Below are 60382 nucleotides of genomic sequence, written 5' to 3'. Positions count from 1 at the left end.
TTTGAATGCTTTTTTCTTCTCCTTCAGCACCTTTATGATGCCCCCTTTAATGTAGGGGTACATCTTAACTGTTTTTGTGGGTATTACTCACAAAAATGAATGTAGTCAGTGGTAAAGAGAAAGCTTGAATGAATGAATGAGTGAATGATTTAGATAGTCTTCCTGATTGAAATTGTGTAATACTTCACGACTATTAACGTTGAACCAGTAGGTTTGACTGATAAAACCAGATGTGAAGGAAATGTGTGAAAATAATTTACTGGCTTGTATTTGATTTGTTTCCTTTTGACACTAGTAACAAAAGAAAGTGGTACCATTCACACAGTAAGCAAACAATCCAATCACCAAATGCAATGATATATGCAATGAATATAAAGTCAAAATCATTCTAGGGTGCACTCTAGAATTCATTATCAACATTACAATTTGAATCATCATAATACATCAGTGGCAACTTTCAAACTCACAGAAAACACAATGCACTTGTAATTTCCTTACAATAAATATATCACCCAGTATAAACCAGTACAGATGTTGCAGGAACAGTCCAGTAGCACCAGAGTGCTGAGGTGTGTGTGTGTTTGTGTGTGTGTGTGTGTGTCAGGTTGGCCTACCACAGTCCGTCCAAAGAGAAAGCTGAAATCCATTAAGATCCAGGTGGGTGGCTCGCCAGCTCCATCTGCACTTGGATCCAGCAAAAAAGACTCTGACCTGCCAAATGACAAAGCCAGTGAAATAGGCTTTAAGCAGTTTGTACAGGCCTAATACAAGACAAGCATTATCCACTTATTCACTTAACAGTCTGTCATGAAGATAGTAATTCAAAGTAAGTGTTACAATTCAATAACCATTCTATATTAAATGTAACCCAACACTTTGGCAATGAAATAAAAACACAGTTCAATTAGAAAATGAAGTGTATTTTCTTACTGATTCCCCTTTTCAGTGATGGGCATGCACCGCCACAAAATGGCTGTGCCCAGTGTCAACACGAAGCTCTAAAAACAAAATGTGGCATAAGTAAGTTATCTGGGGCACCAGACAACAGACAGCATCAACAGGTCTCATCTGAAGGACTGAATTCTCGGCATGTTTGAATTTAAACCTACACAATGAGCACAGGAGGTGACTTTATGTAAAATAATACAGGCTATTTATTACTAAACTAAAGCACACTCAATAATCAGGTACAAGTGAATATGGTACAGTATATACAAGAGGTATACCTATGGATTGTGATGAATTTGGCAATAGGAATAGATGTTGTGAATGTACAATATTGATAATTAACCAATATTTCAGCAGACACACTCATGGAAGATGAGCAATGGAAGACATGAATTAGCAATAAAGGGGCGATAGTATCTATCTGGAAAACTCTTTAAATAATGGAATAGTTACTATATAACTACAAGGAGCCGTAATAAAGTGTGTGATATGTGTGTGAAGTGTGAGTGTAAGTGGAATAACTATGTGTGATGTATGATGTGATGCCCAGCGGACAATGACCATACATACGACACCAGGTCCGGAGGGAGATGAAGCACGCTGAGGCCGGGAGTCTGTGAGGAGTCTCGGCTCGACGAGGTGCTGGAGGTTGAAGATCCGACGTCTGTTCAGTTGATCTCAGCGGGCCGCAACAGGGTGAAGCGCACAGGCCGCTGGACAGAGGGCTGTGGGTCTCTCAAGGCTAACGCCGACCCACTCTGGAGGTTTCGATGATTCTTCACAGTTGAACTCAGCAGGATAGCAGGATAGTGAGGTTGTAGCAGGCAGGACACACAGACACACGTGCTGCTGTGTGTCTGTGTGTGTGTGTGTATTTGTCAGGCAGATAGGCAAGGCAGCAAGGCTCTCTTCAGTGTTTCGGATGAAACAGGCTTTCTACTTGGCTTGTAGTGATGATGATGCAGTTGAGTCCGTCTTCGGAGACAAACTTTGGAACAAAGTTGTTGTCAGACTCCTTAGCACACGTGTCGCGACCACGTATAGTGCATGAAATCCGCATTGGAAAGTGTTGCATGTGGTTTTGTTGTGATGAGGTGAGGGGTGTGTGTGTGGGCTGGTGTGTCTAGTGTTACAGCGGGACAGAGCTCATTACATATGCATAAAACATTGATTTTGACTCCCAGATCTATCCAATATGATTGACCGTTGCAACATTGACATTATTAAACTCAGCACAAATTCCTGAACACTTTGATATCAAACATGGCTATCTAAGCCCCATGTAAAGATAAAGAAATTGAATAATGCAAATAACTATTATATAGATTTCATGAGTCTGTATCAAAGATTTCTCCTGATTTTGGACACTCCGATGCCAAAGACTTTGGCATTAACACAGTACATTTTGAATCTGTGGATTATCTTCTTGTAGAAGTCTTGTAGAAGTCAGCCTGATCCTCAGGACTCAAAGTCCTGCTGGTTTTTATTCTAGCCATTTAATCAGGGACTGATTTGCACCTGGGACACTAAGTGAATGTAATCACCTGCAATTAACTCCCTGGTAGGACAGAAAACCAGCAGTAATCTAGCTCCTGACAGCCAAGATTGAGAACCACTGTTATATGTAAAGTAGGTGGGAAAAAAAACAGTTAGCAGGTCCTGGTCTCCACTACAAAGGACATTGACAATGTGTTATTCAGTAGATAAGAAATATTGCACATTTCTGAAAGGTGTATCTTCATAAAATAAAATGAATGATAACTTTAAAAACATTATATACAGTTAATTTTGATTGATTACGTCTCCTTCTCCCATCAAAAGAAAAAATCATGGTTGCCATGATTACACCACCAAAATAATAACACATCACTGGAAAGCCCAGGATATCACATGAGGTTTCAACACAGTGGCATGCATGGACGTTGAGATGCAGATGTTGACTACAGAGGACAAAAATGAACTGCCTGGTCTCAAGAGGATAGGATGCTAGTTTTTTTTTTAGCTATGCTAGCAATTCCAATGCTGTGGCTAAGAAAACGGGTTGTAATAACTTGCAAAGTTCTCAGTCAACCGTTTCTGCAGCTTTCGGCTGGTAAGACAGCAGCAATCAAAGTTTTGAGTATATACTTTGTCTTCCACAAAGCAGGATGTCATCTCAAACTGCGGCAACAGTGTGAATTTTCAAAACCACTCTGCGACAGGAAGGGGCGAGGGCCCATATTCTTGGCTTCGCTATTGGCTGGGCCCAACAAATCACTCTAGATTTTCTGTACATGCTTACTGAATGAAATGTATTTATTATTTTTATTACATATTTATTCTTTATGGTTGTTTCGGCTTGCGGAAGTGCCGCATGTTGGCTCCTGGTTTGGAGGGTTTGAAGGGGGCCATGGCTCCGTAGGGCTTGGGCAGTGGCAGCAGGGAGTCGGTCTGGGGGATGTACGCACTGGGACGGGCCTCAGCTGTGGTGTACACTCCACTGGGCAACAGCTTCTTCTGCTTTTCCTCAGCCAGCTACACACACACACACACACACACACACACACAGTTTCAGTATTTGATGTAAGATTGCATGACCTTGGATGAAAAAGGTTGATTTAAAAGTTCACTTTCCTGAATTCTGATCATGTAAATGGAATAATTAAGTCTGCAATTTCTTTTTTATCACAAGATGAAGCCGAGGCCACCAACGAACAGCTGAGAATCTATGAGCTTGGAATTAAAAGGCTGGTTGAAGTTTGATTTATGGACATATGGATATATTATTAATTTTAATGATTAAAAATACAAATTAAAGAGGTTATACTAGCGATGCTCTATGGGATATATTGTATGGGAAACTTTCACACTCAATATCTCAAAAGTACCGTGAAAGCTGATGGAACGTTGTAATTCCAAGCTCAGGACGCTGTTGCATGGTATAAAACAGTAAATGAGTGAGAAAATGACATTTCATTGTGAAGGGACTCAAACTGACTTCTATTCACAAATTGATAACCAGTATTATTGATTTTGGATCAGATTTTGTCTTTTGCAGTAAATAATATCAAGAAAACACAGGTCATTGGTTCTAAATCAGCACTCAGACTCTGGAATGCTTTGTCAACGCTGGTCGGTGGCTGATGTAACATGAAATCTAATAGTGTGCTAATGGGAAGTTTACAGGACTTATTCCAAATGTACAGACCCCATACAAACACCTAAGCCAGCCTACAGTAACCTAGAGAGTTTGCTTACATGCAGCCTAATAATCTGTTAGTAGGATTTCTCATTCCAAAAAAACTAACCCTATTTGAATACCTCAGTGAGACTATTAGTAATGTTACTAACAATTCTTACATGTAACTAAGTGTTAGGAAGACTAATATCCAGGACATAATATTATATTAATGCCTCAACTAGACTAGAGTAGCCTTACTGTCTATATTTACAGTGAGTCTAATAATCTGTTAACTGATTCATTCACATCAACTGATCTCATGTAAACACCTCAACCAGACTAACTTAACAATGTTAACACACAGCCTGACAATATAATAACAGGACCAATTTACTCTAATGCTGGTGTATTTGGACTGTGGCTGGTAAAGTCCATCTCTTCTGGCAGGTAAACAACCAGCATTTAGAGGTTCTTTTCTCTACTAATTTGGCTCATTAAATAGTTAAAGTGGCTGGCAAATTTGATTTGAACCCAGTGTGGTTGATGGACAAAAACCTCCAGCGCTGCCAAAGCATTGGTGAAATACAGAATAAACCTGGGCTTCCAGCGTGCTCAACTGCTCTCAGCACTGCACTCTCTTTCACCACACAACGGCGATGTGAATGAACTGTCCCCATATCTCACTGAAACTTCAAAGTGATGCCGCTTTTCTCATGCATATAAACAGTTTATCCCCTGGCATATGATCAGAGCAACAGACACAAACCAAGGAATAATAGGGTTGAAGGCAAAAAAGTAAAGAAACAAAACAGGAACTGCCAATATAACTGAATGGGAGCATTTACATTTACATGTTACATTTTAAGCTATTAGCTGATGGTCATATCCAGAGTGATTTACAATGAGCACAAAAGTAGAAAAAGCTTCAATTCTTAGATCGGCAACATTTAAAGCAACTGTTAGCAAGGAGTGCAATGGTCAAAGCCTCATCGCCCTGACAACAGCCCAGTCAAGATCTTTATAACTTGCTTTCATTTTCAGTCTCTGCAAGTTTCTTCCTATTTTTCAGTCAGGTTGGGTAAGTTATCCAGTTGTGATCTGCATGTAGAAGCAGCATGGTGTCTTTTTGGCCAGGGGTTATAAGCAGGCATAAACTGGGAGGGAGAATACAGATCAGCAAAAACAACAGGCTGCAGACAACTGGATTGGTTTCAGACAGAACTGATCCCAGTGTAAGAATGAATGAATGTGTGTGTATGTGTGCCTTTATACACCCTCTACTTGTCTGCCACTCTCCACCTCTTGTCCCTAAGAGCCTTAATCAATTCCAGTCCAGTCTTTGTGTATGTGTGTGGTAAGAACTCCCTTTCCTGTTTGTCTCACTTGTCTAGTCTGTCTGTGTGTGTGTGTGTGTGTGTGTGTGGGCAGTGTTTACACACCTCTCATTCTCCTGTTTGTCAGCCTGTGTATAGTCCCATTGTCCCTCAGGACCTTAATCAATTCCTGCCCAGTGGCCTTCTGAGTGTGTGTGTGTGTGTGTGCTGTGTATACCACTTCTACTTCTTTTCTTTGTCACTCCATCTTCTCCTCTTGCCCCTCAGTGCCTTAATCAATTCCTGACTTTGTGTGTGTGTGTGCGCACGCGCACGTTTACCCTCTCTCTCTCCTGTTTGTCCCTCTGCCTCCTCCTCTTGTCCCGGAGCTGTTTCCTCCGCACCTCTTCCATCTCGGGGCAGGGTGGCAGGCCCTGCTCCAGCCGCTGCTTACACGTCTCCAGCTGGAACACAGGGGCGGGTTGAGAGACGTTCACTTTGTATTCCTATCACTCAGTTCAGTCTGCATTCTCCAGCTCAATTCCAGTCATTCCGTTCTGGAGAACAGATGGTCGTATTAGTGTCAGAATTTGAGCTAAGTTATGCCTCTGCATTTTCCACATCTAATTGCGTCTGCGTCGGGCTGCAGGCGTTCATCAGGTGCAGGGGCTCTTCATGTCATTAACATGCACCTCGTGAAATCTTTAGAAGGCGAGTGGGAAGTCCACTCGTTTTTTTAGTTTTATTCTTTATTGAGACTGTGGGAAAGTAGTGAGGGAGACAGAGCAAGAGAGGCACAGGAGACAAAGCTCTGGCGGGATTCAATTTAAGGCCAGAGGTGCACATGGTTCCAGTGGTGGGGAACTTAACACAAAGTCAAAATGTCCCTTCATGTGTTTTCCTAGACCCACTCTCCATATAATTCAGTGTTAGATTTTCAAAATCAGGCAAGGAAATAGTAGTTGTGATTATATTTACCCCCTTCAATTGACAGCTTCTGGCCTTCTGTTACACCCCCAAAATCCATTGCTCTTTCTTGTGTTAATGATTTGATTATCACGGGACACGCCTCGTAAATTTGTGTCAGTCTTGCAGGCAATGTATAGCCATTAGTGGTTGCCAGCAGATCACACTCACATACACTCTCGCTTATTATCAAACTCAATTCTCCGATGCTTTCATTCCCTATGTTAAGGTTAATTTATTATTCTTATTTATTTTTATTTCCCTTGTCATTTTGTGTATCTTATGTATTTTAGCTACCTTTTTTTCCATCATGTTGTGTCCTGTTACTTTTTTAGATGCTCTTATCTGATCCAGTGATATCTTTGCTTGATTCTTTTTTGTTGTTGTTGTTGTTGTTCTTGTTTAGTTGCTTTGCTTATTTGTTTATTTCTTTCTTTGACGTGCAGTGTTTTTATGAGCCCCTTGGGGTTTTTATCTCATCTATTAGTATTATTAATTGGCATCGCTTCTCTCTGTGTTTGTTAACATTGTATTTTATCATTGTATTTTGTTTAAAAAACAAACAACACTTTGCTTCTGTGTGTTATGACCGTGCAAATAAGCTAAATCAATGGTATTGCAGTGGGACACACGGCAATGCAAGACAGTGAGAAATAATTTTTAGGGCATTTCTGCTCTCTTCCACTGTGTTCAGTGGACAGTGACAGGAATAATGGGAAAGACAGCGGGAGAGGGGGATGATGTGCGACCAAGATCACAAGTTGGTACATGGTGTGCGCCTTGGCCCACTGAGACGCCTCTGACCTTTAGCTTTTTCTCCTTGACCTTTTGTTCCTCAACCAAGAAAGTAGATTTCGCCACCGAAACCTCTGCGGTGAGCGCCTTCACCCGTGTGTCGAGGTGTCGTAGATAAGACCGCTTCTCATTCAGCTGGAAGCAGACGACACACACAAACACACACACACACACACAGCATGGACACCCATGAAGACACGCACACACAGATAGATAAGGTGAAGATAAAAGGTCACAAAAGTTGGACTCCTTGCTAAAGGAATGGAGCTCATTCACCGAGAGGGATGGGATACAACACAACACACACACAAATTGTTACTGGCACATTACATGTACAGTTACACATAGTTTGCATCTATATTGTTTGTTATTTGAATATAGCTTTGAATTGCATTATAAATCATTATTCATAAACCATTCATCATCATTAATGTCATTATTACACGCTTCCACAAATGTTTCCATGTATTAAGCCCCGTTGTACTGGCGCCTGGTGAGGTTATCTAAGCGTACTGAAAGGATTTGCTGCCAGTGAGTGTGAGAGACTGAGAGAGAAGGAGAAAGAGACAGAGAGGTAGAAAGAGAGAGAGAGACAGATAGAGACAGCCAAGGAGAGAGAGACAGACAGAGAGAGGTGTAGCAGGTAATGCTTGGTGAACTCAATGCCTGCTCTGCATGCGCCTCACATGGAGCCCACATGCTCCTCAATGCGAGTGCATGTGTGTGTGTGTGTGTGAACGAACGTAACTGTGAACGAACAAGTGAATGATATAACAAGTGTTTGTGCATATGTGTGAATGTGTCTTCCTTTGTCTGTGAGTGTGTGTATGTGTCTGTACCATAACATCTGTGTGTATGTGTGTTTACATGTGTGTGTGTGCGTGTGTGTCTATATCCCTAGATGTTTATGTGGACATATTCTTCTTTGAGTGAGAGAATGTGTATGTGTGCCTGTGTGTGTGTGTGTGTGTGTGTGTGCATGTATGGGTGTATCCCTCCCTCTGTCTCTTGTTGTTAAATATATATATATATATATACAGTATATATATATATGTGTGTGTGTGTGTGTGGGTCTCCCTCCCTACCTTCTTAGCCAGTTGCAGCCTGTCCAGTTTGCTATTTTCTACCTGCTCACTGAGTGGCTGGCAGAGCCGGGTCACCTGATCCTGGCGGAGCTTTAATTCTGATACCTTCTCCTCACGCTCTGCTAGACGTGCCTCCAGCTGCACACACACACACACACACACACACGTTTATGGTCTTGCTACAGAGTTTTGAAATTATAAAAGAAAAAAGGACACAAAGACAAACTGTTACAACTTCATTAAACGGGTGTGATTTAGGGGCGCTGATGGCAAACGCATACATGTGCATATTTGCACACACACACACACACACACACACACACACACGCACACGCACACGCACACACACACACTCCATAATGCTGTATTGCACCTGCTCAATTTTCTTGACCAGTTCCTCAGTTGTGGGGTCTGTGTCTATTTGTTCCCTGGTTGCGCTCTCCTGATTCCTGGCATCTAGTGCTTTCTCTAGCTCCAACCTCTGGTCGTTAGCTTTTAATAACTGAGGAGCGAGAGAGACAGAGAGAGAGAGAGAGAGAGAGAGAGAGAGACTGTATTGATCAAATGTAAGGAAACACACACAAACACATACACTGTAGTTTCCTACAGCGTTCTCCAGCATATTCATTTCAAGAATCAGAATACAGTGTACACGCCAATCCACATGCATGTAAATGCACAAACACACACACATATGTGCATATACAAGCAGGCCAATCTGTAGCCAGTTTTAATATCAAATATAGTCCAAGTTCAGGTGTCTATTGAAATTCTGTTTTGGTGCCGTGATTTTCCAAACCAAGAGAAAAATATAGCCGCAAGCGGCAATTGAGGGGTCCAAGCACAATTTGATAAGACAGACAGACAGACAAAACATTACAGAAGGTAGAAAAAGACACACAAAAACTGACATGTTGTGAAGTTCGGACATGCAGTCTAACACCGGCTTTTGTGTTGGCCCGTGACTTCTGTCAAGTTAATCTTTTCATATGGTCATTTGTCCAAAAATTAGAAACTTAAGACATTACGCTTAGTTATCACAAGCTTAGTGGTGTGAGGAGACAGCGTTACCCACAATCTTTGGCATTGCAGACATATGCATTAACCATTAGGCTACTGAGGCCACAGGATGGGCATCGAGGGAACACCAAAAAATAGGGCCAAGTTATGAGACTGTCCAATCTATAGGCTATTTAGAGCCTTAGAGTATTTTAACTATGGTCAACTATGGTTACAATACCACCAAATGTTGCATGCTACCTCAGAGTTGACCTGTGCACATATGTACCAAATTTGTTTAAGGTAGGCCAACAACTTCCTGACTTATGGCAATTTTTGTATATTAGGCCTTGCCTACAAATTTTGAAAGCCAGTTGTAGCAAAACAGTATGGACTATCAAAAAAACGCTCGATAACTTTTGTGCAGGACAGTCCAGACATGCTGTGAGCGAAAATTGGTGAAGATTGGACAAAATATGTAGGAGAAGAAGCGAAAAAACAGTTTTGGACAAAATTCAACATGGCGGAAAACCTCGTGGGCTGAAATGGGAGTGGCCTATATGGATAGATGCGACTTGGCCCAAGGAATCCAGCAATCAAGGAATTTTGTTCCTATGATCTACAGTCACCGAGTTATGGCCTTTTAAAATTTGAAATGTTGCTATAGGCAAAATGACACCATTTTTTTTATATTAGCTCAGAGTACTTACCTGCACACGTGTACCAAGTTTGGTTACCATAGGACAATGCGTTCCTGAGTTATGGCGGTTTTTGTGAAATAGGCCCCACCCTCCGCAGTTGACCAAACTTTGGAAGACAATTATATGAAAACGGTGTGGACTATCAAAAAACTGCTTGATAACTTTTGTGCAGGACAGTCCAGACATGCTGTGTCGCAAATTTGGTCAAGATTGTACAAACTTTGTAGGAAGAGTAGTGAAAAAACAGTTTTGGACAAAATTCAAAATGGCGGAAAATCTAGTGTGGCGGAAATGGGCGGGGCCCAAATGGATGGATGCAGAATGAACCAAGGAATCCAGGGAAAGTGGAATTTTGATTGTGGCCCATATGGTTCAGAAGTTATAGGCCAAGACGTAAAGTTGCTTGTTATAGCGCCACCATGAGGCCAGTTGACTTGGGTTTCGTTGCCTGAGTAGCGGCTGAGACTTTGGACCTATCTGCCAAGTTTGGTCGCTGTAGCTCTTACGGTTTCTGAGATCCAGATACTTTTAGGGCAGAAGAAGAAGAAGAAGAAGCGGAATAATAATCCCAACAAAAACAATAGGGTTCCCAGCACTACGTGCTTGGACCCCTAATAACACAATTCACATAAATGAATAAGTAAACAACATGAAAGTATAATAGGAAGAAGTCTAGAATTAGTCCGCCAGTGCCTGTGTTTTGAGTGCCTTGTCCTCTAGGCATTTAAGATACTTATTGCACTGGGGATTTTAAAAACGCTTATTAAGACATTCCTCAGCTAAATGTAGTGCCCATATAAAAACTGTTTCCCGCTTGGTGACAAGTCTCTGGCAAAGTGTGATAAGAGAACCCAAAATTTAAAACGCCACAGGATCCCTCTAAGGAACTGGGTTTTATTTTCTGACATCCCTGAAGAAGGCAGAAAGAGAAGGGGAAGTGAGGATACACAAGAAAGAAGATGAGTTAAAAGACTGTATACAGACAAAAAGCAGGCAGCAGGACAAGAGAGAAAGACATTCTCATTGAGTGACTGGACAAGCTGACACGTTATAATGACAAGACAGTTATAATGAGTATGTTGGGCTTTGATAGGACACTTTGCTGCTGATGGACATTGGCTGTTGTGGGGATTGAACCTGTGAACTTTTGGTGACACAGTGGTTTCTCCCACCACTACTCCACAGAAAGAACAGGAGAAACCAAGAAGCCAAGTAAGAAAGCACTAAAACCATCTACATCTTCCCTCTATTACTGAAGTGGATTCAATACATGAAAACAATATGGGATCATAGCTTTCACCTGGATTCAGCTGCTCAGTCTATTTCACAGGAAAAGCAGGTGGTCCTAATATTTTGTATAGTCAGTGTAGATTATGGAGAGAGAATAGAAAGATAGAAAAAAGACAAGTGAGAAGATAGTTGGCCTCTTAACCTGTGCAGGAACTACAGATGGAAATGAGCAATTACCGCAGCTAACGCGGCAGGAAAGTTAATGCAATTGCCCGCTGGCCATATTAAAATAAAGATATATATAAAATTATATGAACATAAAATGATTAAGGAGGCATGACAGAGACAGAAAAAAAAGCGGAGTAGAAAATAGAAAGGCAGAAAACAGAGAAGTGAGATGACAGAGGAGAGAAAAAAGCATAGTAAGAATAGGAAGAAAGAGAGAATACATGAGAATAAAAATAGGTGCCTGGGGAGAAGGGAGAGAGGCAAATACAAGTGAACAGAAATTATTAGAAAGACAGCAAAAAATAGAGACAAGTGAGAGGAGAGGAGAAAAACAGCGAGTGGAAAAATGATGGAGACAGGAGGTCTGACCTGAGATGACCAGGCTTATGAAACAGCTGCTTCTCTTCATCCAACCATGCAGCAGTATATCTGTGTGTGTACGTGCGTCTGTGTATGTCTACGTGTCTACATCTAATGTGAGTGTGTGTCTGTTTGTGTGTGCGTGTCAGACATGAAAGACAGCGTGGAACAAAGTGATGATTCTCGTTTTCTCTCCCTTCATGGAAGAGATTAATCAAATCTTTGTGATGCAAACAGACAGGGAGTCTGATTAAGAGAGAGTTATGTGCACAGCCCCTTACAAGAGATGCTTCTCCCTCAACATCATATGACTGAGTTTAAACTTAGTGATATGGCTGTCATGTGATTAACCAAAGTGCTTTGTAGTGTTTGGAAGGCTAGTCACAGACGCTCAAGAAAGAGAAAGAGAGTGAGAGAGAGAGAGGCAGAAAAAACGTCAGAAAGTAGCCGATAGGCCGAAAAACAGAGAGATGCAGATGAGAGGCAGGCAGATGAATTCACAGAGAGGGTGATAAAAGACTGACAGGAGGAGGAAGATAAAGTGAAAAAGAGCAAATGAAAGCAAAAAAGACAGCATGAAGGAGTGAGTGAGGAAGGGAGAGATAGGAAGTGAAAGCAGACAAGAAAGAGACAGAATGACAAAGAGAGAGAGATGGTCAGAAAGAGAAAGAGAAAGCAGGGCTGGAGACAGAAGTGAACTGTCGCTGACCAGACGAAGACATGGTATCTGCAGTTTTCAGAAAGTAAGACCTTGTTAATGCTTAAGATCAATTTAAAAACCAAAATAAAGCAACATAGCTGACAAAAGCAGTGTATTTCCAATTGAACTTGCTAATGAAGGTTCTAAGGAAGCTAAGGCTCCGAAACTATAAACACTCAAAATGACAATAGGAAATTAATTGTTAAGGGACATGAGATATGATGAAAAAACAAACATCTTTTACATATTGTCCTAACCCTATTCTGCATTAAGAGCGGACATGAAGAAACCTATCACTACATACATTTTACAGCCTTTAATTGAGCTACTTTATTTGCTTTTGAAGAACCCGGAGATATCCTGCTAAGGGAAGTGTGTGCCCAGTCCTGGCTTTAGTTTTTGAGTCTGATTGATCTGACTGCTCTTCACCCTCACAAGTAACCACCCTAAGCCATTTAAACACTGCATGATGGATGGGGTACAGCGCATCTCTGTCACCCTCCCTCTCCTCTCTCCACTATTCCATCAATCTTTTTTCTCTCATGTGCCTTCGCTCTTCAAATTTTTACTCTTTCTCTCCCTGTTCTTATGCATTGATGTTTGTCTTTGCCTTTGTATTCATCTGTCTCTGTGTCAGTGTTTCGCTCTGTCTGCCTGCCTCTTTTTTACTTTGCCTGTCTCTCTCTCTCTGACAGTCACAGAGAATGGTTTACTTCTTTGCTCATGAATGGTTTAACTATTGTACACATGACAGCATCCAAGCAGAATACAATTTACATATAATTTACATAATTTAAATCAAGCTCTAAAGGAAAACATAGTGGCTTAAAAGGCCACATATGTAGTAGATGGCACAACAGCATGCTTATGCTGCTTATGCATGCTTAACATAAATAAACAGCAGTCAGTTTTGTGTTTTCAGAAATCTAGTCATGCGCTCTATACCACTGTCGTGACTGTGGTTGGGCAGGTCCAATTTCTTTGAAGACCGAGTTGGATGGCACAATATTGATGGGCGTTTAGGTAGAAGCCAGTCTGAAAAAAGGCTAGATTTTAGAGGCGAGGTACCAAATGACTTTCAAGGCTTGTGGCGAGCGTTGGAAGATTGATGAGTTTTACACGCCTCGCAATGCGAGTTACACTCAGGTCCCGTAACAGGACCAGCCTGCTTGCGTCTCTCTATCTTTCCCCTGACCTTTCTGTCTGCCTGTTTTTCTCGCTTTCTCTCTGCCTCTCTCACAAGAGTGGTGCACTACCACAAATACTGTAGTACCAAGTTAGTCTCTCTCTCTCTCTCACACACACACACACACACATACACAACACACATACACACACTTCTGTCGAGACATAATTCCCATAATTCCCATGGTAATCAGTTCCAGACAGGTTGGACCAAGATATAAGAAAGTGAGACATAAACAATATGACGCAACACTATAGGGACACTGCAGCCCCACCCTGTACAAATCGGACCCAATGTCTCTATGTGTGTGTGTGTGTGTGTGTGTGTGTACATATAAATGTATCTCTCTCTGTATGTTTGTATCACTGTGTGTGTGTTTGTTTGTGTATGTGTGTGTGAACGGGAGAATAGCTACTCATTAGAAGACTGTTCAACAATATTCAGATACTGCTGCAAGCTTAATATGACAACTTCTAGTTATACATTCACCAAGCACTGCATAGATGTGTGTGTGTGCTTGTGTGTGTGTACCTGTGTGTGTGTGTGTATTGTGCATGCTTGCTTGAGATGTCGACGTGACAGCGACTCATAAACAAGCGGTAAATTCAGAATCCTAAACCAACCTCTGTTTATTTTGCAGCAATTAAAATTCCTCCGAGCAAATGAAAGCCTCAGAGTATATCGAACTTCAATAGTCTCACAGATGGCGCGATCTGTCTTTGTCAAGATTCCCCATCAAAACAGGGAGTCCGTCTGCAAAGAACGGATAAACTGGTCACAAATGAATACAAATACACAATATATATGATAAATCGACAGCGAGGGAGCTGCATAGAGATTGAATTCGCATAGAGAATGAATTCGCACAGAAAATGAATTGAGCTGGCGAGCCTCGTGCAATAAGACAGAGAGATGCATGTGATTCACTTTATGTACCCAGGGGGGCGAGATGGCTATACGAGGGAAAACAGCGATTTAGCAGATGACTCGGCAGTCACACAGGGGGGAGAGCTCAGAAATATGGATGGATGGATGGATGGATTGATACTTTGACCATTGATTGCTAGAGAGTCACAGATGTGTGTCCAAAAAAGTGAAATCTAATGAAAAACCTTTAAAAGTTTTCTGTTTGATGGAGGGTGATAAAAAAAGGAAGGATGGAAAGAAGAATGGCAGAAAGGAAAAGAGGACAAAAGAAAAGAAGGAGGGACCAAATGCATAGACAGGCAGCAGGGAAAGAAGGAAAGGGAGAAGGAATGAAGTAGAAATAAGAGGGAATGTGGAAAAAGGGAAAGGAGGAAGGGATTTCCCAGTAATATACATGAAGTCACTTCCAAAGAAACAAAAACTTTTGTTAAAGGAAAGAAGGAAGGAAATGTGGAAGGAGAGAGGGGAGGAGGGAAATGGTGAGGAAAACAATGATGACGAGAGAAAGGATAAAAATAAAGAAAAAAAGAGAGAAGCACAAAAGTGGAATAAACAGAGAGAATGGGAAAGGGGTTTTTCCAGAGAGAAGCACATGATGAAGTGTGTTTCAGCCAAAGGACCAGAAGACTCAGATTAGAGACTCTGGGTCCAGCAGCAAGTCAAAACCAGTCACACAGATCCAGTACAGCAACACACCCAGTCCCACAGAGCAGTCACTGGCAGGGAAACTCGCTGTGTGTGTGTATGTGTGTGTCTGTGTGTGTATTTGTGTGTATTACATGTCTGGCTGTGCACCTCTCTCTCTCCGTCTCTTCTCCCTCTCTGTATGTGTCTATCGCTCTCTATGTATTGTGCAATTGCGTGCATGTGTGTTTTTGTTTGTGCATGTCAGTCTCTCTCTCTCTGTGTGTGAACCTTTGTCTGTGTGTGTGTGTGTGGTTGTATGGGTTTGTCCCTCTTGGTTTGTATCCGTCTCTCCTCTTTCTCTGTGTGTATCTCTCTCTCTGTAGAGGTTTATTTGGCTAAGGCAACGCTTTCTCTGTCCAAAGTACTGGAAACATTCAACAACGGTCAGTCTTCTCCAACAGAGCTCACTGACATGAATTTGACCCCTTTTGATGAGTGATCAAAGACGGGACAGGGACTTAATGGTGTATAATCAGGTGGATAAATAGACAAACACGGACATACACACACCAAAAACTGGAGTATGTCCTGCAATATTGTTTTTCAAAGTCTTGGTGGTAGAGAGGAACAGCTTTGCATTGTTCATGCACACATGCACACACACACGCAGACGGACACAGACACAGATACACATACAGTTGGACAATGGTCCGCAATACCTTAGACACATACAATCGTACACACACACACACACACAAACACACACAGACACAGTTGGACGATGGCATGCAACACTGTGGGATGAAGCCTGGGTGGACGACCGGGACGCGTGCGCACGTACACACACACACACACACACGCAGACACAGGGGGAGCAGATAGGGAAAACGTTGCATACCTTTTGCAGTGACACACAAACAAAGACACACACATACAGAAGATGGGATAGCTTGCATAACTCCCTACTGATCAGACAAAAGAGACTGTTGGCAAGAAATGAAGAGAGAGGAGACGAGAAGAGAGGAGAGGAGACGAGGATTTAATCAGATTTTTTATCCTTCCATACCCAAGCATCATTCCTTGTAAATTGGATTTGACTGGGGAGTCAAAACAGTCAAACTATCTGTCAGTTTCATGTTTATTAACACCTCTTTAATACGGGTGTAACGTATGTCTAATGGAAGGTATTTGCCTGCCCTAGCAGTTTGTTTAGAGAGGAATGAAATGGTGAGGCTGATATGAATAACGGTGCAGTGTTTCAAGGAAAGAAAACAGAGAGCATTTATGTGTGCGTCCGTGTGTGTGAGTGACAGAAAGAGGGAAAAAGGGAGATGGACATGAAGTCAGAAGGTCTATAAATGGTCATGACTGCATAGGGTCGGATGCCTACTGTATCACTGCCTGTCACTGTTTATAACATAGCTTACATTACATTCTCCTACAAGATATTATAATTTATGTATGGTGTTTATTTAAGAGTAAGGAGGGGTTCAGAGAGAAATTTCCTATTTACATGAATGTCTCCTCTCCGTGTGGCCCTCTATGAAAATAACTTTTCTCTCAATGGCACTTGACATGAGTCAAAGAAAAAATATGTACCTCAATCTCGAGGTATTTACAAAATCGGTATTTACATCAGTGATTTTAATCAACAATCCGCATTAAATAAATCAATTACAACTCCTTCAAATCTCTGAGTAGGCATATCGTTTCCATAAGTACACAAACTTCTTCCACCTACAACTTTTTAACACAGAAGAAAATTGTGTGGAGTTTGCCTTGCTGAAGTAAAAATTACATATCTTTGACTGTGTCTACTTTGACTGTGTGTGTGTGTGTGTGTATGAGCGTGGATACACATATACTTTCCCACCTCTATCTTCAGCACCGCAACCTCATCCTCAAGCTTTCTCACGCGGGGCAGCTCCTTGTTTTTCAGGTCTATCTGCCTCTTTTCCTCGCTGATGGCCAGCCCCAATCCCCTCGTCTCCTCCTCCAGCGTCACCAGCGCCATGTTGCCCTTGGCGATGATGGCCTTCAGGACATTCCCCTTCTCAGATAAGATACACACCTCCTCCTCACGTTCCAGGAGCTGAATGCCGCTGTAGGAGAGAGAGGTAGGGGAAGAACACACACACACACACACGGAAACGCACAAACACACATACGGTAGCACAGTTTAAAGACTCGTTTAAAGACTTGTAATTTTACACTTCAAAAATACTTCAAGCTTCAAATATTACACAGGTTGATTGTGGTTAGGGATACAATTAAAGCATTGTTTGAGCCACACAGCCCAACAGGCACACACACACACACACACACACACACACACACACTCAACAAAACACGAACAAACGTACAGGTCATTGCGGCTCTGTATGGCTGCTTCATGGCTCTTCTCCATTTCCAGCAGTGCCTGCTCCTTGATGTCGATCATGTGTGTGAGATTCTCCACCTCCACTTTGTGGTCCTCACACTCCTTACTAATCTCAGAGAGCTTCTGGGCCTCCTAAAAGATGTTATGGAAAAAATCATGTGATATAAACAGAATACATTTTTTTTACAGTTATAGGAAGAGATTGAGCGTTAGTATCAGGATAGGTATAATTCTGGTCCTCCGTTCTGACTGGCTGAGTAGCCGCTGTAAAATACACAGATAAATACACACCTTTGACTGCATAACAGATAATCTAAATATTGATGCACAAATCATCATTTATACATGTACTTGAGCTACAGTTAAAGAACTATATTGCTTGGCAGAAGAATAACATTTCATTGTTATTTAATTATTACTGATCAGAAATCTATTGGGCAGATATGTTCCACTCGACAGGGGACTGTACAGTGATTTTGGAACACGAGGCGTTATTAGGCACGGTGGCACTTTGCGGTCTCTTCTGGCTTATTGCTTAAGCGTCTAACGAAACACACACACACATAAACGGTATACACAGGGTTAAATGGGCGTGAGCCATCGAGACAAGGAGCCGTAACCCTGTCTCGATGGCTCTTCCTGTCTTCAGACCAAGGCTCACTCCCTGTCCAACTTGCCACATCATCATATTTACTGCATTGTTTTCATGGCATTTCCGCTTTAAGCAGACCACTAATTTACCACCATATATTTTGAAAACAAAAACGACTGTGTCCATAAATAATTGGACTTCATTATTATTATTAATAACAATTGTAATAACAATAATGCTTATGTGATATACTTTATTGAGCTGTCTAACGTGTGTGTGTGTGTGTTTGTGTGTGCGCCTGGACCTTGGAGATGCTGTTGCGTAGGCTGTCCCTCACTTTGTAGCTGTGGCAGAGCTCCATGCGAGCCGTCGCCAGTGATCTGGAATGGACAAACCCAAACACACACACATGCACGCACGCACGAACGCCAAACAAAAAAAAGTCAGAAATATCATACACGTACAACAAAATAAGGATAGGAATATAGACAAATTTCACTGATGATTAATCTTAAGTTAAAGTTATGTAACAAACATAAAGTTATGTAACCGGCTACCTGATTAGTCTAGGAAAAGATACCAATAACAGATGCAATTTACAGCTCTTCTGTCTTGTATACTACAAACATGCAACCCTATAGGTTTTTCCCAATATGCTAACTAAGTGTAAAATGTGATAGTATGTAATAAAAATGTGTCTCTCTAACCAGTAGGGCACCCTGCAGCCCAAACTCCCATTTTTCGAACAGAAAATGCTAATCTAATCTACCAGCAATTGTTTGGGAGTTTGTGTTCCCACCCTGACATACACACAGACAACCCTCCCCCCACAAAGCACACACACACACACCTGTCCATTTTGATGGCGATGCTGCGTTGCATCTCAATCTTATTGTCCAGGATTTTAAACTGGCCTGTCAACTCTGCGAATGTCTGTGAGGTGATTTGCTTCGCGTTGACATACTTATTCTTGTCTGCCGTAATCTTGTTGCATATAGTGGTATGCACTGACACCCTGAGGAAGAGAGAAAGTGAGAGAGTGTGTGTGTGTATGTGTGTGTGTGTGTGAGAGAGAGAGAGAGAGAGAGAGAGAGAGAGAGAGAGAGAGAGAGAGAGAGAGAGAGAGAGAGAGAGAGAGAGAGAGAGACTTGTCAATATGAACACCACAGTCTAGAGGTCCCAGGCTTTAATGTGTACCAGGGAAAACCTAGTGACTGTTTTTGTAAATGATGTTATAAAGTACGTAGGGCTCAGAATTGAAAAATAATACTGATTAGTTTTGCATCCAATCCATTCTTGGTGTGTATTAATTTGAATGCATTCAAATGGATCAAAAGATATTGAGAAACCTTGAACTGTACAATGAGATAAAGTTTTTTTTCCACTTTATGAGAAAGAAAGAAAGAGTATGAGAAACAGAGAGAGAGAGCAAGAGGTGATTAGGCCCTCCCTAAAGCTACTTATTAACAGCTTAGTAGCTTCTCTAACACCAAAAATCCTCTTTGTCACAACACACACCTTTGCATTTAATGAATTCTAGGTGAGGGGGAGAGAGAGAGAAGGAGAGAGAGAGCACAGCCATACACGCACGCACGCACACACACACACACACACACCTGCGCTGTAGCACAGCAATCCACTTTTTGTGCTCCATGATGTCCAGGTCTTTCTCTTGCAGTTGCTGCTCCAAGCGCTGTTCCACTCGCTGTGGATAGATTTAGGGAAAACTATTATCACTTCTGCGTGTGTGTGTGTGTGTGTGGGTGTGAGTGTGTGTGTTTGACTGCATCCATGTACATCTGTGTGTACATGTGCATATGCGATGTTTACTTTAAGTCCACTTATTGCCTTTTATACCTCTTTACTCTTATTCTGTCTCTTTTAATAGCACTCACTCTTACATGATCGCTCTGTGATCACAGGAATATTGTAAGTTCAACTAAATGCCCAAAATAAAAATGTTATTCTGTCCCTTTGTGAGGTTTTTGAGACATAAGTGCATGTATTTGTGTGTGGTATGTGTATGTGTGTGTCTGTGTTATTGTAAGCACTGATGCAGACATGAAAGAATTATTCAAAAGTACACGTGCACGTCTCTGCGTATGAGTACCTTAGCCCATTTTACATGTGGCCATTTTACATTTTACATGCGCGTGTGTGTGTACCTCAGCCCTTAGCATCTCCCAGTGCTTCCGGTCCCTCTCATCAACTTTGATCTGTGTCAGATGTATGAGGTTTTGGAGTTCCTCTCGGAGGCGGTTTGACTCCCCCAGCAACTCCTGCACCGTGCTCTCCTGCTGCTCCTTCAGACTCTCCTCCTCAGCTACTGATTGCTGGTAGGGAACACATACTTAGCGCTGTTCTCGTTTGAAAAAGCTCATAACGCCAATGTGGTAACTTTCATGGCTGCGATAGAAGGGTTATTGACAGCAGAGTGGCGTAGTAGAAGCGTGCTGGGCCCCATATTTCAGAGGTCAACCATCCTCTGCCAAGAGCAAGCTTTAGCCAATCTAATCTAATTACATGATCGTCCACGGATTGATAAAATTCCGTGGCGCTTGGTGTTACAAAGCCCTTTCAATAATCATTGGATAATCTCAGACATAAAGAAACCAACAAGAATTTACACACTGATAAAAAAGGAAGAAATGTTAAAAGTGATTTATTTGACAAAAGTGACAAAAAAAAAAAAAAAAACACAAACTGAAAATGTTTTGGTCAGTAGACCCTCAGCACTTCTGATAATCTCAGACATGCACGGCAATCAAGCTAAAAAGCAAGACGGCTTTTCATAGTGTTACAACCCGGCTCAAGGAAGTAACAAAGGAGGGGAGACAAACGCCAAAGTAAAAGTTATAACAATAATTTATTAACTAAAACTAAGGAGCAAACAAACAACACAAACTACATCAAACCAAAAGAACAGAACAAAAGGTGTGCATAGGTGAGGAGGAAGAGAGACACTGATGGTCTGAAGGCTTTTTAAGCCCAGGGAGTACACCGGGCCCAGGTGCACTCAATCAGCACTGACGATCCCGCCTACCAGGCTCCTACAGGACAGACAAGACACACAGAGCAGCAGCCAGTAGAGCGGGAGGGTCGTCACACCCCCCTCCATAAAAACAGGGTCCCCTGTAACATAAGCTGCGTTGCTCTGGAAATTCAAGTCCAAATGTACAATGAGGCCTGAATGCAATAAAAACTGGAAAATTTGAAAAGGCGTGTAGACTTACTGTGTTATCCACTGTACTTAACTAGTCAAAATATACTTAATAAAGACACAATTCAGACAACTTTCCTTCCTTCAGTGATGGTGATACACAAACAATCACTTTTCTACTGTTTGCACATATTGTAATTGTTGCGAGTCAATCTTGAGCCTGAGCAAAATGTCTGAAATGTATTGTTTTTTTTCTCTGTCCGCTCTTTGACGTCATATACCAGTGAATGACAAAACATAGAGGATCGTATACAAAGATTACAAAACTTCAAATCATATTCAGACAATGCATATTCAATCCCGCATTAAACATTGATTCCAAAATAATGAATACTATATATCAACGTTTCCCCAAGGTCTCTGAAACAACTCTTCGCTGAAACTAATAAAAAAATGAATGCCTTCAGGCGGCGGGACTGCCCCTCTCGGCGGGGTGGCCCAGGCCTCCAGTTCAGCGGTACGAGCAACACTGCAGCATGCCACATATTTAAAACTAGTTGGTTGACAGAAGTAGAAAAAAAAAACTGAACCAATGAGGGTTTTAAAAAAGAATGCAATGTCAGAATTTTAGCTCAGCTACATAGTATTAAATCCCATCGTTTCAGGTATATTAGCCCTCATGCTGCGTTAAGTTTTATAACATAACACACTGCGTCAATATTAAAACCATCAATCCCACCCTAGCTGAGATAAATGTGAGACATTTTTGTGGTAAAGGCCATTAAACTGCCAATGCAAGCAATGACATTGAATCCAGTCTCATCTAAGCAGGCTTCACAGTCAAATTCATTGTGAGTAACTGTTCACATGAGAGTCATTGTTGCTGGGAGATTAGTGGAACTGAGTGAATTGTACTTTTCAGTTGCTTTGTTTTCATTATTTCCCAACTATCTACATTCCCTGATGTGTCATAGTCAGTTCTTTTTATATTTTTATGGTTTTGCGATGTGCTGACACATTTCCCATCTCTCTCCCTTTCCCTCTGCCCTTCTTTCACTTTAAAAACTCTGTAAAACTACAGGAAGCTCAAGAGTGGAAAAATTTTTACCTGATTTCATTTTTAAGATGAATCAACATCCAAGTATTTTTGCAGCAAATCACCTAAGAACTTGCATGATGGAATTTACACTCACAGAAAATATTCACCCACCCACCCGTGTTTTAAATTTGAAATTAGAAAAGATTAACCAACCAACCTACAAACTAACTAGTTCCAATATGAACATCAGTAAAAAACATACCTCGCTGTGAACCATAAGGAGGAGCACATTTCCCACATTGTGAGGTTTACATGATGAAATCTTTATGCTTTTAGATCGCCAGGAACAGCTCTTCTAATTGGCCACAGTTCCTGAATGGCCGTAACTCTGACTAGTTACATGAGCAGCACATTGTCTGGGCCCAGAGTCATCAATATAGTCTTATACTCTTAAAATCAACAAGGCCTCAATAGTTGCCAGTGCATACTGTCAGAATGTTCAGGAACCTAGGGTTTCCAACCAGCAACAATTCCAGCATGTACTGTATAACGTGACAAAATAAAATTCCAGGAAATAAAGTTCAAGTCTCTGGAGCCTTAAAAAAGTTCCAGACCCCTCATTGCTCCAACTTTTTCAGATATAAGCAGATCTCTGTACTCTGCTCTAGTTGTAGGTAATGAGCGACAGGTACCTCGATGGACTGTGTGTGTTCCAGCTGCTCATTGGACAACTCCTTTTCATACCCCGACCTCTTGAGGGCTTGCATCTCCCTGAGGAGAAACATGGGACACCTTCACATATTCATCATCATTATATGACCATGCTTATCACTTAGCTGTATGTGAATCCGTCCTAAAGAGAAATACATGTAAATATCTATCTTATTGAAGTTTACAGCAACAAGCTGGTTGAGATTACTAACATTTGTTGGGGTAAGATAATGCCCATGTGTATTTTAAGTGGAAGAGCCTTTCGAGGAATTTAGGTGAATCTACTCTACAATTAGATGAGGTGTATAACCACAAGCTATTGGAGGGAATGCACTTCAGTCAAGCATGGGGTAAGATAGTGTAGATACATTTTTAGTGCAAAAGTCCTTGAAAACAGTTGATTGTGCAGTTGTACAGTATATCAGTATAAGGTATATCAATGTATTTTGGTGCATTCTAAGGTTATATGTGTGTGACAGCATACCTATTTAACTCCTTGAGGAGCCTGGATTTTTTCTCGCACAGGAACTTTCTTTCAATCTCAATGTCCTGCAACTTCAAATCCAGTCTAGCTCTGGTGAGGATGAACACACACACACACACACACACAAAAACACACAAACACATGCACACACATTTATAAATAAAAAATATATTTTGTTATTATAAAATCAAAATTAAATGAATGAAATTCTAGATTTCTATCTTCAGATATTTATTTCATTCAATCACCTTTTGTCTTCCAAATGACCTCAACATAGTGTCTATTTTCATTGGCTGTAACTATATGGGGTGTTCATACCTGTTTCCCATGAGCACAACGTTCTCCTCCCGCAGGAACTCCAGCTCTTTCAGCTGTTGTCTGTGCTCCCTCTGACTGTCCTCCAGTTGGGCCCTGCGCCCCTCCAGCTCCTTCTCCTCCTCCAGGGCGCGGTTATGCTCCTCCACCTCCACCTCCACCTCCTTCAGCTGCTTCTTCCTCACTGCTGTCTCCTCTACCAGCGCTTCTGGCTTCTTCATTGCATCTCTGGGGGATGGTGATAAAACAGAGATGGACAGAGAAAGCAAGAAACAAAGAAACAAAAACAAAAGAGAAAATAAATGAATAAATAAATAGGATGGGATACTTGATACTTGGGATAAATAGGATTGAGATACTGTAGAAGGAGAAAGAGTGCAGAGAAGACAACTGTTGAGAGTATCTTTCTAATACTCCATGTTAAACTGTAAGAGCGCACGTCTTATCAAATAACTAAATGTGCCTCCATCTTCTACATATTAAATAGCCTGACTGAAGCTGGGGCTGCAATCCAAAACCCCTCAGCTTTGTGAATTTAAAATTGCGGGTGCTCGTAGCTCACACAGTTCCACAGCATGACTTGCAAGCAAAATTTTATGTTTGAAATAAACATAAAAGAGTCTGCAGTGGGACTACAAGTGGCACTGTTCTCTGGTGCTGAATTGGGCTTTTCGCTGTAGTTGCACTTGCATATCAACGTTAAGTCAAGTTTCTGAACATAAAATCTTTTTTAAGTACCAAATTTCTATAAAATCAGTGAGGTTGATGCAGTCAAATTGTAGAGAAAAATGTGACTGTTGCTACACATAGCAGCCCCTCTTATCTGTTTCAGTCATTCATTTGGAGCAAAATGTCCTTTCCACAGACTGGCAAATTCTACATCAAGAGCAGCGGAGAGGAGAGATATTTTTAGATTCATAACAGAACAACAGGTATAAAGCTGATCAATAATGGTTCTTATCCTGCAGGATTTGTCTTTGAATAAAGAATACATCACAGACATTTAGCTTTACTTCCTGCACAGATTCTGTATTCAACACTCATTTGAAATGCTTACGTCGTTGACCGTGTTGTTTGTCTGGTCAACATCAGGTCCTCAAAACTGAGAATATTTACACTGAGCATAAACAAATATTAACTGACCAGGTGAATCCAGGTGAACCTTACAATATGATCCCTCATAGAGTTCATCTGTTAAATCCATTACTATCATGAAGGGGAGATGTAGATGAAGGGGAGGAGACAGGTTAAATTGTGCAAATTAGGGAGCGATTACATTTTTGCAAGGTGTTCCTAATATTGTTTGCACTCAGTGTAGTCTCACCAAAGGACCCTAGCTCATAAAAAATACATGTAACTTTATCATGTGGGTGACTCACCGGAAACACTGGGTTTTTACCCCTGGTGCGACTTTCATGCTCTTTGCAAATAAGTGATGTTGAGGGTTAACTGTACTTACGAATTCTCACGGCTCCTTTCAACCTCGTTTAAGATGGCAGGTGCTGTCAGGGCCATCTCAGCCTAGACACACACACACACACACATTTGTTATTTCATCGATGGTGTACTGTGAGCTAAGTATGCCCACACACTCACACACAGAAACACATACCCACAACACACACACAGAACTGTTTGGTGTCTATGATCTCCTTCTTGTCATTCAGCTGTTTCTGTTCTCTAAATATTAGCTGTTTATAATAGGTGAAAATCAATGTTTTCTGCTATATCAGTAGCCTCACGAGGACAATTACAAATATTGAATTGATTTGCCTGCTTAAATAAAGGTTAAAAACCTGTCTCCATCTATAACAAGGATTAAAAATTAGTATCTTATTCAACTCAAATGCCGTCTTTGCATCTTCACGGGAGATTCTACTATAAAGATGCTTAGCTTGAGATGGTTAGCTTCAAATTGCTTCAGATGGCCCTGTAAAGAGCCTATGGGAAGTCTTCATAGCCTGGATTAAGCCTGGTTGGAGGCTTGCAGTAAGCCTCATATTGTTCTTCTGTGGAGACTATTGTTGCAGTCTTAATCCACGTTTCTGAAACTGGACCTAGACAGTACATTGAGGAACTTACAGCAGGTTTGGGCTGCATCTCATGCTCTCTCTCCAGACATTGCCTCCGTTCCTGGAGACTGCAGAGAGGAGATGAGATGAGAGGAGAGGAGAGAAAAAGACAAAAGAATTAAAAAAGAAAAAGAAACAAACAAACAAACAAAAAAACAAACAAACAAAAAACAAAAAAAAGAAGTAGAGAGGAAATGTTCAATGAGCATAAATCAAAATACTCTGTACACGGTTTCAGTTCCTGGTTCAACAGAAAGAGGAATGTATTGATAAGAGGAACCTGTGACTAAGTTTCTCAAAAACATCTATGTGCAGTTTGTTCCAGTTAACCAAAATGCCGCCAAGTATGACGCCAAGTACAGGATGCAGAGGCCAAAGAACTAAAATAGATATCCAAAGTTCCAAATAAGCTCCAAAGACAGTTTTCTACCATTAGGAAATGAATAAAAAAAAAAATCTATCTGCTCTTCCTAAAACAAGCTTGTAGGACTAGGAGGCAAAGTTGCTTGTCACCATATCCAATATGCTCTCAGTGAAATGTCAGGGTATTAATGAAAGTCGGTGTCTTGGTTGGCTGGTTGGTGCCGCGTGATTAAAATATCAATGCCTTTTTACCATAATCAGTCAGTTTTTTTTTACTGTGGGGTTGGGTCTTACATTCCTAACACATAGTGTATTAAAAGCTTCCTCATACATAAACAAAGCCATACAGATAAAGTACTCAACACAGTAGAAAATTGCATATGAAACAACATTTCTATGAATTTTTCATCTCCCTATGGAAGAAGCTTTTTGAGCAATTGATTAAAGTTTGTATGAAATCATTTAAAGTAAGATCTGTCATTGCGGAAAAAACCTTATGATAGCATAGTGTACAGCTGCACGTTTCAGAAAAAGAACGATATTAATCTCCCTGACAAGATGATGTACTGGATATAAAGTGATATACATGGAAAACTGCATGAATGCTAAAATATTTGACTGTAAAAAAAAAGAGAAAAAGTGCTGAATTCCTGTGTATGTGTTTGGCTGAGGATGAAGGAGACAACAGCTTTTTTAAAGGCATATTTGCATGGTGAGCATCTGCCTGTCATATGCAGACTGCTGGCTCACTGGCCGTTTAGACAAGAGAGGAGAGAGGGAGGAGAACAGGAGAAAAGATGGGGGGAAGAGAAAAGGAAGAGAGGAGAGGGGAGGAGATGAGGCTGAAGAGGATGAAAGAAAAGGAGAAAAGAAAAAAGAAGAGCCAGAGAGAAGAAAAGAAAAAGGAAGAGCAGATGAGGGAGGAGTGAGAGAAGATGAGAGAGGGTAGAAAACTGAAATAAGAAAAGAAAAGTAGAAAGCATAAAGAAGAAGCAGAGGAGACAGCAAGAGAGGACAGAGAAAAAAGGAGAGGGCAGAGAGATAGCCCCACCAAAAGCTAACTGTCACAAATAATATGCACACTCATGGTCTAATATACGATGAGAGACAGCCCTGTCTATTACTGCATCCTCAGAGAATGCTCTGTAAGTGGTTTTCATTTAATATTTCAATTACCGCAAGGCCTAAAACTCTCAGCCTCAGTATGTGTGCTCTGCATAAAAATCACTGTATCCTACAGATCATATCTCCGCAATATGGTGGGGAGTTTATGTGCTGTGAGTAGTTTAATAGTGCTGAGACAATCCTGAGTCAAATGTAATTCAGTGGAGATAAGGAGAAAAGACGGCTGAGGAAAGGCTAAAAAGGCTACTAAGCTGTTGGGTAAATAAGCAGTATTAGGGATGTTACAGTTCTTTTCACACCTCACCATCTCTCCTTTCCACTGACGTTCTCTTATTGGTTGTTTTTGACCTCCGCCCTACAGGTGACCCGTGGCCAGTGACCAATTTTCAGCCGTAGTTTTGGCAAAACAATCCGTTCGGCTATTTTTCATTAGTGCGTGTTGTCACGTTGCTTAGCAATGATCCGCTGACCTCCCATTGGCCCTCAAAAAATAGAGCGCATGTGTACAGAGAGGAGAGAGAAAACTGAGGGAGTGTGTTCTTTTCCATTTCTGTGGGCGCGTTTGACCTTTTGGACACAACGACAGGAGTGTTGAGAGAGGGGGGGGAAGGAAAAGAGAGAGCAGAGTAGAGGAAAACTGGTGGTGAGGGGAAAAGAGACTCGCAGGAAAGGAGAGGGAGAGAGGAGGAGAGCCAGCACAGAGAGCTCAGACAAGTAAACATGTTTTGGTCAAAACAAACACTAAAAATGCACTTGAACATGGTATTCTTATCATGAATTCTGTACAGCAACATTTCCTGGCAGGGAAAGGCCTCTGAAACAGCATTTAGGGCATTGACACCAAAATGCACCACTAAAACCAGCACAGACATTCTTTTGCTCTAGTTTCAAAACAATGATGTACACAAAGCAATACTTTTTTCTTACAGTGTGAGTGTGTGTGGGTGTGTGTGTGTTTGTGCCCTCTGGTACTCTCTCACCTTCACCTCTTTCTCAGGTCGATAAAAACTTGAGAAGATGCTGCCTCATGTAGCTAACCTCAGTGTTTGGTCCCTCGTTGCTTATCTGTGTGCGTGTGTGTGTGTGTGTGTGCTCACACGCATGTATGCACCTTCTCTCTTCACCACTCCAGTTTGTACTGTGTATCGTGCTCACTCTCCTCTGCCTCTTGAGCTCTTCTCAAAGGTGTGAATGTGTGTGTGTGTATGTGTGTGTATAAAGGTGTTTGTGTGACTAAATCTATTTTCAGGGTGTGTGTGTGTGAGAGAGAGAGAGAAGGAAAACTACAGATAGATAAGTTTGAGAGAAATTTATAGTTGGCATGTTTTTTTCTTAAAAGAAGTGAAAAAATCTGCAAGTGAGGTGAGATAATTTTATTTGTTTCCAATGCAGTATTCAGGAGTCTCAGGTAGGAATGCACCGATCCGACTTTTTCAGTCCAGATACCGATACCGATAACTGGGCTTTAATACCAGTGTTTAATTAATAAGCTGTATGCCTCACAGTGTGGAAGAGACTGGGATCATTCTTTTATGTGTAAAGCAACATCAGGCTTGACTTAAACATTGCTTTCCTAACTTTGTAAAACAAAATGTAACAAATAAATACATCGATATAAATTTACTGAATTGTTATTTATTATTAAAATAATAAATAATCGTGCACCAGCAACTTGGTAAAACATCTTCAAAATTAACAGGAATTACAATTCAAGTGTAAACCTTTTAAATGCAGCAACAAATTGGTCAGGAATTAAAATTCCAGTATAAAACAATACAACTGCATCAAATGAGAACAAAATGTAAACATTAAATCACAATTAAGTCACAAACTAATGCAAACAAACTTGATAAATTAAATCACAATTCACACAAGTAGTATAAACAAGTACCTTGGTAAAAACAAAAAAAAATATGCAGAATAAGCCTAAATTACTGAAATAACTCTAGTTTAACTGGTAATCTTGCTTTATGAAACAGCTCTCAGAAAAAAAATCAAGGTATGTTAGTCTGATTATGTGTCGGCCGAATGGAGCAGCAGTACCTGACGAACACGGAAAACACTTTAAATCGTGTTGTGGCAGGAAACAACGTTGGCCTACAGCCGAGTCCCCTTAAACCTGGGATTTATGAATGGAGTCTGGCTGGACGCGCCGATAGTATGATTGGTGGAAAACTACTTTACCTCGCAGGTTAAATGGCAGCCTGCTCGGCCGCGCAGTGACCCGGGAGAGTTTAAACATATAACCGAGACAAAGTATTCTACAGGTGTGTTTTTAACTACCGAGCATCAGCACCAACCCCCGGTCAGCTCACCCCGACCCCGGCTCTGTTATGAGGGCTGGGCACCAGGTTAGCTTGTTAGCCTGGATGCTAGCTGCAGGACGCTGCGCGCGAGATCCTCTGGACAGACCGGAGGAGCCGCCGGACAGACCGAAGACAAAATGGCCGGGTTTACCGGCGCGCTGCTGACGCATGACGTAGTACGCGCACGTAGTCATAAACATAGAATTTAATTGAATAGATCGGCCCCATTGTCACCGATACCCGATCCAGCTATTTGAGTCAGTATCGGACCGATATCTGATATCAGTATCGGATCGGCGCATCCCTAGTCTCAGGGATTTTCTTGATTCAAGTGTCATTTTCTGGATACTAGAGGAGTGATCTACCTTATCCTGCGTTCTTTCAAAATATTGGCACTTCTTTTTAGGAAATTCCTGAAACAAGTGAAAATATCTCACCTCATTTGGAAATAATTTCTATAGTATTAAAAATTCTTAAATCCTCTGAAAACTAAGATTGACTGAATAAGACTGAATATGAGACTAAATAGATTCAGATGGACATTTTTTGAATTGTGTACTCGATTTTGAGTGATTGCGATAACCATAACAGATAACACAGTGTGTGTGTGTGTGTGTGTGTGTGTTTTTACACTCCTCACCAGTCCTGCGCCCTCGCCAGCTCTGCACGACTTCTCTCAACCTCCACCAAGAGCTTGATCTGGGACTCCTGGGATCTGTTGGATGCACCAGTTAAATTATGCATGTAGTACTGTATGTAGTAGCCTATACCGATACCAGGTCTTAGCTGCTGGGTACATTTACATGCGTTCTAATACTTTGATATTAACTGATATAAGGCAACACTCTGACTCTAACAAATGTCATGTAACTGCCTTAGTCTAATTATCTCATTTAGTGTAAGGTCATGATCAGTGTAAGCATAACACACCTAGATGACTGCTCAATCTTTAGAGCTATATGGCCATATTAACACATTAGCCCAACTTTATTCATTTTTTTTTATATATATTATATATTATATATATTATATTTTTCTTTAAATATGTGAACATGTCAAAAAGGCAATAGAAGATGTTGACCTGGATGCAGTGGCATCTTTTTTTTTTCTTCTTTTTTTGCATTTTTACAAATGAGAACATGGCAACACTTGCATGCAACATATCAGGTGTTGCATGAGTAAATCACAACATCTTCTCTTTTCAGCCACCAGTGAGAATCCTATTACTTTTGTGTTCTGTTAGCACATCAGTGCAGTGTGCCAAAAAAATGTGTCCCATGTCAAAATGGCTGGACCTCATCATTCTACTCTGAGTAAACTACAATAAACCTGGGTTACAGGGGGAAATCACATAATCATAAATATTGCCTTAATCTGATTGTTCACAGTGACTGAGAGAGATTATTGTGTGTATGTAAACATACCTACAGATTCCAAGTCATAAACTTTTATACAATTAGTTAAGGATTACTGGGCAGAAACGACTGAAACATTAGAGGAAGATATTAGGTCAATCAAATAGTATTCAATATGTGAAAAAAGTAAAATATAATTTTCTTTTCCTTTGGAGGGATGAGGTAATGAGGGGTTAGGAGGGCTAGAGGTTGAGGTGAATATGGCAGGATAAAGCAAAACTCATTTATACAAAGTTTGCAAAAAGTCAACAAAAACTGGAGACACGCATCCCAGCTGGAGACACATTCAATGTTCTCTTGCAATAATATAATGTGATACTTTATTGAAACCTGCAGGGAAATTCCCTTTTCGCTTGCCTGCTCCACTGGGAGGTGAGAGTGCAGAGTCAGTGAGAGAACAGCACACCTGGAGCTGAAGCTAAGTGTCTTGTTCAAGGACACTTCAGCAGGGCGGATGCTTGCCGTCACGTGGGTTGAACCCGATTCTGCATCCATGGCGTCATCATGTATCCCCAAAATGTCTTTATAAATATGAGGGTGACATATTGACTTTTGTAACAGGAAAACAGGAAAACATACCTCTCCACAGCGCCATGGAGCCGCCTGTAGCTGGCCTTCAGTCTGTCTGCTTGGGCCCTGCTGATTTTGCCCGAGGACAACAGCTAAGGAGCACAGAAGCAGTAATGTTACCCAATATAAGGACACTAAATATAATGACACTAAAATGTTTATTTTTCTTTAATATCAGCTTCCAAGTAATGGTTTGTTGCCTGCCCACGTGTCTGATAGAGTATACTCATTTTTAAATCAATAGAAAAAGTAAAGTTCTCATTTTACAATGTTTGCCAGGTGCTAGGCAGAGCAAAACAGGTACAGTAAAACTGTAGAAACTGTCTGTAGAAAACAGCCTGCATGTAGTACTTAATATGATTGACTGGATATAGCCTAATTAATAGTAGTGTGGGCGCTGACCTTTTCTATAGAGTGACAAACTAACTAGTCTCTGCCAAAATCCCACCAGCATAGATGGCTGGGGTTTATTTCTGCCATGCCATGTCATCCACGTCTGAACAGTTCAGTTGCAGCCAGAACTTAAAGTAGTCCTAAATTGTTTGGCTTCAGTCAACTGAGGTTGGCTACCAAAAATGGCAAAATGGAGTCTGCAGGCCATTGTGAAGCGCAGCACATAGAGACAGGCTAGAGACATAGAGACAGGCTTCCTGGCTATCAGATTAATAGTCCTTTTGTAGTAGAACAGAGATGTGGGACTATTGCTTGGCACAGAAACACACAATTTCATAAGAAAGATAGCAGTAGCACCAATGGGGGTGTAAAAGGTTGTATTTGTGTATTGCTTTGGAATGTCATTGAAGTCTATATTTGCTAGCTCAGGTTTCACTATTTCAAAGTTTTTGATCTGACCCAGAGCTGTCTATATAAAAGTTATGACATTAATTAAATATCTGAGGCTGTGGAAATCTCTTGTTGCCATTTTTTCCAAATACAATATTCAATAAGTTAATGTTGCTAGGAAACCGATACAATTCTGTCCAGTAAGCAGTTTTGTCTAATATTGTTTAGCAACAAAATTAAGTTCCAGAAGTTGAAACTGAATCACTGGAGGCTCTAAAAGAGTTCCAGATGTCTCAGTAGTCACAACTTTTTGACAAAAAATGGCTTTGTTCCTACTGTAATATGCTTAACCTTTTACTGTTGTATGAAAAAAAAGCCTAAAAACAAAAAAAACAAAGCCTAACTCCCCAATGCCTGTAACGGAGATTCAACCCGAGCTGAACGGAATAAACCTTTATCATCACAACAGATATCACAGTATCACTACACCTTATCACCATCAGTCCTTATCATCAGCGTAAAAAGTGTCTGTAATCTCAAAAGGAGAAGAAAATTCTTGAAAATGGATAACAGGTGCAATTCCTTATACTGCCTGGTGGCTGGGATCTTCGTTATCATGGCAAAGAAAATGTTGGCCTGATCTTTAGTTGAACGTGTTTCTCCCCTTACCTCTGTTTTATGGACCTGATAAAATTCATCATTTAGCCTTATTGTTTACTCCCTAAAACAAACATGTGACAGTTCTAGTATAACTGGTCTACATATCGTAACAGCTAACTCTGGTGCCATAGATGAAATTAACCCCTGTCAAAAAAAGCTGGAGGAAAAAAGTGCATGACTGTAAAACTTTGGCAAAAACAAACAAAAAAAAAATAGAGAAGAAAAGCAGACATCAGGTCAATGGCATCTTATTATTGGGCACAGCAAACGAGGGAAAATTATCTGTAAGAGTGGTTGTTAAATCTCTCTCTCTGCTGTGAGGTAATTCTGTGTTTGTAACAGTGATAGAATAGAGGACAGGTGTTGTTCCCCTCTTATCTTCAGAGCCAGGTTGGTAGAGTGGGGAGTAATGAGGGATAGCCTCGCCTGTATCAAACAGCTCCAGGACTGAGGATATCTCAGGTCGTACTGTGTAGCAGGTAGTCTAATGGCCCTGAAAACACACTCACACACTGTTTACATACACACGCACACGCACACACACACACAGACACACACACACATACATACACACAGAACGATATCTCCCGACTTCTACTGCAGGGAAAAATATAGCTGGCGCAGAAACACCAGGGTTAGCTGATTATGTTTTTAGATTCATTTCATTATATTGTTATCTGACTGTTGTCAAATGTGCTAGAAAGTACCCAGCCAGGTTCCAAGGTGGCTACAAGGACAGAGATGTGGATTTTGTAAATGGTGTAGATTAGGGCCCTCGTTAATATAATTTATTCAGATCTGTAGAACTGTTTTCCATTGTGCATTAGCAGTCACACAAGGTCACATCCCTACCAGCAAAATACATGACGAGCATTGAATGATCTGTGCTTAAAAAATGCTAAGGATAGTTAAAGTCTTCTTTCTAACATCTTGAAATGTTAAGTTGGTCATCTGGTCCTAATTGACCTCTTTTCTGCAGAAATGATGCATTTTTAGTCATATAATCTAGTATTGACTCTTAAAACAATCAACTGAATCTTGGAACATGTGAAATTAGCTTAACCAATTTTCAGTTAAAAGAAAAATAATATTTTAAGACTGAATGTGAAGTTAAATATCTTGTTAAGATGAAGACTTCTGCAGTGTTAGCAAATTCTGACACTGAGGCAAAACCTGGAAATGACACATCAAAACAAGCTGATATGGTATTTTCAGGAACATACAGTGGGCTAAATGACATATCAGTGATGTGACAAACATCCTGGCTGTACATTGGTCATTTTTCTGAGAAATGCAGCTTGAAGCGGTTTTGGACTATCTCTCCATTTCTGGTGCCAGGACTTATCACCAGTAGCATATAAATACGGGAGGCTTTTGGCTGCATGAGGCTCGCATGTGGTCGACCATCTTTGAAGTGAGATAGAGACAATTACTCAAAGACGTTTACGTACATGCAGGCATGTGGACACACACACACACACACACACACACACAAACACACACACACAAGACAGCACGCATGCCTTGCCCGTGTGAGGGTATGGATCTGTACTGTGGAACAGGAGCTTTGTAAATCTTGCCAGTAATACGATTGTGTAGTGCAGCAGGTATGTTCTGTATGTGGAGTGTGTAACAATAAGAAGCTGCAGGTTGCAATATTCTGGACCCTAGGGGAGAAAAATAATAGGCACACCACTGCATTCTCCTGTGTGGTGGAAGGACCCAGACCCCAAAGGTTAAAATCCATATGCAGTAAAGAAAGAAAGTTCCCCATGCACATTTATCACCTCTGCATCTCTTATTTTGTGTTTGGCATTATGGTCAAAGGAGCCTTCCTAAGAAAGTGTTTTGCTCAGCCCACCACCTCTGTGTGTATCTATACCTTCATGTCCTGATATCCACTGGGTTCAGGCAAAGCCCATGGTTGACTCTGGGTTAGGCCTCCAGCCAGAGTGAGTCACTTTCTAAGGAAAAGTACTGTGGAGTAATATTTTCCTCTCTGGAGTTTTCTTCCATCAGGACCAAGAGCCACTACTGTAGATGAAATCAATTATCCAAAATTGTGTCAGTTCTCTAGAAATATAACAGAATGAGACATCTGAGGCTGCCAGAGAAGATGACACATTACCTAATTACAAGACACATGGTTGTGAGTCACATACTATGCCTTACTACTGTTGACACATCAGAACAATATGTCCCACACAAAAAAGCTATAAGTTGCTATAAGCTTATATTACCAAAACTCTAAGTAGGCAAATGTCCAGATGTAGAGAAGTGTTTATGAGACACTGGGTCTGCATCCAAAGCTGGGAAGAACAAGAGGAGTCTGTACTGCCGAGTAAACAATCAATTTTAATAGCCTGTATGGCTTAATAATTATTATAAAAATGCTCCATGAAATTGCCTAGAGGATGACTAATGAATGTGGGGAAGTATGAGAGCGATTCCAATTATGAAAGTCAAAAAACCACCAAGACTGACCACACCACCACAAACTATCATTATATCCAAAAACAAGTATTCTTATTCATAAATCAGTTCTATTTGCCTAATATCTAAACCAACTACACAGACCAATTCATAACTTCATCACTGGTGACATCACATGTCAATTTAAATTCCAAATCATTTCAAGCTATTGCAGTTTGACCTTTGCCCAACAGGCCCTTTTCACATTCTGTTTCTCAATACTTCTGCATTGAGAAACCGGTGCATTACAACTTCCTGTTGCCAGCTATGGCCTGCACTAAACGCTCCACAACCTGTCCAACATTTTTAATTTGTGACATTATGTATCTAGTGCTAGTAACCATTACAATTTTGTTGTTTTTGTTGTCTTTGTTAGATTGGTTTGTCAATAAGTCGCAAAAAGAAACTTGCCACAGGAATTTGTGATGCACCCGATTCTCAGCATGGAAGCTATTACCATGACGATGTGAAAAGGGCCTACTGAACAAAAGTTTTTGGAATGGGAAAGGTAAAGAGCAGAGATTCCTACGGGGATCAATAAAGAATCACATTATTCTTCTGCTTATTATTAATTTGACAAGGAAAAATTTAAAAACAACTTCCTATGAATTGAAACGAACCCTCCCTAATTCCCCCTGCTGCCCACCTGAAACTAATTTGCAGTGGAACTATGACTAGTGGCATTGATCATACATTACACTTTGAGCGGGAGTGTTTTCAGTAAGGCTTTGGAATATGAATTGGGTCAGGTGGATGGGGCCTTTAAATTCTGCGGACAGCCAAATATACAAAACAACAAAGCATGAAAAAACATTGCTGTAACGTCAGGAGAGTTGGTAGTTCCTGTGTACTGAGTCATTTCTCTCTTCAGGGAAGTGAGCTGACTTGAGCGTAAGGCTGGACAACACACATGCACTGACTGCAGGCAGGGCAACTAAAGGACCTACCTACTCTGCCCACATTCCTCCCTCTTTCTCTCTCTCCTTTCCTCCCCCTCTCCCTCTCCCCTTTCTCTTTCTTCCCCCCTCCCTCCCATAATCTCTGTCTGTATCTCTCTCGTTTTTCACAATGCTGCTGATATGGTATTTAGCATTACGCAATACAGTGCCGCCCCTCCCATCCTCTCTAACTCGGCACCCTCCCTCTCTCTCTCTCTCTCTCTCTGACTCTCTCTCTCTTCCTCCCTCCCTCTCTCGGTCCTGATATTAATGACACAGCTATCTGAGGCAGCGGCAGTTCCCCTGCGCTCTCTCTCTCCTGCAGGCTGCACTCATACACATATACACTTTTCAACCAACTGCATATTGGACACACATTCACACACACACACACACTCTTTTACTCACAGACAATCTGCAGCTGCGGGCACACACACACACACACGCTCACACACTACTCTCTCACACACGCACTTTTTGAGTACCTTTCAGAGGCAGTAACAACACTCTTTCACTTTGCACACGTACTCAGTTCTTCTTTACACACCTCACAGGAAAAAAATGAGGACCATTGTGCTTTGCATTTGTGCCAGTCTCCTGCTCACAGTTACTGTGGTCCCGTACACCGACCAGGCAGCGGACTTCCCTGTGAACCCACACCAGAGATGGGACGCTAAAGGACCCTACACTGAATCTGGCACCCCCACCTCCTGCCCCATGAAGCTGAGACCCTCTGGCCAGTGCGGGGGCTCCGGGGCCGAGCCAGAGGAGGGCGAGGACTGCCCCTACCAGCTCACCCTGCCTCCCCTCACCATCCAGCTGCCCAAGCAGTTCAGGCTGCTGGAGAAGACAATGAAGGAGCTGCAGAACCTGAAGGAGACGGTCAACAAGCTCAAGAGCGGATGCCTGGAGTGCCGCGGGGGACGGGGCACCGGAGCGTTCGGACAGCAGCAAGCTGACCAGGGACAGACACAGGTCCAGAGGGACAGCAGGGAGATGGTGGACCAGGACCTGGGACAGGAGCTGCAAGGCGGGTCCAGCCGAGAGGAAAGGGGAGATGGGATGGACACTGGAGCCGCAGGGGCTGGTCCTGGACCGGGACAAGGTTCTATTATGGGGAAAATTCCACCGAGCCCGAGCACTATGCAGGAGATGCAGGTAAGAGGCACAGCTCAGCAACATTTGAAGGAAGGCAATTCAGACACTCTCAGAGAAACGGCACCTTTTAACACAACTTTTGACTGAGGGGTTGTGGGGTTATACCTTTTTTAGTCAAAAATGTATCATTCTAGTGAACAATGGACTCAATTTGGTTCAGTTCAGAGGCAAACACTCCAGGCACAATATTCAGAAAAGATTTGAATAATTTGACATGCCTCATTTCAGTATGAGATAAGAACATGCTTTGTCAGGGAAATCTGAATTTGAGTAGGCAATAATTTTAGTCTGCTGTGGCTATGAAAAAAGACAACAAACATTGGCACTGTACAAACTGTGTAAAATCCACATCAACACACTTACCATATTAATTGAATTTAGGGGTCTGTACAAACAGTGCAACGGTGGCACTGCACCAATTTGTGTATTTCCATTACCAACAAGTAAAATTTCCAGTAAGCCAGTATCATTGTCAACCTTGTCATAAAATCCTGGTGACAACTAATAAAATCTAAAATGTGCTTTATAAACACACAAAAAAAAAAAAACTGAAAAAACAAATAAAAAAATCCTGAAAAAGATACATTTCTCAAATCACCTGTATGTGCTCAGTCAAATGTATGTGGAATGTAAACTGAAAAGATGTTAAAAGACCTGTAAAGTCCTACCTGGCACCAATCCACCAGGGAAAATTCCTGGTACTGTAAACAGGGTGGGGAATTAGCACCAGACACCAGCCGAGCGGCGGTAAATTTCTGCTCTGGCTGGTGAGCTTCTCGACTCTCACAGCCACTTTGGCAGGCAGCCAACCATCGCTCAGTGACTCTTCTCCATTCTAAAATTCAAATTGGCTGGTAAAACAATGAGGGAGGCTGGTAATCCACTATGCCCTGTATACAGTGCACAAAAATAATTTCCTGCCCTGCTCTGCCACTTCCCCAGGTGAAGCTGAACCGCATGTCGGCCAGCCTGCGGAACGCAAGGAACCAGATCTCGGCTCTGCAGGGCCGTCTGGAGGGGGTGAACCTGCTCAATATGGACAACATCCAGGCCATTGTGGACAACAGGGTGGAGAACATCACTGGAGTGGTCAACAAGCTCAGCACCTCCTGCACCACCCAGTGTGCCGTACAGAACTCCCCCCAGTGTAAGGCTGCTTTCACTGGTATCAGTTTGCTAGCATTCTCTGTTCTGTTGTTCTTACTGTAACTCTATTTAATTCACTGTTGAATATTCCAGCCCTATTCTCACACTAAGTACTTTCTTTTCTATTCTACTCTATTGCATGTTGTTCTTTCATAGCTCTCTGCCTCTCAGCCATTTAGAGTATATCTATTCTCTTTTGACTATTTGATAGCTCCTTTCTCACTGTTGTATATTCTATTCTATTCTATTCTATTTTGGCTTTTCATAGCCATCTCCCTCTCCTCAGAGTTGTCTAGTCTATTTTATTATTTTCTATTCTCTGTTCGAGAATAATCAAGAAGCCCTTTCTCATTCTATTCTATTCTATTTCTTTAAATTAGCATGAAAGTTGTTATAAGGAAACTTCAGCATTACGTAAAAGGATCTGGTGGTTCAGGTTGTTGTGAGGTGCATTTCCTGATATAGAATCTATTCAATCATGCCTAAATGGATACGGCAAAATCTAATCTAATCTTACAAACATCCCAACTCTGGATGGTCACCTTCACCCGATGAAGCTTTTCTTTAATATCTTCCAGGCTGACAATGACCTTGTCGGCAACACACAGTGGTTTGTCACGACATGCTTTCTCCATTACCAATATGAGCCAAATTGAGTATTTTTGGGAGATTATGATCATCAGACAGAACTGAATCAATATGTTAGTAGTGATTGGATTGAATGAACCAAAACCATGCCAACAAAAGCAGCCCTTTACCTTTACAGAGACAACATTGCCAAAGGAATTCTTAATGCTGGGGTTTCGTCACTACTGTATGACTGAAAAAAAAACAATGTTAATACGGTTAACTAATATCTAGTAAAGTCTATGCCTCAGTCTAGCCATAGCAAAAGTTAGCACTGCAAAATAGCTTCACGTTGAGGTCATACTCTGTGCATGAGTGAAGTAATATGAAAACTAGGGTCAAATTAAGATAGCAAATTAACTCTTACATAACTGATTCAAGTGTCCTGACATTCCTTTGCTCTCCATATGGAGATACTCAAAAAGGAGAGAGGGAGGGATGGAGGAGTTAGGGAAGGAGAGATCCTTGGTTTCTATTCTACAACAGAGAGTGTGAATATTAAAAAAAAAAAAAAAAAAAGCTTAAAGGCAGCAGTTTCAACTGTCAGCTCCAATTCTGTAAAGAGCAACTCCAGAGGCTAAGTTACGGAGAAGTGGAATCTCATGACTGAGATTATGAAAAAACATATCAGTCAGGGAAAGCAAACTAACTAGGCATAACGAACTAAACTGATGCAAAAGCTTATTCGGATGAGGGCGCATTTGAAAGTGAGTCACACAGGCTAGCCAGTTTTCAAATTGAAACTGAATAATATCCTGATACTGCATGAGCGAATGAGAACGTGACACTACTGGTGCTTTTATGTGAAAAACAGATGTGAGCGTGAGGCTTATTTCTAAGTAGATTAGCTGGGACAGTGGTGTGAAGGGGATACCAGCTTTTTCTCCTTTTCTCTGTTTTCTTCTCCCTTCAAACTTCCCTCTCTCTCTCCTTCAAATTCTCCTTCGTTCCTGTCCTCTCTCCCCCTTTCTTTTATCCTGTCTGCCTCTGTTTCTCCCTCTCCTCTCTTTTCTTCACTCTCCTTCACACTCTCCTTTACTCCTCTGCTCTCGCCCTAACTTTCCCTCTCTCTCCCTGTCTCTGCGTCTCTCTCTTCACTCCTCCTTCCTGGCGTCTCTCTCTCTCTCCTTCTGTGTCTCTCTTCCTCTTGAGGTCATGCTCTTGAGCGTTCATTCCAGCGTAAAACAACTAACTCTCATTATCTCTTGCCAACAACACAAGATGTTGCAATGTAGGCGGCTTTCCTAACATTAGTCACGGATGGTACACAGGGTCAGAAACACTTGTCTTTGTACATCAATCTGTCATGTTGAGCTCAAGAACCAGCAAATTATTCCGCCACAAGTTACTGTAAGAAACCGTGCCTGACAGTGTCTGTGAAGTGAGTCCAAAAGAAACAGAAGTAGAAGTCTGAGGTGTTGTTACCATAGAAATAGACAAAAATCAGATGATAAGACCTCTGCAGTTTTACTTCATGGGTGTGAACCATTTTGTAATTGCTGTGTAAATAATGTTTACCAGACAAAATAGGCTATAAGTATATATCAAATACGATCCAAATACAAGTGTTTCTATTTAGATATGGGTTGTGGTGATGGATCACTGGCAACCAAACATCAACAGCTAATCACACATGTGCAAGGTTTTAGAAACCAGAGGCAAGGCTCATTAAGCTACAGACCACAGTTCAAATAAACAATGTTTATACTCTTTGGACTGTTTGGAAAAGGCATCTGAGGACAAACCCCTTTTCTAAGAAGCGGCATCAACCGTTTTCTGTTATAACATCTAACAGATTCTAAATTCTAACGGATTCTAAGTTCTTTCTTCCTCTTATCCCATCTATTGAGTGTTCCAAGTTTTAAAAATACAATACTTGAATAACATGCAGCCGATGAAACACAGACATACAGTACACAGACATTTTGAGCCAATGTGCATAGGCATTTAAACCAACAACTAGAACAAATAGTATTTTTGGCAAGATGCTTTTGTTCCTTACAGCTCACTATGTTATCAACATTGATTTCACCCCCTTTGCCAATTCCCATCCCTGCTGCAAGCAATGATCTCCATTTCCACTGCTACAAAACTTATTGGAGCCTTAAGGTGAAAGGAATAGCAATAAATGTTACTGTTCAGCTACATTACCTCAATGATAAACAGGGACAATGTGTGCCTTACAATTAGACATCTACATTGTCAGGAACTGCTTGTCTGCAATGTGGAAACACACAACTTCCTAAAGGAAGGGTGCTGCGTTCCGATGAGTTTGTTTCCATCAAAACTAACACTAAAATTTCAATTCCTAACCCTTTAGGGTTTTATGATGGGAACACACCATACTATCAATTACAATACACATTTCCTTCTATGATGTTAGATGAGCACTGGCTGTCACCAGACATAGTTCCTTGATAACAGGGTTTTGTTCCTTTGCTGTCAGTCAAGCAGTCAGCCTGCTAATAAGTCAGTCAGCCAGTCAAGAATTCAGATCATCAGTCAAAGCTTGTCAGTCTGCCATTTAGCCTAATTGCTCAGCCTATAAGACAGCAGGCTATCAGTTATGGAATTAGTCAGGAAGTTAGTAAGCCAGTCAGCAAACCAACTACCCACCAACCTACAGTATCAGCTATTCTAAACAGCCAGCCAGTTGTCCAAGCAACTAACCAGCCCGCCAATCAGTCAGCTAACCAGCCAGTTTGCTAGCTAGGCAGTCATGCAGCCAATCAGCAAGAGGCTGATATTACAGTTATTTAGGTCAGGCACAGTGCCCATGCTGCTGAGATGAGATGGCTCCTGGCTATCTAGGGACACTGATAGGACAGCTTCCCAGTTAGAGAGATGGGGACAAACAGGGAGAAGGGTGAGAGAGGCTACAGTGTACAAATGGAGGAACCAGGAGAGTTAAAGTGAAGGAGACGTTGATAGAATTTACGGGTCAATACTTTGCATGCAATGTGCAGACAGAAATGTTAACTTGACAAAGATAAATTTCAACTGCACTCCTGCCTCCCAGATTTGCTTTCCATATGGGGTTGCCCATCTGCAGCCATTTTGTATCCTCCCTGGTAAGCAATGCTATATAATTCGACTGAGGATGTTACAGTAGATGGCAACAGTGAAAGCAACCAATAGACATGCCAGGTGGTTTTATTTTAAGATGCTCTTATTTTATACCATGTGTGAATACATTTTTCCACTCTATCTAGTTACAACTTCCCCTCACTTCCACCAAAGACCTGTGAAAAAAGTGCTAGCACTGTTCTTTCATTATTTCCTATTGAAAAGCTGGTACCTGACCTCTTTTTAGCGCTGAACGCCGTGAGCACTGGACCTGTTCTCGAGTTGAAACTATTTCAACTTTTCTGAAGCGCACCACTTGTCAATGTCACTTCAGAGTTCTACCAACCAATGAGGATGAAGAAGGGGCGGGACAGTTTTGTAGCTAATGTTAACTAGGCTAACATTTAGCATAGCAAGAACACCAGGAGACATGTTCTCAGTGCTCAGGAGACATGTTATCAGTGCTCCCTACTCCAGCGCTCACCTGATGCAGCCAAAGCACTCAGCACCAGCGCTTCAAGCGCTCAACAGTTCGGTTGGTGGACACGGCCCCTTAATCATCAGGGAGGAAAACCTAAGACTGACCTTGCTATAATGGAGCTAGGTAGTACCATGAAAACTGAAAACCGAAGACTGACCCTGTTCATTCAGTATGGGTACCCCTACCCTTACTCTATTGTAATCTACCAAACCACTGAACAGATTTAACAGTATGACTAAACTGTAGTCAGGTGTCAAACAACTCAGGAGGGGCTCCACATGCTCCGCGCCCAGTGTCAGGATGATTTAGGCCCCGGGTCTCGAACCTGCAAGGAGGGGGTACGCCTCTCTAATCCAATTTTACACTTTCCCACGTTTTGACGAGTCTGTTCCTTTCACTTCCCAAATGCTAAGTGACAAGGGCATTTGGACCTTGGTCTGGGTTGGGCCAATACGCAGCGGAGCTCTATACAGTGGCCTGCCGTGCGACACAGGGGACAGGAGCATGAGTTAGAGAAATAAGTGGGCAGGTATGAAAAGAGATGGGGGGAAAGGATCTAAGAAAGCAGTGGAGTTGTGTGAAGTGGGCCTGTAGTGCTACATGGGGGACAAGGTCACTGACTTTCATCCTCTGACAGCAGCCTTCATCCTCTCTCTCGCTTTCTCTCATTCTTAGTGTCCCTCCTTTTCCTCGTTATTTCTTTCCAACTTTCGGTATTTCTTTCCAACTTCTCTCTCTTTTCTAAATGCTTTATTTAAACTTCCAGATTTTGAAGTTTAGGAATCGTATACATGCTTTCAACATATCTTGTTTTTTTCCCAAACATCTTGGAAGAGGATCACAATGTTACCCAATCTTCTGTCTCTTTTCGTCTCTCTCTGTTTCTCTCTTTCTTTAGTCATCCTAGCCACCAGGCACTGCTTGGACAACATGTTGGGGAGCATTTCTGTTACAATGTACACATTTGATTGTACCGTACAACACTAAAGAAAGAATTGTCTGCATGCAGGATAAATGCATGAATGGGGACTTCTACAATGACTACCGCTGTATTTCCCTCCAACTTATCTTATTTTCTTTTCCCTTCCTTTTCTCCAGTCATCCTCACCCTCAGGGACTATTTGGATTACAACATGTTGCTGGCACAGAGAAATAGAGGATTGTGAAAAGATTATTGAATAATATCATTCAGTAGTATTCCCTTTAATTTGTCCTCTTTTCTCCTTTTCTTTTTTTCTCTCTCTCCCCCTCTAGTCATCTTAGCTCCAAGGGACTGTTCAGAGTACAGTGTGTTGGAGGAGAGGAAGAACGGTGTGTATCGTGTGACGCCTGATGCCCGTAACGGGACCTTTGAGGTCTTCTGTGACATGGAGTCTTTCGGAGGCGGATGGACCGTCATACAGCAACGTCTCAACGGGTCTGTCAGCTTTAACCGCACCTGGACCGAGTACAAGAAGGGCTTCGGGAATCCCAGGTATGTTGGGATGTGGGTTCAAATCTTTCCTGGGTACCTCTCCTAAAAATGGCTTTGGGGACCTTAGGTATCATGTACAGGATGGGAGATAAATACCAGCTGGCAAATGTTGTTGCTTGCAAAATTGCGTAGCCCACGAGCCACTTAGGCAGTTAACCAATCAGTACTTTTAAGTCCTATTTTATTTTGGTAAAATAGTGAAGGTGGCTAGTGAATTTTGGGATTTACAAACTATTGCAGATAGTAAACGACTGGTGGGAAAAAAATGGCAAAACTTCCTGCCATTTGTATGTAGGGCTAGAGAGGCTCAAATGCCGGATAGGTAGAAAAGTGTGGAGTTCAATTAGGCCCGTCAAGACGTTATACCGTAGGCAGTCTTGCATGCTGACATTCTTTCTACACTTTGTTTTAGCGCAGTGCCAGTACCATAGCTGGATTCCAATTTTACCTCCTTTCTCTATTCTCCTCCATGCTCCTGTAAGGATGAGTTCTATCTGGGAAATGACCATGTCCACTTGCTAACCAAGTCATGAGATATATTATAACCTCGCACTCAAAAACCTCTTTCTTATTGCCCTGCTCTCCCCCTGCATCTACTCTTCCTTTCTTCTCCTCCCCTGTAGGAATAAATAAATTCTGTCTGGGTAACAACCGTATCCACTTGCTAATCAAGTCCAAGTATATGGTCCATTTTTATAATCTCTCCCTCTTTTCTCTCCACTCCATCTCAACACACACCCCTCCCTCTTCATCTACCTCTCTACCACCTCCTCTCCTGCAGGGGTGAGTTCTGGCTGGGCAATGACCATATCCACCTGCTGACCAAAGCCAAAGACATGATCCTGCGTATCGAGCTGGAGGACTTTGAGGGTGTCCGGGAGTATGCAAAGTATGACCAGTTCTACGTGGCCAATGAGTTCCTACGCTACCGGCTGTCCGTCAGCGGATACAGGTACGGTAATTTTTTTTGTGTGTGCATGTGATTAAATATTCATAGAGGACAGTGAGGTTTTATGGTCCCTTGAGAAAGGTTTAACTTTGCTATATTTCATTGAATGGAAGTTAGCTCCAGGAGGGAATTCAGTAAATGAGAAATGTAATCAGATATTTTGATTCTCCTTCTCCCTTTTTAGAAAGTAGCTCAAATTTTTACTCAACCATTTCTAAAACAGCAACATTTTCTCTGCTCGGGATGCCTTGTCTAATGTGCATCAATATGGTTGAATACTTTGATATGAATAAAGAAGATTGAAGATTTCAGCACTGAAGTGTAGCCAACATTTGTGTGCTGCTACAGCAGGCCCAGTTGAGCTGCGTTCAGACTATGGGCTACGGGCCTTCCAAGCTACATTGTTGCCAACGGAGCAGGAAAGTGTTGCCCAGCTGGTCACTGACGGTTCATGTCGTCGTCACGCTGGGTGCACCAACTAATAATGTCAGACTGTCATAGCGTTGCATTTGTCTCGTTTTTATTTTATTTGGCAAATACTTGTTATTCTAATTCATCAAGTAAACAATAATAACGTAAATATAACGACCCTACACTACCTTGATTTGGTCGTGCTTCACCGAGTCATCAGAGCGTGGAAAAAAGTTGAAGCCAGCTGAACGTGCTGCTACATTTTATGCTCTGCCATTTATAGCGTTGTGTCGCCGGCTTCCATTGAAAACGAATGACTTCCTGTTGCTTTGTAGCCCGTAGTCTGCACGTACCATTAGACAACTACACCTGATATATTGATATAATTGTGATGATTATCATTGCAGTGGGACCGCCGGGAACGCCATCAGTTTCAACAGGCACTTCAACCACGACCAGAAGTTCTTCACCACGCCTGACCGCGACAACGATATGTACCCCTCCGGAAACTGCGGCGCCTACTACAGTTCTGGCTGGTGGTTTGATGCCTGCATGTCCGCCAACCTCAATGGGAAGTACTATCACAAGAGGTACAAGGGAGTAAGGAATGGGATCTTCTGGGGCACCTGGCACAACATGTCGACAGAGTACTACCCTACCAACTACAGGCAGGCCTTCAAGACAGTCAAGATGATGATAAGGCCCAAGAACTACGCTCCTTAAGAGGACAGGAAGAAACACATGATTAGACATGGACAGATGGACAGACAGACAGATAGATGGACAGAAAAAAACACAGACACACAAACACAGACAGACAGACAGAGATGGAAGTACAGGTGGGCATAGGCATGCATACACATGCACATAGTCATGCAAGTGCACATACACACACACACACATACATGTACTCACACTGAAAAAGACTATAAGCCCCAAAGACAGTTTGAATGCAGTAATAATAAAAACAATTGTGAAAAAAATCAACAGAGATATTACTTCTTCCACTGTAGTTAAGTGAGGCCTTCAAAATGTTGGATTAAAATGATGATAATAAAGGACCATGGACTATGGATAATGATGGACTAATAAAAAACCACACACGCTGTGTAAAGGCCAACCTCCTTCAAGGGCCATGATATTACACAGAAGGTTACAATGAGAGATTTTCCACTATTTCTCTGACATTTCTGCACTTTCTGTCCCACTGCCTCCTGCTATATAAGCTCCTGAGACAACTGAGAGACAGTACAGCACGCAGTAGCACTAAAATCTAATGAGCTATCATTTTCTCCGCTCTAAGTGGTTTCATAATTAACAGCAGCCACTCATGTGAGGTATATGAGAGCTGATGAGACAATTTCAAGTGCGCCTGAAATCCATTGTGAAAGACTTCACATTCTGGGGTCAGATTCAAACTGTTTTATTGAAATAACCCCCATAGGCAGTGATACACAACACATTTTGGGCAGCAGTGCTCAAGGAATTGCTCCTGTGTCATTTATTTAATCACATCGGAACATCTTGTTAATGTATCACCACCTTATTACTCCACAATACAAAACATCCCAGTATCAAGATGCAGCCTAAGATGGATATCTATTGGGTCTTGCCAAGTACATTCTGTGTTACTGATGGAACAGACACATGGGCTGTGACCGGAATGGATCACTATACTAGACACTTTTTGTTAGTGTCCAAAATGACATTGTGGAATGATTTTGAGGGCACTACGTATTTCCCACAATGCACTGTAATATCTAGTGAACAAGCCTGGTCACTAAAACCGTGAAAGTATTCCAAAATGCATTGCGAGTCTGTTGTCACCTGGCCGTTACCAAGCAACAAAGTTGTAACCCTTCCGTGGTTTTATAATGATGGCATCCTCTTCTTCACCAAACCTCGTTTACAAATGCAAGTAAATAAACTTTTTTTTGGTACCCAAAAGATGTCAAGCTATTCTAAAGATGTTTTCTTTTAACTGCCAATTCATAATTACTTATAAGTGCACGTTTTGTTAAGCTAATTTGAACTCACATTAACATGTGTTCAGGAAGGTATTTATGTCTAGCTGCAAGTTACATGGTACATAGTTTATTGTAACGTGTTTTTTGTTAATGTCAGCTAGTGATAAGTCCAAAACGTGAAGGAAATCGCACACCTGGATTGGCGAAGTGCTGGCTGTGTGAAAATAAGAAAATGAGAAAAAATGAATATTTTTTTTCTGTTTAATGTCAGCTAGTGACACATATATGGTCAGCATTGAAGGAATATTGGTAACTTGTCAAATGTTAGTTGAAACATTTGTTTATGCGACTGGTGAATGCAGACGCAGGTTGATGATGAATGATGATGAATTAAGTGTCCGAATTCACTCATTAATCATGTGTGATTTACCGCTAATTAGGGCAATAATAGAGCAGCACTATACAGGGCAATACAAATGAGGGAATAGGGATTGATTCCGGTCACAGGCATGGCTTGGAGCTAGCACTGCTGGAAGTGAAAACTACGCTGTTCAAACTGTTTTCCACCTATAGCTCGGAGTAAACTGAACTACTGCACATCTCACAATGTCACCCACCAGTTTCCAGATATAAAAAAAACATGATCCCTGACACATCACTTGTACAATACTGCTGCCTAATGTTAGAAAATTGTATAGCATCAGTTAATCCATCTATACACACTGTGAATGGGAAAGATGGGAAGGAAAGGTTTCAGCTAAAGGACATGTACAGTATTTATTTTATTTTGTGAGGTATGATAGCTTTTATATAACTAATATATGGGGTCATACAAGGACTAATGATGATTATTGACATTTGAGGTATTTGAGCAATGATAAAGAATGTGTAGTATTGGGACCCTTCATGGGTAATTATGTGTGTACATTTAGAGCTTTGTGTGTGTACATAATTGAGCTTTTCTATCATTCATCTTCAACTGTCATTCCAAAAAAGATGCACTTACTTTTTATATCAAAACATGAATAAAGTTCCAACTACATGGCTGTGTACATTGCTGTTTTCGATTCCCTTTCCACATCTTATGATATTACTAGTGGATGAACCGATGTGTCAGCATCGGTATTAAAAAGCAATATCGGTATTGGTCCAATATTATTTTTACTACTGATATTTGGCCAGTTTTGGTTTTGGCATTTTAGTGACATTTTTTTCTAGGAGTGTGTCACTTAATACAACCATTAAATTAGCAACAAAGTAAAACTAAAATGTGAAAAAAAAAAAAAAAAAAAAAAAAAAAACACTGATGATCTTAAGATAGGCATGTCTATGAGGCATTTACATTTGCATTTGTACTAAGATTCTTACAAAAATGCATATCGTATTGGCCGATGTGAGTGCAGAAATATCAGATGTCACTTAAAAAAAACATATCGGTGCATCCATTCCCTACATATTACTGCTTGCTACTCTTGCAATCAGTCTGTACTGTATCAGGACATAAAATATGTTTTGTTTATCCAAAGCACCTTACAATACCATGAATGTATAGCACGAGTATCCACAGTGAGTGTCAAACCACTAACCCCTGCAGTGTTACTGCCATGTTTTACCCACTGAACTATATAGGGCCGTTGTCTGCCACCGAGTCTTAACATGGTCTAAACTAGCCAGAGCTAATCTTGGATTAATTGAGAATTGTAACAACTGAGGCACAAAATGCACACCCTTAATAAAAGGGTTTATGAGGTGTTGAATAGCTGTGAAAGCTACTCTTGAAATGAATGAGATTCAAATAAACTACACAGAATATAAAACAGATTGGCAGATTTGCACAGACTGTGGGTCTGTGACTTTAATGTTGTATACTGTATGTGATGAACGAATTAATAAAAATATATCCATCCATACAATAGATTTCAAGCTCCAAATACTTAATTGTGGTGTTTCAACATTCAACAACTTCAACAAAGTTTGTCAGGCAATCAAATCTGTCAACTGTACCAGCCGCATTGGCAGGTATCCAACCATTATTTGGAAGTTTTATTCTAAAAATCAATTTGGCTGGAAAATAAAAAATAAATAAAAATGGGTGGGTGATTTTTCCGTTAAATAGCCTACACTTGTCATTGTTGTCTGGAGACAAAAATATTAGCTTCCTACACTTATACAGTTATACATACCATATAATCTTAAAGCATTCATAATCTTTTGTTCAAAGTTAATATCATGTCTGCCACTTTCCTCTCCTACATGATATTTTGTCTGATCACCTACATCTAGAAGAGAGCACCAAATTCTAAATAGATTTAGTATTGGTAAACAGAATAAGAATCCATAATGAGTGCTTTTTCCTAGGTTACTTTCCTATCTTCACTCCTGAGGGGTGTTTGTGGTATTGTGAAGCCTTCAAACCATATCCAGAAGCCTCCTCCACAGCAAATGTTATCACCTAACAGACAGGGGAAGCCCAACACCTATCACTTGTGAGTCTTACCTCATCTAGGCTCTGGAAAGCTGGGCAGGCAGAGAGATCTGTGCTAGAAGGCTGCTCATATGGGAGTGAAGCATCAGGTGCCATTGCCACTAGCTGTGTGTCCTCCTCCATTACTTTCTCAGCTTGTTCTTCCACCTCCACTTCTCTGCTACTGGGAGGTCTGCTACTCCTTTCCTCAGACTGGCTCATACTGGAGAAAAATAGAAAGAAAGAGAGTATTACCACGGCTTTGCAACTGTGGACAGTTTGGACAGTAACGTTACTAGACGGATACTACAGCAAAACTAAGTCATTCTGGCAATATTTGAATGATACACAAGTAACGTTCGATAAAAATACCGTTAAATATGATAAAGTCTTTATAAACGCCCTATTGAATACTACAGACATGCTATAAGCTCCAATAGGAGCATTATATTATAGTTATTTTTCGTTCAAATTCTCTCAAGTTGTGGATGAGAGTTGTTTATAACGTTAAAAAAAAAAAACACACAAAAACAAAAACCGTTGGTTAGCTTACACAGAAGCGAACGCGTTAGCTAACAAACAAACACGTAACGTAACGTTATGCCACTTTCTTTACTTTCTTTCTTACCGTTGAATATGCTTCAGGAACCCTATACGTCTTCATATACTTATCAGCTAACGTGCAAAACTTACAAGCTACAAAACCATGCGTCTTGGACGGTTAACGTTAGCTAAAAAAAAGTTGCAGTTGTTTTTTGTTCAGTAGTTAATGTAAACTAACGATAGTTTAAATCACAACATATTTCAGTTTGGTTGAGAGGCGTGGTGTGGTTGCCATAGTTACGACGCCCAACGTCCTCCGCTGTAAAGTGAAAAGAATTATAAAAAAAATAAAAATAAATAAAAAGATATACATATATATATATATAAATATATATTCACTTAGGTTTTTTATTATTTTTCGCTCCTTAAAGTGACTAAGGAAGACACATCGAAGTGTTGTAAATTTACTAATGCATTTATAACTTTTACAACTTCTTTTACACTTGCAGCGAAACTCCAGCAGATGGGGGCAAATAGCCATCTGCTGTATATAATCCAAACTTTTCTCATGAGTTGGCCACACAGACTGGCATCAAAAGCCAGTTGGCTGAATGAAATGAAATGCGATGATTGAGCAATGAAAGCACTAAAATTAAACTGGATTCCACGGTGGGATCCCAGACCTGAATCCAAGGTGAAAAATGATGGTGATGATGCAATACTGCTGCTCTCCGGTCAGCTTCTTTCCCACAATGCACTCTGGGAGTTGGCATAGCCCATCACTCACTCCCTGAAACAGCTGCAGGGATGTGTTATCTCAGCAATGTGCGTGCGTGCGTGCGTGCGTGTGTGTGTGTGTGTGTGTGTGTGTGTGTGTGTGTGCGAAAGAGAGAGAGAGAGGCCCCTTTTGCACGCCCATTTAAGTGTGGGGGGAGTTGTCCATAGTAACTGGTGGAGGTCAAGTTTTTTCAGTCAACATTGATTAGTAAAGGTAGACTCAGGGACTTGAGATATCTCAAAAAAATGCTGGAAATATGAGAAAGAACCTTTGACCTCTCTCTACAGAGTGTCTACAACTTTAATAGCATGGTCAGCCTTGAGTCTCTGACTGATAAATTGTGGGAGACAGTTCTAGACTATGTTTACCTCCTGGGTCTGAATATGTTCCTGATTTACCCTGGTTTTACTGGCTCACAAACAAATAACCCGCCTCTTCAAAAGACTGTTTACATTGGTTCTTGATTCTTGTCTACAAAGATTCAGCAACAGCATATGATTTAACATGGCAAATGTATGTGTATTATAGCCAATATAGCCGATATGAATGAAAAGTGATGATTTTGGACAGGTGATTTGACAGGAGATGAAGTGGAACACCATCCCCCTGGTAGCACAAATTAGACTATTAAAACAGTGGCTCTGACTATACCTGATAATTATGTAGACCTTTCTTTACCACCCCTTGTTAAATCTGAACAAATCACTCTCCAGCTGCTTTGGGAGAGAGGACCATGGTTGTTTTTGGCAGAGGCCAGATCTCCAAATTAACCTTGAATCCACTCCAACAGTCTGGACATGCTAACTTTTGATCCCTGGCAGGCACTGGTTATTATTTGCTGATGAAAATATGCCCCTCCAACCAAGCATTACCATCTTTGGCAAAAAAAAAACATAGTCTTCAGTTTTATTTATAGGTGGGGGGGGGGGCAATTTAGGATTGCACACGTATATGGGAATAAATAGAAGGATCATGAAAGTCTGAAAGTAAAATTAACTAGGTTTGACATTTTTATAGGTTACTGTTTGTTGCAGAGTCAATCATTGTTATATTGTACGGTGATCAAGTGTACCCTACCATTAAGTAACAATCCATTTCATATGTTGTAGCTATTGCTTTACCTTATATCTCAGTCAAAATGGATAAAATCTGCTGACTAAGCTCTACTAATGTGGTTACCAGCAGTTAAGAGAAGGAGGCAGGCCTTGAATCCAGTCTGCTTCACCATGTCTTCCCGACAGCCTAACCAAAATTGCTGGCCTGAGATTCAGTTTCACTTATTTTACCCCAATTCACAGTTACTACTGTGAAGTTTGACAATCTGCAACAGATGTTGGTGATGCGTGCTGAATCAGCCACCAGGGGCACGGCTAACGGGGCTGAAGACAGCGACGATACATTTGGTATGGATGGGTGTGAGCTCGGTGGTGGAGCTTTATACTATTGTTATTGTAGCCTATATTCATTGGCATTCATTTGCATTTTTTTTTTTAAAAGTGGTATATATTGAAGTATGTTGTGATTTAATATGTATATGAACCCAGCTAGATCTGTTCAGGGTGGATCAGACTGAATTTTGCAATTGCTCATTTCGGTTGGCTTTAAAAACGTTAGTGAACAAATCTTATTATTAGTGAAATACTGGACTTTAGTTGAGTATGGGCTCATTGAAAGCTACAACATCTTGGGTTTGAGTTTGGGCTTTATTAGAAAGTTTTCGGGATTGGAACATGTCAGGCTTGAAATTTCGTCAGGGCTGAAAATCTGTATTATCAGAATCAGAGTCACTTTATTTACCAGGTACAGTAAATATACAAGAATCTGACTTGGTGGCAATGGTGCAGACACCATATTGAACTTACATACACAGTACATTCAGATACACATTGCACATTGCAGTACATTGCAAGATATAACCCTATACAAATGAAGAGTCTCATTCCAAAATAAGATATCCACCAATTGAAAAACATGACATCTACTCAAATGATGGATGGCATGAAAGTAAAACTCACTATTGAACATTATTGACAATATTAGCTATCTCGAGCCGTTCACTTTTAAAATAGAAGCAGTTTAAAGAATGTAATATGTGTTTTTGAAATATTTACCTATGAACATCAGGTAACATTTATAGATTTTTTCAGAATAAACCTCTTATCCCTACGGTTGTGTGTATTGTAAGAAAGGCCAAAATGAATACCACAGGAACCATGGCTTTGTGTGTGTGCAGTGAGTGTGTGTGTGTGTGTGTGTGTGTGTGTGTCTGTGGTGTGTGCGTGTGTTCTATATCAATCACCAGCCAGTGCATGAAACAGTCCTTTGGAAAAACTTACTGTACTCTCTGCAGGCAGCGTCCAGATCTCTGTTTTTACTGCTGCATTGTAGTCACAACAAAAGCAACTTGGGGATTGGGGGTAATTTTACTGCCCCCTCCTCCACATTCCTCTCTTTCATGTTTGGCTTGGTGTTGGGAGACTGTTTTAAATGTCCAAATTAACACAGACACACACCCACGTATACACACACAAGCACAATGCACAGTGTTATTTTTCCATAGATGTAATTTCTCTCATCAAAGATTTCGTCCTTCAGACAAAACGTCTGGAGACAGTTTGTAAACAGATGTTTGAAGTCTCTTAAAACCATAAAAACAGCTTTTATGGAAGGTCAGACTGAATAATTTTTGCGGTTTTTGTGTGTGCTCAATTAATTTTGCCCGGTGTTTAAACTTAGAATCAGATGAGATGTAACATGACAGAACGAGATGAATTACATGAATTTTGAAACACTGTTAATCGTTTCAGCCAGAGGGGCGAAAACGATTTGTCCGCCGTGAAATTGAATCAAACACTGTAAAGTGTCCTCCTTGTCGAGTTTGATCCCATTCCTTTGAATAGAAATTCTCTATGAATATTCTGCACTGTCTAATCCGAACACAGTGGACCTACCTAAAAATGTAACCATCACAAGAAATGGAAAACTGCCTGTGGCACTCTACGAGTCCGATGTGACTAGTATTCATAGAGTCTCTGCAGGTTTTCTGCTGGGAATCCAGGGCCTTGATCCAACGTGTCACTGGGCAGATACCATAAAACCAGAAGACCATACGGAAACTCTTAATCCAGATTTTATGTGCCCCCTCCAGTTTGGCCTCCTCTGACTCGCCAGTGTCCCTTATAACTTGCTTCTGTCAGACAGAAAAATCTGACATATTGGTTAGCTGTGTGTGTGTGTGCGCGTGTGTGTGTGTGTTGAGCTTTTTTCCAGTTATAGTATCTCCAAGAAACTGCCAACCAAAGCCAAATGTGTGAGCCAGTAACAGCTGTGCATATCTTGCAATGGACATCTTGGCTCATTTGGCACAAGTCCTGATCTTTCAAGAGTGTCTAAATCGCAAACAATCTGGAAAACACTTGTCTGTATTCAAAGCAATTTATGAGAGCGCATATGGTTGCGATAAAAATTTAAGACACTGGGAAGACGCAATGAGAGGATCTTATAAATGAGCAGGTGTAAACACGATGCATAGGATGATGAGTGGTGTGGAATATAGGGTTGTATATTCATTGGTAGTGTATTTGGGTCAGTTGAGTCAGTTGATGTGTTGTCTGTGTTGCATGTTTGTTAAAATGAATGTCATGTAAACTGTGTGTGTGAACTGTGAACAGAAGTGCTTATAATGCAAAGCAAATTTCTCAGAAATTAATCGACTATAAGGTATTATATCATATCATATCATAGCATATCATAACATTGTATTAAAGTATTGCTTTGTATTGTTATATCGTGTCATACCATATTGTATCATATTGTATCATATAGTTTCTTATTTATGGTGTTGAATTGTTTCCTATCGTATCATTTTGTATCATTTTGTATTCTGTATATTGTATCTCATCATATTGTAACTTGGGTATTATTGATGTGTACTGCAACGAAGTACAGAACTCTGAGCGATAAGTACCTCTTTACATTTCCTTTGCATATTTGGAAATCTCTCAAGAAATTGCTACCTGTTACTATATTGTCGACAGCATCTTCTACCTATAGGACAAATACCATCTGAAATCAGCAGTTGGCATTATATCGGAGTTGGCATTGTATCAATGGCTACTCAGTTGTGATATAAACACACTACAGTGTAAGTATGCGTGATATAAATGATGATATAATATGCAGTATATATTGGGCTTTAATACATTCCTAACATGGATTCATCTGGGTATCAAAACATGCAAGTTCTGATAAAATTTTACAACCTAATAGACTGCTTTACTTGTATTTTATAGCATGATCCTCCTTTCAACACTATTAGAACAACACCTGGTCCAAATATGGTGTGTGTGCGTGTGTGTGCATGCGTGTGTGTGTGTGTATGTAGGAGGAGGTGAAAGCACATTCCTTGGCAGACGTTACCTATTAGGAGCCTTTGATTCTTGAGGAATGCCACTGCAGACCTTTAGCATGAAGTCATGTTTTCACACCGTCACTCATTCAGGAAGTAAACAGTCAAGGGCCTATAAAGGATCACAATATCTTGATCTTCATGGCATTTTTGCTCTGCACGCTTTATGGCATTTCTACAGCATACAGTGAAGAGTTACAAGATATACGAGAGCGAAAATGTATGAAGTACGATGGAGGTCAAGTGCCAGATTTGAACCAACAACAGAGGTTTCAAGTCCAGATAAACAAAGTTCATCTTACAAAAAATGTTTGCTCTTCCAGTAAGCGGACGCGGAACAATCCTCTCCATGGTGTCTGTGTTTGTCCGTATGTTTGTCCTGTTGCGGAGAACAAAAAGTCCATTTCATAGAATTCCTCTCCTGTCTCTAACTTTGATGTGGTCTCTGTAAGAGGAACATGCTCATTAGGCTGGAGCCCAAAACCGACTGCTACATTTACTCTGTTCTCCACATACTTAACCATCCCCTGTCTTGTAGGCCTAGACTACGTTCCTTACAAATCCTTAGGAGATTCTCAGGAAATTAATGACAATGAACATTGTTCAGTTTGGTTAAAGAGTGTCTCTTTTTAACTCAACCATTTATTGTCAGTGCATGTGTTTCTAGAGAAAATAAATAGGAAAAAAAATCGTACAAAGAAAACTAAGAATTGTTTGTTAGGAAAAGTCAGTTTCATGTGAAATGAAAGGCTACAACAATTATTCTAGGCTTTGCAATTATAGTTTACTCAAATGAGTCACTGTCTTTGTTCACATAGTAATACTAGATTGAAGATGTTTTTTTCACCCTGAAATTTATGGTCTTAGATTTAGTATGAGACAGTATGTGACAGCTAAGCAAGCATTTTATATGATTTATATTTTGAAGATATGAGTTATTCAATGTAATGCTTGTACCCACTGGAATAAAACAAAGTTATAGTACGCTAAGAAAACTCTAAAAATCCTAGTTTTCATCTACAAGCCAAACTCCTCAGAAACACATGTGAATCAAGTCATATTTATCTATAAGGCACTTTTAACAAAACATTTCCTCCCAAAGGGCTTCAGCAAATATGATTAAAAACAAGAGAGAAACAATTTATGAGACCGGAATACACCAAAAAATGGAGATGGTCAGATAAATTCCGTCTTGCATCTTTATAGATTGGAAACTTGTGGGGGAGCGGCGTAATTGATTCCAGGTATGTGACCTGCCATGACCTTTAAGGTGGAATTCATCCAAGGACACCCCACAAATGTCCGGGGGTATTAGAATAAAACCACCACCACCTTCCTGTTCTCAGCTCCAAATGATGGGGGGAGGGGTAAGAAAGTAAGGAGAGAGAGAGAGAGAGAGAGAGAGAGAGAGAGAGAGACCTATATCTGTTGTCCTGATTCCCAGAATCCCATATGGATTTCACGGAAACACAGTCAAGGATTTTAGGGAAAATTGGAATATCATTGGAAAGGCCACAGTGCCTCCCTGCAGAGAGGGAAGATGTTGAATCCAAATAAACAGACCAGGTCCGGTTAACTAACTTACTGTGCCGCACCAAAAGCAAATCAATCTAAGTTCTGTCACAAATGATGATTCAGTTTGACTTGATTCTCACGGACACAGACTCAAGTTACATAAACAGTTTGATTCAGTCTTTTCAGAAGTGAATCCAGGTGCTGTTATGGCATTTGCACGACTCTGCCAAGAATATTCTTTTGTTGAACTTTATTTATTCAGAGAAGATGGAATGCTTCTTATTCGCTTTCCCCACCCAAGTTCTCCAAGCCAGTCTGGGATTCAAACTAGCAACCTGCTTACCATGCGCTGTCACTCTCCACTGGATACTATCTAATAAAGCAGAAAGGCCTTAAAATAATCTTTAAAAAAAGACATCCTCACGCGAATACCAGCTCACAACAAAATGGAAGAGAGATAAGATAAATAAGATGAGACTGACTTGCTTCCCCAGGGTAAATTCAATCATTGCAGCAGCAAAGAATAGAGGTACCTAAGTGAAGAAAAAGTAAAAGGTACATCTTAATAAAAAGGTAATAAAAGGTATAAATAAAACTACAATAAAAATATTAAAGATAGATCATCGTCATGATGCGAGATTCTATTGGCTAAAAGGAAATGTTCCTATGGCTAATGACAGATTTACAAGAAAATACATTCCAGTGCAAAGAGCAAATGTGCATCATTGACTTTTCACATAATCACATATTGAAAGTAATAAAAGAAAACTACTACTACAACAAATAAGAGAGAATTAGAAAAGGATTGCAAAAAAAAAGACACATAGCTTAAGAGCCATGTTTCCAATCTCTTAGCTTTGACTGGCATGCGCTCTGTGCATGTTTCATCTGGTCAGAGGAGGGTTAATCTCCTGGAAACATCTGTAGCTGACCCATTCTTGAGGGTAAAACCTCTTTTATGGGTAACACAGGAATGTCTGGAGAGAGAGAGAGAGAGAGAGAGAGAGAGAGGTGAGAGAGAGAGAGAGGGGTGAGAGAGAGTTTGCCCCTTAAAACAGCTTTTAGAAAGTCTTGTAACAGATTTTTGCACGCATGGCTTTAACGTTGTCTAAAGAGAGTGAGAGAGACAGAAGTAGACAGCGATTAACAGAAAGAAAGAAAGAAAGAAAGAAAGAGAGAGAGAAAGAAAGAAAGAAAGAAAGAAAGAAAGAAAGAAAGAAAGAAAGAAAGAAAGAAAGAAAGAAAGAAAGAGAGAAAGAAAGAAAGAAAAAAGAAAGAAAGAGATGTAAGTTCTACTCTGTTACGTTTGTCTGTGTAGTATAATATAATTTCCCTGAGAGTTGGACAGCTTGCCTGCTGAAAAGGATGGAAGCAATTAGTTTCATCTGCTAGCCAGACTCAGAGGATAGCCTCTCATTTACATATGTGCTCACTGCGTGTGTGTGTGTGTGTGTGTGTGTGTGTGTGTGTGTGTGTGTGTGTGAGTGCGCACTGTGTGTGTGTGTGTGTGTGTGTTGTGTATTAATGTGTCTGTTCCATACAGATCTAGCCCTACAACCCACCACAGGCCCAGGGAGGGCTCCTCCAGGGCCGCCTGGCTTCCTCCCCTTTCATCCCAGCCACAGTCATCCAGAGGCAGCCACTTCCTCACGAACACCGCCCTCTCTGGTTTAGACTGTGGAACATCCAGCAGAAAAGTCATCTCTGCTTCAGTTTCTGCCTGTCCTGTTTCTGTCTCTGTCTTCTGTTTCTGTCTGTCTTCTGTTTCTGTCTCTGTTTTCTGTTTCTGACTGTCTTCTGTTTCTGTCTCTGTCTTCTGTTTCTGTCTCTGTCTCTGTCTTCTGTTTCTGTTTCTGTCTTCTGTTTCTGTCCTGTCCTGTGTTTGAGTCTGCTGCTTCAGTCTTCTCTCTCTCTCTCTCTCTCTCTCTCGCTCTCTCATTCACACACACACACACACACACACACACACACACACACACACACACACACATCTGGTAAACATATAGACAAAGTCACTTGTCACCTCTAATAAATGATTATAACAAAACCTCTGAGGGAAAGAGAGACATTTCATATTTTGGGAGCGGCTATATTAGGCTCCTATTAAAAACCCATGTTGTCTGATGTTTCCTAATGGAAAACCATGTTGAGGCTCAGTTGTCTGTGTTATGGCAATATGTGTGTTTAGCACGTTGCCACACAGTGATAATAGCTGTTATTACATGAAGTCATATGCTATGGGATGTTTCAGAATAGAGCTACAGTAATACCCCTCAAAGTTTTACTGGACCAACAACATCAAGAAAACATCTCTGAAGATTTCAACCTCCTATTTAACCTGTTTCAAACCAGCTGTCCTGTCAGGTTATTGTGAAGATTGGAGGTGAGGTTGGACATTTTTTGTGGTGTAATGTCAGAGTAACATAGGTAAGTATAGGTTTCATCTGTGCTGAAAGTGGGTGTGGAAGGAGGCGATTCTGGGATGCCATAAATTACTGTAGAGCCTCCAGTAAATGTCAGAAGCCTAATTCGATGAAACACCTGCGATGGGACGGTCCCACTTGATAACCCAATAAACTACCTGCCTCCCCCACACCCTTTAGTCTAACATACAAGTTTCTGCATACGCACTCACCTTAAATTGCACAAGGGATAGTTACATCTTCTAGTTACATACCTTGATATACACAAATGAGATCATGGTCTAGACGATTGGGAGTCTGTATCTCACCACAACGGTGCCGTTAGTCCTCCTGTTTCTCAAAATTAAGACCACATTTCCCAT

General features: G+C 41.0%; 2 protein-coding genes across 2 annotated transcripts; one reads left to right on the top strand and one right to left on the bottom strand.

Annotated features, from left to right (window-relative positions):
- Nucleotides 1-3232: 3232 nt before the first annotated feature.
- Nucleotides 3233-59299, bottom strand: ccdc146 (coiled-coil domain containing 146). Its single transcript, XM_078282250.1, has 20 exons — nucleotides 59160-59299; nucleotides 50387-50576; nucleotides 31767-31849; nucleotides 30413-30487; nucleotides 25989-26046; nucleotides 25366-25427; nucleotides 23910-24134; nucleotides 23592-23681; nucleotides 23089-23167; nucleotides 20363-20530; nucleotides 19814-19902; nucleotides 19048-19212; nucleotides 18502-18577; nucleotides 17589-17737; nucleotides 17099-17327; nucleotides 8641-8769; nucleotides 8268-8405; nucleotides 7192-7317; nucleotides 5763-5885; nucleotides 3233-3462 (listed from the first exon to the last, which is right to left on the bottom strand). The coding sequence occupies exons 1-20, from the start codon at nucleotides 59297-59299 to the stop codon at nucleotides 3271-3273; spliced, it is 2586 nt and encodes an 861-aa protein (XP_078138376.1). The 3' UTR covers nucleotides 3233-3270.
- LOC139932773 (fibroleukin) lies at nucleotides 36948-48999 on the top strand. Its single transcript, XM_071926659.2, has 5 exons — nucleotides 36948-37768; nucleotides 38711-38915; nucleotides 44343-44562; nucleotides 45344-45514; nucleotides 46330-48999. The coding sequence occupies exons 1-5, from the start codon at nucleotides 37172-37174 to the stop codon at nucleotides 46643-46645; spliced, it is 1509 nt and encodes a 502-aa protein (XP_071782760.1). The 5' UTR covers nucleotides 36948-37171; the 3' UTR covers nucleotides 46646-48999.
- Nucleotides 59300-60382: the final 1083 nt, after the last annotated feature.

Source organism: Centroberyx gerrardi, chromosome 24, assembly GCF_048128805.1.
Source record: "Centroberyx gerrardi isolate f3 chromosome 24, fCenGer3.hap1.cur.20231027, whole genome shotgun sequence".
NCBI lineage: Eukaryota > Metazoa > Chordata > Actinopteri > Beryciformes > Berycidae > Centroberyx > Centroberyx gerrardi.
This window is presented reverse-complemented; position numbering and strand designations above follow the sequence as displayed.

Coding starts and splice junctions, on each gene's coding strand:
- ccdc146 (XM_078282250.1), bottom strand. CDS start 59,299: ATGACTTTTCTGCTGGATGTTCCACAGTCTAAACCAGAGAGGGCGGTG. Junction 19,213..19,813: donor ATTGCTGTGCTACAGCGCAG/GTGTGTGTGTGT, acceptor TCTCTTCCTCAG/GGTGTCAGTGCATACCACTA. Junction 8,406..8,640: donor TGGTCAAGAAAATTGAGCAG/GTGCAATACAGC, acceptor GTGTGTGTGCAG/CTGGAGGCACGTCTAGCAGA.
- LOC139932773 (XM_071926659.2), top strand. CDS start 37,172: ATGAGGACCATTGTGCTTTGCATTTGTGCCAGTCTCCTGCTCACAGTT. Junction 37,769..38,710: donor GCACTATGCAGGAGATGCAG/GTAAGAGGCACA, acceptor CCACTTCCCCAG/GTGAAGCTGAACCGCATGTC. Junction 44,563..45,343: donor AAGGGCTTCGGGAATCCCAG/GTATGTTGGGAT, acceptor CCTCTCCTGCAG/GGGTGAGTTCTGGCTGGGCA.